At 39.2% G+C, this 68,755-nt stretch overlaps 3 protein-coding genes, 1 non-coding gene and 1 pseudogene across 17 annotated transcripts; 2 read left to right on the top strand and 3 right to left on the bottom strand.

Annotated features, from left to right (window-relative positions):
• Window positions 1-1,946: 1,946 nt before the first annotated feature.
• On the bottom strand, window positions 1,947-2,110 carry LOC113930091. Its single transcript, XR_003522458.1, has one exon. It is a non-coding gene; the product is annotated as a U1 spliceosomal RNA (small nuclear RNA).
• Window positions 2,111-9,723: 7,613 nt separating this feature from the next.
• On the top strand, window positions 9,724-38,253 carry CCDC125 (coiled-coil domain containing 125). 5 transcript variants are annotated; one of them, XM_027604738.2, is made up of 13 exons: window positions 9,727-10,119; window positions 10,475-10,656; window positions 17,566-17,918; window positions 20,458-20,516; window positions 21,719-21,805; window positions 22,607-22,684; window positions 23,394-23,479; window positions 27,947-28,029; window positions 29,440-29,555; window positions 30,540-30,647; window positions 31,794-31,968; window positions 36,102-36,232; window positions 37,278-38,253. In XM_027604738.2, the coding sequence occupies exons 3-13, from the start codon at window positions 17,609-17,611 to the stop codon at window positions 37,584-37,586; spliced, it is 1,542 nt and encodes a 513-aa protein (XP_027460539.2). In that variant the 5' UTR covers window positions 9,727-10,119; window positions 10,475-10,656; window positions 17,566-17,608; the 3' UTR covers window positions 37,587-38,253. The 5 variants fall into 5 exon arrangements, with proteins under 5 accessions (XP_027460544.2, XP_027460545.2, XP_027460542.2 ...); XM_027604743.2 differs by lacking the exon at window positions 22,607-22,684 and having other exon boundaries at window positions 9,724-10,119; XM_027604744.2 differs by lacking the exon at window positions 30,540-30,647 and having other exon boundaries at window positions 9,724-10,119.
• CDK7 (cyclin dependent kinase 7) lies at window positions 17,655-64,218 on the bottom strand. 10 transcript variants are annotated; one of them, XM_027604748.2, is made up of 13 exons: window positions 63,823-64,201; window positions 63,217-63,276; window positions 57,645-57,678; window positions 56,692-56,759; window positions 55,011-55,079; window positions 52,723-52,833; window positions 51,523-51,641; window positions 49,713-49,812; window positions 44,661-44,747; window positions 43,229-43,378; window positions 41,086-41,233; window positions 18,822-18,873; window positions 17,655-17,746 (listed from the first exon to the last, which is right to left on the bottom strand). In XM_027604748.2, the coding sequence occupies exons 1-12, from the start codon at window positions 63,886-63,888 to the stop codon at window positions 18,854-18,856; spliced, it is 1,032 nt and encodes a 343-aa protein (XP_027460549.1). In that variant the 5' UTR covers window positions 63,889-64,201; the 3' UTR covers window positions 17,655-17,746; window positions 18,822-18,853. The 10 variants fall into 10 exon arrangements, with proteins under 10 accessions (XP_027460549.1, XP_027460548.1, XP_027460552.1 ...); XM_027604747.2 differs by lacking the exon at window positions 17,655-17,746 and adding an exon at window positions 18,220-18,319; XM_027604752.2 differs by lacking the exons at window positions 17,655-17,746; window positions 18,822-18,873 and adding exons at window positions 38,405-40,685; window positions 58,395-58,429 and having other exon boundaries at window positions 63,823-63,876.
• LOC113930110 lies at window positions 38,808-38,899 on the bottom strand (annotated as a pseudogene).
• A 682-nt stretch (window positions 64,219-64,900) lies between the features above and the next one.
• Window positions 64,901-66,287, top strand: LOC113929266 (zinc finger CCHC-type and RNA-binding motif-containing protein 1-like). Its single transcript, XM_035727716.1, is given in 2 exon segments — window positions 64,901-65,482; window positions 65,484-66,287. Coding segments are annotated over 2 exon segments (651 nt in total). The 5' UTR covers window positions 64,901-65,071; the 3' UTR covers window positions 65,724-66,287.
• Window positions 66,288-68,755: the final 2,468 nt, after the last annotated feature.

The following is a 68,755-nucleotide window of genomic DNA, read 5'->3' as shown; positions in this document are numbered from 1 at the left end:
ACTGTTACTAATTCCATATATAACATTTTTATCACCCCACCCAAAAGAAGTCCCGTACTATTAGTCACTTCCCATTTTTCCCTTCTCTCAGCCCCTTGGAATCACTGATTTGTCTATATGGATTTGCATATTCTGGGCATTTCATATAAATGGAATCATACAATATGCGGTCTTTTGTGCCTGGCTTTTCCGACAGCATAATATTTTAAGAGTCATCCATGTTGTAGCCTGTACCAGCGCCTCATTTTTATAATCAAATAATATGCCACTGTGTGTACCACCTTTTGTTGATGCATTCCATCAGTTACATGATTAGGTTGTATCCATTCTGGGTCTTTAAAATTATGCTCTGAACATATGTGTACATGTTTTTTTTGTGGATGTAGGTTTTCAATTCTCTTGGGTATACAGGGAAATTGCTGGGTCATACTGCAACTAAGTTTAACTTTTTGAGGAAATACCAAACTGTTTTTTTGCAAAGTGGTTGCATTACTTTACATTCCCACCATCTTTGTAATAGGTATCCAACTTCTCCACATCCTTGCCAACACTTGCTACTGTTTATCTAATAGTCATCCTGTGGATGAAATTGTCATCTTTCGTTCTGGTCTTCAGTGGTCTTCATTTTGGTTCATTTTGGGGCAGGGTGGGGGGATGGAGGGGCAACAGGAGACAGAATCTCAAGCAGACTCCACACCCAGCAGAACCGGATGCTGAGCTGGATCTCACAACCCTGAGATCATGACCTGAGGCAAAATCAGGAGTCAGAGGCTTAACTGACTGAACCACCCATGCACCCTGGGCTGCTTTTCATATGCCTATTAGAAGATGATCCCTATGGGGCACCTGGGTGGCTCAGTCGTTAAGCATCTGCCTTCGGCTCAGGATCGAGCCCTGCATCAAGCCCTGCATTGAGCTCCCTGCTCAGTGGGAGGCCTGCTTCTTCCTCTCCCACTCCCCCTGCTTGTGTTCCCTCTCGCTCTCTGTCAAAATAAATAAAATCTTAAAAAATATTTATCATTCCTACATCTTCTTTGGATCCCTAATCTTTTTTTTTAAGTTTTATTTAAGTAATCTCTATACCCAGTGTAGATTAAGAGTCTGAGATTACTATTTTTAGTAATACTAATGGCTGTTTGAAAAGACAGTATTCTTTTCATTAACTGGGATTCACTAAATTATCAAATGATTGCTAATTATCTTAACACTAAAACTGATTCATCATAAAGGTTTTCCTTCAACAGAAGGGAGATTATGATCTATTAGGGAGTTTAATATGGAGCTATACACCTTTTGGGAATTTTGTAAATATACTTACTAATTTCAGTCCTATGTTTTCATGTGAAACTAGTAACAACTCTTTAACATCTTACACTTACTTGAAGAAAAAGGTCTTAGGGACGCCTGGGTGGCTCAGTCAGTTAAGCGTCTGCCTTCAGCTCGGGTCATGATCCCAGGGTCCAGGGATCGAGTCTTGCATCGGGCTCCTTGCTTAGCCGGGAGCCTGCTTCTCCCTCTGCCTCTAGCCCTCCCCCTGCTTGTGCTCTCTCTCCTCTTTCTCGCAAATAAAAAAATAAATAATAAGTAAATAAATAAAATCCTTAAAAAAAAATGAAGGTCTTAGAAATAGCCCCATTTACTGTTTGGTTTTTTTCAAACCTAATTGTTAAGTTTTTTATTAAATAGACTAAAACAAACTTAAGGAGAGGGGCACCTGGGTGGCTCAGTCACTTAAGTGTCTGCCTTCAGCTCAGGTCATGATCTCAGGGTTCTGTGATGGAACCCCACATCGATGGCTCCCTAATCAGCGGGGAGTCTGCTTCTCCCTTTCCCTCTCCCTCTGCCCCTCCCTTCCACTTGTGCACCCTCAATCTCTCTCAGATAAATAAAATCTTTAAAAAAGGAGATAAAAAGTGTACCAAATTTTTTTTTCCTCTTTTTTTAATAGGGGAGGGCGCGAATGCAGTTCCACACTACCACAAATTATGCAGTTGAGTTTGCCACATTTGGGGAAATCGCAGGGGTCAGCACATCCGGAGTGCAATGGATGAGCCTCGCCCTGGGAAAACCACCTTAGTGATCATGGTATCTCCCCCGCGAGGTTAAGTATAAAAGTGTATCAAATTTTTAATCATTTTCTATTTCTGTAAATGAGACTTCTTAATAAGATTTATTCAGTTCCTCATGAATGCCTTAATAAGCTTAGATGTATGCATAGCCACTGACTATTTTCCTTTTGCCCGCCCTCGTTGGTATATATATTCTTGTGCAGGCTTTGAAAAAGGGGTTTGGCCTCACTTCATCTATATTTCTTCTTACCACCAATCCCTGACCAACATTTAAATTTTTTTTTAAGATTTTATTTATTTATTTGACAGAGAGAGACAGCGAGAGAGGGAACACAAACGGGGAGTGAGAGAGGGAGAAGCAGGCTTCCCGTGGAGCAGGAAGCCTCACACAGGGCTCCATCCTAAGACCCTAGGATCATGACCTGAGCCGAAGGCAGACGCTTAACGACTGAGCCATCCAGGCACCCTAAATTTGTTGGCTTTTAACAAAAAGTGATGGCGCTCAAAACTGTCAAGAAACATTTATCATTTCCTATGGAGTGCGGAGAGTCCAAGGTTAAAAAAAAAAAAATCACAGTTCTTAGTAACTTTAATTGCTGTACATGTGAAAAACAATGTCATGAAAATTATTTATATATACCTAGACTTTTTTTTTTTAAGATTTTATTTATTTATTTGAGAGAGAATGAGAGAGAGGGAGAGCACGAGAGGGGGTAGGGTCAGAGGGAGAAGCAGACTCCCCGCTGAGCAGGGAGCCCCATGTGGGACTTGATCCTGGGACTCCAGGATCATGACCTGAGCCGAAGGCAGTCGCTTAACCAACTGAGCCACCCAGGTGCCCCTATACCTAGACTTTTATGTAAAATTTAGTTCCTTAACCCTTTTGATAACATAAATCCCTTTGACAGTCTGATATAAGCTATGAACACACTTCCTCCAAGGAAGACAGATACACATATATTACTATAAAATGTTTTTTAGGTTTTTCAAAGACTCACAGACCCCTGAAATCCATTCAGAGGTTTATTGTCTAAGGGGCTTATTTTTATGGAAGGGAGGATTCAAAAAATTACAAGGTTGGGGCACCTGGGTGGCTCAGCTGTTAAGTGTCTGCCTTCCGCTCAGGTCATGATCTCAGGGTCCTGGGATCAAGCCCCGCATCAGGCTCCCTGCTCTGTGGGAAGCCTGCTTCTCCCTCTCCCACTCCCCCTGCTTGGGTTCCCTCTCTCGCTGTGTCTCTGTCAATTAAATAAATAAAATCTTTACCAAAAAAAATATTACAAGGTTAGTGAATAAAAAGCCAAATGGTCATTTGGTCATCCTGGGGGTCCTCACCAGTGCATTAGGCAAGAAAATAAATAAAGACATACTGAGCTGAAAGGAAAAAATAAATTATTCTCAGTTAACAATATTATGTAGAAATTCCAAAGAGAATCCATACAAAAGCTGATTCTAGAACTTATATGGAGACATACAGGAACTAGAGTAGCCAAACAATGCTGAAACAGAAGAACAAAGTAAAAAAAAAAAAAAAAACAATAAACAAACAACCCTACTGTACCTGCTTTCAAGATTTGCTATTAAAGACAAGCAAGAGAATGTGACATACTGAAAGAATGGACACAGATCAGTGGAACAGAGTAAGAGAGTCGAGAAAGAAACCCATGCCAATATAGGCAATTTTTGATGGAGGTGCAAAAGGCAAATCAATGGGGAAAATAATTTTTAAAATGATGGACATGCATATCAAAAAGTGAACCTCAGAGCAATGGCTGGCTCAGTCAGTGGAGCATGAGACTCTTGATCTTGAGGTTGTGAGTTGCAGGCCCACACTGGATGTAGAGATCTTAAAAATAAACTTTAAGGGGTACTTGGGCAGCTCAGTTGGTTAAGCGTCTGCCTTTGGCTCAAGTTATGATCTTGGGACCCTGGGATAGATATCTGCATCGAGCCCAACACCAGGCTCCCAGCTCAGTGGGGAGTCTGCTGCTTCTCTCCCTCTGCCCCTTCCCCCACTCATGATCTCCCTCCCTCCCTCTCTCTCAAATAAAGTCTTAAAAAATTTTTTTTAAAAAGTGAACCTCAAACTTAACTACATACCATATTAATGCGAAATGTTTCAGAGACCCAAATGTAAAATCTAAAATATATAAAACTTCTAGCTGAAAACTAAGTAAAAAAGTTTAGTGTTCTTTGATTAGGCACAGATTTCTCTGATAGAACATGAAAAACACAAGCCAAAGAAAAAAGAATCGATAAATTTGACTTCATCAAAATTTAAAGCTCTTCCTCTCTTCAAAAGACACTTAAGGGACGCCAGGCTGGCTCAGTTGGTAGGGCATGCGACTCTTGATCTCAGGGTCATGAGTTCGAGCCCCACATTGGGTGAGGAGCCTACTTAAAAAAAAAAAAATAGATACTCTTAAGCAGAAGCCACTGTTTGGGAGAAATGTAAAACAAATATATGAAACAGATTTGTCTTGAAAATATACAAGGTACTCTCAAAACAGTAAGAAAATGAAAGACTTGATATAAAATTATCAACAAAATTAGCAAACCTTTATCTAGATTGACCAAGAAAAAAGAGAAGACTCAGATTACTGTAATCAAGAATGAAAGAGGCAGTATTACTACTGATTTAACAAATCAGATTATAAAGGAATACTATGAACAACTATATGCCAAAAAAATAATTCCGATGAAATGGGCAAATTCTTAGAACTTCACAAGTATTGAAACTTACTCAAGAAGAAATACAAAATATGAATAGACCTATAACAAGTAAAGAGAATGAATTAGTAGCTTTTTAACTATTTAAGAGAAATGACAGGTGCCTGGATGGCTCAGTCGGTTAAGCATCTGCCTTCAGCTCAGGTCATGATCCCAGGGTCCTGGGATCGAGTCCTGCATTGGCTCCCTGCTCAGTGGAGAGCCTGCTTCTCCCTCTCCCTCTGCCCCCACCCCCACTTGTGCTCTTTCTCTCACTCGCTCTATCTCAAATAAAATCTTAAAAACTTTTTTTTAATGTATTAATCTTGAATCTTGATTTGTTTAGTAGTATAATAACTTTTTAAAAAGTAGATTTCAGGGGTGCCTGGGTGGCTCAGTCGTTAAGCGTCTGCCTTCGGCTCAGGTCATGATCCCAGGGTCCTGGGATGGAGCCCCGCATTGGGCTCTCTGCTCGGCAGGGAGCCTCCTTCACCCTCTCCCTCTGCCTGTCACTCCCCCCGCTTGTGCTCTATCTCTGTCAAACAAATAAATAAAATCTTTCAAAATAAACAAATAAATAAAATCTTAAAAAACAAAAATAAAGACATTAAGAAGACCTAAGTAAATGGAAAGACATCTCATGTTCATGGATCATAACCAATCTATATCACAATCCTTGCTGGTTTCTTTGCAGAAATCGATAAGCTGATCCTAAAAATCATATAGAAATTCAAGGGATTCAGAATGTCAATACAAAGTTAGAGGAGTCACATTTGCTGATTTACAAACTTACTACAAAGTGACAGTAATCAAGACAGTGTAATCAAGATCTGCAATATATATATATGTATATATATATATATATATACATATATATATATGTATATATGCCACACAGTGTAGCCTAAGAATAGATCTGAAGGATCAAAAGAGTAGAACTGAAAGACCAGAAATAAATCTTCACGTTTATGGACAGTTGATTTTCTTCCACATGGTTACTAAGAAAACTGAAGGTGGAAAGAACAATCCTTTTCACAAATAGTGCTGGCACACCTGGAAAACTACACACAAAAGAATGAAGATGGATCCCTTTCTTACACATGTGAAAATTAACTCTTAAGAATCATAGACCTAGGGCGCCTGGGTGGCTCAGTTGGTTAGGCGACTGCCTTCGGCTCAGGTCATGATCCTGGAGTCCCGGGATCGAGTCCCGCGTCGGGCTCCCTGCTCAGCGGGGAGTCTGCTTCTCCCTCTGACCCTCTTCCCTCTCGTGCTCCCTATCTCTCATTCTCTCTCTCTCAAATAAATAAAATCTTTAAAAAAAAAAAAAAAAAAAGAATCATAGACCTAAATGTAAGAGCTAAAACAATATAAAAGAAAACAGGAGTAAACCTTTGACCTTGGGCTATGCAAAGCCTTCTTAGATAAAATAATAAAAGTAACAAAAGAAAAAATAAATTGGACTTCATCAAAATTTTTTAAATTGTGTACTTCAAAAGACACCCTCAAATCTCAGTGTAGCTTCATCAATCATAACAAATATGTAACTTTTGTGAGATGCTGATAATGGGGGAGGCTGTCCATGTGTGCGTGCAGGAAGCATATAGGAAATCTTTGTACCTTCCTCTATTGTACTGTGAACCAAAAACTGCTCTAAAAAATAAAGTCTTTAAAAAAAAAAGATACTATCAGAGGCACCTGTAGAGCCTGTGACTCCTGATCTGAGTCGTGAGTTCAAGCCGCATGTTGGGCATAGAGTTTATGTTAAAAAAAAAAAAAAAAAAAAAGACATCATCAAGAAAGTGAAAAGATAGGGCGCCTGGGTGGCTCATTCGTTAAGCATCTGCCTTCGGCTCAGGTCATGATCCCAGGGTCCCGGGATCGAGCCCTGCATTGGGCTCCCTGCTCTGCGGGTAGCCTGCTTCTCCCTCTCCCACTCCCCCTGCTTGTGTTCCTCCTCTCGCTGTATCTCTCTCTGTGAAATAAATAAAATCCTTAAAAAAAAAAAAAGAAAAAGATAATCCACACAATGGTAGAAAATATTTGCAAATCATAAATCTGATAAGGGTCAAGTATCCAAAACACATAAATAATTCTCACAATTCAATCTTTTAAGATTTTATTTATTAATTTGACAGAGACAGAGGAATACACACACACACACACACACACACACACACACACACACACACACACACACACTGGAATATCATGCAGCCATCAAAAGGAATGAGATCTTGCCATTTGTAACGATGTGGATGGAACTGGAGGGTGTTATGCTGAGTGAAGTAAGTCAATCAGAGAAAGACATGTATCATATGACCTCACTGATATGAGGAATTCTTAATCTCAGGAAACAAACTGAGGGTTGCTGGAGTGATGGGGGGTGGGAGGGATGGGGTAGCTGGGTGATAGACATTGGGGAGGGTATGCGCTATGGTGAGCACTGTGAATTGTGCAAGACTGTTGAATCACAGATCTGTACCTCTGAAACAAATAATGCAATATATGTTAAGAAAAAAAAAAGATAGCAGGAGGGGAAGAATGAAGGGGGGTAAATCGGAGGGGGAGACGAACCATGAGAGATGATGGACTCTGAAAAACAAACTGAGGGTTCTAGAGGGGAGGGGTGTGGGGGATGGGTTAGCCTGATGATAGGTATTAAAGAGGGCACGTTCTGCGTAGAGCACTGGGTGTTATGCACAAACAATGAATCATGGAACACTACATCAAAAACTAATGATGTAATCTATGGTGATTAACATAACAATAAAAAATTTAAAAGAAAAAAGACATATAACCCAACTGAAAAATGGACAGTAGATTTGAACAGATATTTCTTCAAAGAAAATATATAAATGGCCAGTAAACACATGAAAAGAAGCACAACATCATTAGCCATTAGAGAAATGCAAACTAAAACCACCATGAGATACCACTTCACACCCATTAAGATAGCTATTATTAAAAACAAACAAAACCCCAGAAAATAAAAAGTGTTGGTGAGGATGTGAAGTTGGAACTAGCTAGTGTTAATGTGAAATGGTGCAATTGCCTTCAAAAACCTTTTGGCAGTTCCTCAAAATGTTAATCACGAAGTATTATATGGCCCAGCAATTCCATTCCTAGGAATATACCCTTGAGGAATAAAAACACACATCCATCCACACAAAAACTTACTGATGAATATTCACAGTAGCATGATTCATAATAGCCCCAAACCGGGAAAAAACCCAATCCAGGGGCACCTGGGTGGCTCAGTCGTTAAGCGTCTGCCTTCGGCTCAGGTCATGGTCCCGGGGGCCTGGGATTGAGTCCTGCATGGGGCTCCCTTCTCTGTGGGAAGCCTGCTTCTCCCTCTCCCACTCCCCTTGCTTGTGTTCACTCTCTCGCTGCGTCTCTCTCTGTCAAATACATAAATAAAATCTTTAAAAAAAAAAACCCAATCCAATGTCAATCAACATTGGACAAATATGGGTAAATAAAAGTGATACACCCATAAAATTGAATATTATTTGGCCATAAAAACAATTAAGTACTGATACATGCTACAGTTTCATGGTAAATCTTGAAAACATAATGCTAAGTGAAAGAAGCCAGTCACAAAAGACTATATATTGTATGATTCCATTTATAAGAAATGTCCAGAACAGGCAAATATTTAAAGACAGTAGACTAGTGGTTTTTCCAGGGCTGGGGCAGGTGAAGGAAAATGACAAGTGATTACTAATGGATAAGGGGTTTCTTTTTGAAGTAATGAAAATATTCTAAAATTGGTTGTGCTGGGGCACTTGGGTGGCTGTCAGTTGAGCATCTGACTTCAGCTCGGGTCATGATCTCTGGGTTATGAGACTGAGCCCCCAGTTGGGCTTCCTGCTCAGTGGGGAGTCTGCTTGTCCCTCCCCACTCTCCCCCTCCCCTGTTGGAGCTCTCTCAAATAAATAAAATCTTAAATAAATAAATAAAATTGGGACATCTGGGTGGCTCAGTCAGTTAAGTGTCTGCCTTTGGCTCAGGTCATGGTCTCAGGGTCCTGGGATGGAGTCCCACCTCAGGCTCCCTGCTCAGTGGGAAGCCTGATTCTCCTTCTGCCTGCTGCTCCCCCTGCTTGTGCTTTCTCTGACAAAGAAATAAAATCTTTAAAAAAATAAAAATTAAAAAACTGGTTGTGATTACATAACTCTGTTAATTACTAAAAAATCACTGAGTTGTATACTTTAAATTGTATACTATGTGGATAAGAGCTAAATAAAGCTGTTAAATAATACACATCAGATTTGAAATGTACTCAAACTGGTTGATACGTTTTTAAAGACATTCAGCACACATTTGTTACGCAATAGTTTACCAGCATGGCACATAGTGATGAAAACCAACTTTAGACTCATGTCTTATTTATTTTAAAGATTTTACTTATTTATTTAACAGAAGAGAGAGTGAGCACAAGCAAGGGGAGCAGGAGAAGCAGGCTCCCCATTAAGCAGGGAGCCCAACGTGGGGCTCGATGCCAGGACCCTGGGACCACGACCTGAGCTGAAGGCAAACACTTAACTGAGTCACCCAGGTGCCGGGACTCGTCTTTTTTAAACAAAAATTTTATATGCATGCATTCAAAGTTCTGCTTTCTGGAGAAGTCTGACAAAGAAAATAGAGTTTAAGTTTTTCTAGGGGTAAAGTTATGAAATATTTTTAGGGCAAAGAAGGCTATTTTATTTTTTTATTTTTTTAGATTTTATTTATTTGAAAGAGAGAATGAGAGAGAGAGAGCACGAGAGGGAAGAGGGTCAGAGGGAGAAGCGGACTCCCTGCTGAGGGAGCCCGATGTGGGACTTGATCCCGGGACTCCAGGATCATGACCTGAGCCGAAGGCAGTTGCTTAACCAACTGAGCCACCCAGGCGCCCTAGAAGGCTATTTTAAATAGTCCAAAGTTTAAAAAAAAACAACTATTTTTAGTTTCCAAAGCTACTGAATATGCTAGATAGTAGGCAAACTGACTTTAAAGCTGTAAATAATCTCTTATGATAATCTTAAATCCCCCAAGCATCTAACATGCACACAGCATTGATCTTGTTCTATAATTGATCTTGTTCTAAGTCTGGTTTTCCATTTGTGTAGGTTATGCTTCCTTGGGGAAGTGGGCGGTTAAGGGAAATGTGGGCTGGATCTGGAGAAGAGGAAGAACAAAAGTCGTCTGTTACTGTGAAGAAAGGGTTCATTAGCTTGTTTCTAATCCAGGGTAATCTTTAAATCCTGCCAAGTTTCTGGACCACCACGAAGTCCCTTCAGTTACTTCAAGGACGTCGGATACTAGGAACTACTATCGAAATCATTTCACCCAGGTAAGGAAGCTATTGACTTGGCACTTTCTGGTGGGGTAGGAGGGAGCTAGGGCCCGTCTCCGGAAACCTACGGGGCTCGTTCCCAGCAGCAACGCTTTAGGGCCCCTCCTGTTCCTTCCCGGTGCCACGCCTTTGCGCCAGCAGTTCGTCTCGCCCGCAAAGCCCTCCTCATTTCTTGCACGGAAAGCCTGCTTTCCTGGTCCACCTACACCGCAGACCTTCAGCTCGGATCCAGCTTCCTCTTACGGGACCCCTGGACACTTCATGTTTCAGCTATCTCATTTTTACCTTTACTGACGCATACACGGGCTTGTTCTAAGTCTCGCGCTACCATTTCTAATTCGGTCACTCGTAGTGGGCAAATCTTGGAGCCTGCAGCTGGACGGAGCCTGCGGCAGGCGCGGACAGGCGGCGGAAGCGTCCCACACGGTACCGGAGGCCACGGCTGCATCGCCCCTCCTTCCGGTCCGGGCGGCGCGCGCGGTCACGTGGCTGGAGGGCGGCGGCGGCGCGCGCGGCGTAGACGGTCGGCGCCAGGTGAGCGCGCTTGGTGGGGTGCGGGGGCGGGGAGGCTCCTGCGCACGGGGTCGGAGTCTGGGATCCTGTCCCCGCGACCGACACTGCGGAGGTGCCCGGCCAGGCCCGGCAGGTGGGGACGGCCGGGGGGTGTGTTGCGGGGGGAGGACCATGGGCTCGGGCTGCGCGGATTCGTGGAAACTCAGCAGGTTGTGGACAAGCTGGCACACCGGCTGCTTTTTCCCTAAATGCTAGTTTAATGGCCTTTTCTCACGTTGAAAAAATAAGGAATAGATTTGAAAGATTCTGTTTCTGCTTTCCGCCCCCCTCCTCCTTTATTTTATTTTTCCTATTAGTGTTGAGCCTTAAAACTACAGCGCATTAAATGCAGTGTAGTGTCCTGCAACAGAAAAAGGACATCAGTAGAAAAACTGGGGAAATCCTAGTAAAGTTTGTGGTTTGGTTAATAGCATGTATCAATATTAGCTTATTAATTTTGATAAATGTACCCTAATATTAACAGGAGTCTCAGCAAAGGATATACAGGAAGTCTCTGCACTATCTTTGAGACGTAATGTAAATCTAAAATTATTTTCACAAAAAGTTGAAAAATAAAATGCCAGAGAGTGGTGTAACAAGTCATTGTTCACCAGGGAGGGCCCACATTAGTTCCTCTTTGTGGAACCTGCAGGAATTAGGTATCTGTTTGACCAACCTGTTTGCTAGGGCAAGAGTTGTCAGGCTAGTGGGTGTGGATGCTTCTACTCCAAGTTTTCTAAGCAGAAGTCTTTTTTTCTTTCAGTTCCGTCTATCACATGTCTTTGGATACTCCTTGCAGAAGGGGCATGTGCGATAAAAATGTTAGGAAGGACTAAAAAAAAAGGTACAGAGATGCCTGGCCGGCTCAGTCAGAAGAGCATGTGACTCTGCATCTTGGGGTCGTTGAGTTCAAGCCCCAGGTTGGGTGTAGAGATTACTCAAATAAAAACTTAAAAAAAATGGGGTGCCTGGGTGACTCACTCGTTAAGTGTCTGCCTTCAGCTCAGGTCATGATCCCGGGGTCCTGGGATCGAGCCCCACATCGGGCTCCCTGCTTGGCGGGAAGCCTGCTTCTCCCTCTCCCACTCCCCCTGCTTGTGTTCCCTCTCTCGCTCTGTCTCTCTGTCAAAATAAATAAATAAAATCTTTAAAAAAAAAAACTTAAAAAAAATTTTTTTAAATGCGGACGTGTGTGGCTCAGTCAGCTAAGCATCTTACTCTTGGTTTCTGTTCAGGTCACGATCTCATGGATCATGAGATTGAGCCCTGTGTTGGGCTCCACGCTCAGCGGGAGTCTGCTGGAAGATTCTCTCCCTCTGCCTCTCCTCCCACTTGCTCTGTCTCTCAATAAATCTTTTTTTTTTAATTTAAGATTTTATTTATTTATTTGACAGAGAGAGACACAGCAAGAGAGGAAACACAAGCCGGGGGAGTGGGAGAGGGAGAAGCAGGCTTCCCGCGGAGCAGGGAGCCCAATGTGGGGCTTGATCCCAGGACCCAGGGATCATGACCTGAGCCGAAGGCAGACGCTTAACGACTGAGCCACGCAGGCGCCCCATCTCTTAATATATCTTAAAAAAATAAAAAGGTACAATACAGAGCTAGGAAGCTCAGAGGTAGGAGAAATCACATCTGGTTCAGGAGTGCCGGGGGGCTACTGGAGGGAGTGGCTGTCATGAGCTGATGGGGACTTCGAGGAGAGAGCATTCCTGGGGTGGAGAAGAGCACCAGGAGAGGCTTGAAGGTGACTGCACAGAGAGGGCCTGGGTGCAGGTGCAGTCCTTCGTAATGGAAGCACAGAGCCTGTCCAGGGAGCAGTGACAGCTGAAATGGGAAGTAAAAACTGGAGTCTCATTGTAGATAACAGGGTGACACTTTAATTATATATGCCACGGGAGCCATGGAATGTCTTAGGGTAAGAGAGGGTCATCATTAGATCTGTGCTCGGAGCAGCAGTGTATAGGATGAACAGTTGTTGAAGTAGAACAACTAGGGAACTATTGGTTTAGCCCAGGAGAAGTAATAAATTCAGCCAGGGCTGCAAAGTTGATATCCAAAGAAGGATATGGTTTGGGGAGATTTTGTGGGCCTAGAGGACTTGGTAACTGAAGGGATCAAGGAAAAGAGAACTTACAAAGTTTTGGATCTGGGTGTTTTGGAGCATGAATGAATGATACATATGCAGAAATAGAGGACTCAGGATGAGATCTAGGGTGGGGCGGGAGGGCATTGATTTCTTTTTTGAACAGCTGTGTTTGAATTGCTGGCAGGCCATCCAGCTGGAAATGTGTATGTAATTGTGTTTAACAGTTGAAGCCAAATGTACATAGCAGGGACGGAAAGAGGAAAAGAAGCCTGAGCAGGCCGACAGGAGGCAGTCAGTCATCCCCGTGGGGCTGAAGAGCTAAGGTCAACTGGGGGCCTGCTTGTAGCAAATAGGTAATGTCATAGCTTCTGCACAGGTGGGAGAGGCTGCGGAGCTGGAATTCAGCAATTAGGAAGTCAGTGGCCACTTTTCAGAGAGTTTTTTTAGAGCACATGTAGGAAGATTGCTCATTGCCATCTGTTCATCCTATGGCCTTTCCCAAGTGACCAGAACCCTGGGCCAGGAGCCAGAGATATGGCTTCTAGATATGGCCACTACCTGTGTAATTTTGGGGAAGTCATGTATAGCTTGTACTAGCAAAGAAAAATAAAACTGGAAGAACCCTTTTTTTCCTAGCAACAACAGTCCATTGAACTAGCATTCCACGGGGCACACTGGGAAATGCTGATACAGAACCAGAATTTTAGAGCCTTAAAGAAACAAAAAACCATCTTATCCAATCCTCCCATTTAACAAAGAAACTGATACTCAAATTCTAAATCAATAAACATTGATTTCAAATACATCGATGGTACAAAACAACCCTATAAAGTAGTAATGCTTAAGCCCATTTTGGAGATTGGAAAACATGCTCCGAGAAGTTAAAGGACTTGCCCAAGATGATAGAGCAGCAAGTGGTGGGGTGAAATTTGAACTCAGACCTCCTGAGTCAGGGCCTTCTCTGTCACACATCCTGCTGCCTGCCTGGTTTTCAACGTTGAGTACATTTAAAACCGGCTACTGGAACATTAGTAACTTAGAACATTTTCCCTTTCTTAGAAGGCATGTGTTTTAAAAGTCATTTAGTTTGACTTCATTACATATGAGTATTAGTATATAAAACATGAGAGAGTACACAGCCGGCCGTTCCCAAAGTTACATTTTTAAAAAAAACGGTAGAGTACTGGATCATGGGAAAGTTCATTATGTTCAGCTGTGAACAGCAGAAAGAGAACGATGATAGCTGGTTTTATGTGGCACATTAAAAAATATTCTTAGCTAATCCTGCGGTTGCTTACTCTTTCCTCTTGCTACTTTTTTCCTTTGTGTTGACCAATTCCATTTTCTCCACTGCTGGCTGCCCAGTCCTGATCACACCCTCTAACAGAGGTGTGAGATTGCATTTATAAGCAGGAATTTGCGATAGAGGTAAAACACAGCTTCTTAGGGAGTAATTTCTTGTCTATCTTGACAAAAATAGACAAACTTATTATTTCGGAAAGGAGCCAAGATGATTTTGTAAAAATTTGGGGGGAAAATGACTTTTACTTTCAGTTCTGTTTGATGTTATAAATAATAGAAATGTGGTTTATTCTGATGTTAATTTCATTCACATTCGCAGAGAGCAGTGGCTAAGAGTGTCACAGTGTCTCTGACATGAGGGATCAGGATTCAGAATCTGGTTCTTTCTCTCTCTCTTTTTTTTTTTTTTTTTTTTAAGATTTTATTTATTTATTTGAGAGAAAGAGAATGAGAGACAGAGAGCACGAGAGGGAAGAGGGTCAGAGGGAGAAGCAGACTCCCTGCTGAGCAAGGAGCCCGATGCGGGACTCGATCCTGGGACTCCAGGATCATGACCTGAGCTGAAGGCAGTCACTTAACCAACTGAGCCACCCAGGCGCCCCTGGTTCTTTCTCTTGTTAGGTATGTTACTTAACCTCTCTGTGCTTAAGTTTAATTGTCTAGACTTAATAACAGGAGTGTCTTGCAAAGTAAAGATTAAATAGAATAAGTAAAACACTTAAATAGTGCCTAGCACATAGAAATAAGCAGCAAGTACTATTATTACATCACTGAAAAAGAACTGGAGCTGATTTAAAGCATCTACTTTAATAATTTGCTTATCTAGGAGGGTTACAACTGATGAACGCATTTCTCATCTTGTCCCCTAATCCAGTTAAAGATCCCTTATTCTTTTTGGTTTAAAAATTTTTTTTTTAAATTTTTTTAAAAAATAATTTTTTTCACATTCTAAAGGTATAATTTACATACAATAAAATGTAAGGATGATAAGTTTTGACAAACCATCACTCTGGTCAAGATAGAAGACTTTTCTATCACCCCCAAAAAGAGTGTTCATGCTCTCTGAAGGCAGCCTTTCACCCTAGGCAACCACTGATCTGTGTCTGTTATGTATATTAGTTTGGCCAGGATTTCACACAGTATGTCTTCCTCTGTTTGCACAATGTCTCTGAGATACATCCACGTTGTCACATACATTAGAAATTCATTATTTATTGCCGAATATATTCTGTTGTATGGACTTACCACAGTTTGTTTTTCTGTTGATGGACATATGGGTTGTTTCCAGTTTGGGGCCAATTTGAGTAATGCTGTGACCCTTCATGCACACACCTTTGTCTGAACATATGTTTTCTTTTCCCTTGGGTAAATATCAAAAATGCCCCAATTGCTGGATCACCTGTTTAAAAGAAACTGTCAAACTTTTCCTCAGGGGTTGTACCATTTTATACCCCTGCCAACTGTGTATGTCCACATCCGCAGCAACACAGAATTGACAGTGGTGTGTAACAGAATCTCATTATAGTTTAAATCTACAATTCCCTGACAGCTAACGATGAGCATCTTTCTGTCTGTGTACCTTCTTTTATGATGTTATCTTTTCAAACCTGTAAGGGCTTTTGCTTTCAAATATTGAAAATATATGGTACTGGGGCACCTGGGTGGCTCAGTCCTTTAAGCGTCTGCCTTCGGCTCAGGTCGTGATCACCAGTCCCGGTCCAGCTCCCTCTTCTGCAGAGAGTCTTCTCCCTCTGCCTGCCGCTCCCCCTGCTTGTGCACTCACTCTCTGTCTCTCAAATAGATAAAATCTTAAAAAAAAAAAAAGTATAAAACAACAAACCCCTTCAAACATGATCAGATTTATCTGGCATCTATGTGTGGTTTTCTTTCCTTTTTTTTTTTTTCAAGATTTTATTTATTCGAGAGAGAGAGAACAGAGGGAGAGCTAAGAGGAAGAAGCAGCCTCCTCGCTGAGCAGGGAGCCCAATGCGGGCTTGACCCCAGGACCCTGGGATCATGACCTGAGCCCAAGGCAGACACTTAACCAACTGAGCCACCCCGGCGCCCTATGTGTGGTTTTAATCGTGGAAGAATAAGAGAAACATCTCACTAGAAAATGCAAGACTTAGATTCAATTATTTTTTAAAGTCCTGGTAAGCAATTATTTAAAGAGCAGGATATTTAGAAAAGATGTCAGATGTATTTATTTTTTTTTAATGAGTCTTGAAAAGAGGATTGAGATGTTTCTAAACAACTACATCAAAATAGCGGTTTTGAAATGCCTGGTGGTGAAAGTCCTTCTCAACTGTCCTCTGTGCGGGAGGAACAAGGCTGAGCAGTTAAGGTGCTGTCCAGCCACCAGGTAGGTGCCTACAGTGGTCAGTGGTCTCCCCACAGGGAGGGCTCATTGGTGGGCACTGTAAGGCATTTTTCTGGAATGTTTTCTTCTGGGAAGAAGGGCAGGCACTTAGCTCCACAGTATGCAGGGTGGAGCCTTGCTGAGGTGACTCTTTTTCTGCCGGACAGGCAAGTATTTCAGTTTGTTTATTCCTTCCTTCATTCACTTATTTAAGAAGTATTTCTTGAGTACCAGTTATGTCCCAGATACTGTCTTAGGCATTGGGAACGCAGTGATGATCCAAACAGACAAAATTTTCTATTCCGCTTAGGGCCATCTGGCGCAGGTCTCAACTCTGGCAGAGGAAAAGTTTCAGGTTGCCCTACTTTTGAGAGGCATCATAGGCCGGTCAGAACCAACTCCTACTTTCCTAGGCTCCCACTTTTGTACTCCCTTCCCCCTTTTGGTGGCATGATTAGAAAAATGAGTAAAATAGGGAGGGGTACGTTAGAAGGTCCTAAGTGCTAAGGGGCAAAATAAAGCAGAGAAGTGGGAGAAGGAGGAGGTGGCAATTTTAGACCCAGTGTCAGTCACGGAGGTGCTACTGAAGGAAAGACCCAGAGGAGGTGAAGAACCAGTTGAGCAACTGTCTGGGGAAGAGCATCCCAGGAGAACTGTGTCTTCATAGAAACAGAAGATAAACCAAGTAGAGCTAGAGGAGGGGCTCTAAGAGCGCCAAGCCCCTGAAGTGCATGAAGGGCCATGAAGGGACAGAGGCGGGGTGGTCTCCGTAGCCACTGCAAGTCCCCGTTTTCAGAGACTTCTTGAATTCTATACAGCTCTTCGACTTGTGAAAGCCATACCCTTTCTTCTCTTTCCTTGGCAAAAGCTGATCTGCTTTATCCTGATCAGGAAATAATTAGATTCAGTAAAAAGGTTTTCCTGCTTCCTTATAATTCACTGCAATCTTTGAAATAAGAGGTTGGATCTTCTCCTACCTAAAAGGCCCTTAAATGTTAAATAACTTGAATTGGATTGTAAGGGCTGTTTGTGTGCTGATGCCTCGCTGGGATAGTCATGCCTGAGAGAAAGAAACTTTTCTCCCCACTAAAACCCAACTTTATTATACTGATGGTTTTTAAACTACTATTTCTCTTAATCACAGATAACAACCTGGTTTTCCTTATGTTACATACGGCATCTGGCTGATGAGCAGGGTGGTGAGGCCGCCAAGCGAGGCAGAGCTGTGGGCCTGGGAAACGGAGGACGATGACATGGCAGAAGGCGACTTGGGGTATGGCCTCGGAAGAAGGCCCGGCGGTATTTACGAAGTGCAAGTTTCACGCCTATCGACATCAAGAAAAAGATCTGATGGCAAGAACTTCAGCCCACCCTCACTTCCAGGACAGGGGGAAGAAGGAAGTGGCGCCATTTTTCAGTATTCCAGGCATAAGGGCTTGCAAGATACATACCCTGCAGAGCCCAGAACTTCCCACTCCAGACAACAGAGTAGCAGTGGTAAGAATGCTTAGTGCCCTCTCCTGTCTCCTCCTCTCCTGTGAATTTCATCAGTGTTTTCACCCTTCCAACACCAGACAATAGGTCACTGTGGTGTGTGGGGATTCATCTTTATTCACCTTGTGGGATTGGTGCTAGTATAAAAGTAACCCATGTTTCTATTTCTAAGTATTGTACAAATGGAGGAGTGTAGTAGTTATTTTGCATTAATACAGATATGTTAGTGATATCGGTGATTATCTACCTTGCTTTTGTGTGTGTGTGATTTAGTGGTATACATCATCCATTTTTTTTTTTTTTTAATTCAAGTATTTATTGGGTACCTATTAGGTGCCAGGGGTTGTTCGAGGCTCTGGGAACATTAGTGAACAAAATAGTCTCCATGTCATGCAGTTCACATTCTAGTAGAGGAAAGAAAAAATTAATCTACCAGTCAACAGCTATGTAACATCAGGCAGTAGTAGGTGCAGGGACAGTGAGTATTTGGAGGGGTTGGTGCATGCTCTTTCAGGCAAGGGTCGGGGTACCTATCTAAGGAGGGGGCTTTTGAGCACCAGAATGAAATGATGTCCAGGCCTGGTACTTATCTGGGGAAGGTATGTTCCAGGCAAAAGATGTATGCGTCCAGTTATTTTATGAGTGTCATGAAATCCTCCCCCTAAAAATTAATCTTTTTTAAAAGTAATCTCTACACTCAGTGTGGGTAGTGCAACCCAGAGATCAAGAGTCGCATGTTCCACCGACTGAGGCAGCCAGGTGCCTCTCATAAAATTCATCTTAATTTATCAGAACAAAAAATAAATTATGCCATATATTAAAGAAAGAATAAAATTCAGAATCACATTGTGATAGAATGTTACAACTCCAAAATTGTTGGGAACCCAGGGGTGACTCCATGCCTACCTGGTGGCATAGCTCTTGTCTGGCTGAATCTTCTATAATCCATGTGGTAAACCTTCCCCCACGCAAGTGGAACAAACACAAATTAGAACAACATGAGAATAATTTAAGAAACATGGTTTTTAGATTTACAAAAAACATGCTGCAGATGAGGATCTTATCCCCCATCTTTCAAAATCCTTCTTGAAATTAGGACAGGATTATTTATATATTTTTCTTTCAGTTCCTTATGCATAGAGGTTGGGTTCTGTTTTGCAAGCAAGATGCTGAAAACCGCACATATTGCTAAAATGCCTTTATAAGAACATGAGGAAACCACTGGGATATAAACAAAATGAAACAGTAAAAGTATGAGCTCCTGTCTTGTTGGGTTATGGACTTTTATCTCAAGTTAGCCTGATCCTACCTAAGGATATTGTACTGGTTTCTTGTCCGCTAATAGGTAATTTCCAAATTACCACAAATTTAATGCCTATCTTTAAGATAACACAAATTTATTATCTTACAGTTCTGCAGGTTAGAAATCCAAAACAGGTTTTACTGGGCTAAAATCCAGATGTCGGCAGGGCTGCGTTCCTTCTGGAGACTCTATTCCTGAGAAGAGTATCCGTTCCTGAGCCTTTTTCAACTTCTAGAGCCCACCTACATTCCTTGGCTTGTGGCCACCTTCCTCCATCTTCAAAGCCAGCAATGGCTGGTCAAGTCTTTCTCATGCTGTTTCACCCTGACACTGACTTTCCTGCCTCCCTCTTTCATTCATAAGGACCCTTTGTGAGTACAATGGGGTCACCTGGATAATCCAGGATAATCTCCTAGTCCTTAACTTAAACCAACAAAGTCCCTTTTGCCGTGTATTCACAGGTTCCGGGGATTAAGATGTGGTCATCTTTAGGGCCGTTATTCTGCCTAGCACAAGTATTACTACAACAGAACTTGTCATTGCCAACCCAATGTCACTTGTCTCTCCTTGGAGCCTTGTGCCATTGGAATAAAAACAAGACTTAGTTTTTGCCTTGGATACTGTCATACTGAAAGTTCAGAACAGCAAAGAAGAAATTGTTTTGAGAAGTTTTTAATGTCCCTCAAAATACTCTTTCTAAAAAATCTTTTCTTCCTTTTACTTCTTCTTAGTCTTCTTGCTTGTAATTTACCACTTTCATGTTTTTCTATTGCCAGTGAGACCACACTGAAAATGAAGCTCCTGGGAAGCTCAGTTTAATGTCTCAATTGATCACAGTAAGGAGAGAGTAATTGAAGTTACAGGAGACTTCTAGTCATTCTCCTTGGAAAGAAATTAAATTCAGGTTATTTCTTAGATATTTCATATCACTATATTGATCAAACTTAAGCCAAACACCAGAGTTTATTTCACTCACCAACATTCATGTTTTTAAATACTGTTTTGTATGTAGTAATTAAACAATTCATTAACAAGTTTTATTAGAGAGTACCTTTTTAAGGAGTATTTTTATTCAAATGTATGTATCTTTTCATTTGTGCCATGTTTTAAGCTACCTATTTTTATCATGTGGTTTATTACAACTCTTTCCTCTTGACAAAAAATTGTATTTGATATTTTGTAAACAGATGTCCTGTATTCAACTAGTTAAAAAAAAGTATTTTGTTTTTTTCCTAATAGATTCTAATTCAGAATTGTCAAGTGTAGAATTAAAGCGACGTCTTCAGGATACTTTAGAGGTAAGTACTCCGGCTAATACAAAAATTCTCCTGTGAACAAAGCCCACTGATATTTTAAATACTGTCTTTCCAGATATGTTCAGTGAGCCACAGTGTAAAAGCTCATAACTTTCAACTGGTCTCCTCTGTCTCTTACCTTCCTCATCTCTCAAGAAAGCTATTTACGTAAACAGACCCTCCAGCTTGCCTTTCACCCAAACCTTTCACAAGAGAGTTACAGACTTCCCTCCGCCTTCCCTGTGTGTGTGGCTTGAAATAAACTGACTTAATTTAACCTCTTTGAAGTCAGAAGACAGCAGGCTTTCCAGGTGCTCTGTGTCCAGCCTGCTGCTGGGAGTAGGAGTATGTGTGCAGGGGAACAGGAAGACCCACTGTGAACTTGTAACTCTTCTGGTGAAAGCTACTGAGCTACCATTTTGTTTTCTAGGGCTGCTGTAGCAAAGCACCACCAACAGGTGGCTTAAAACTACAGAGGTTTATTCTCTCAGTTCTGGAGGCTAGAAATCTGAAATCAAGATGTCAGTTGGCCATGTTCCCTCTGGAAGGTCGAGGAGAATCCTTCTTTGCCTCGTCCTAGCTTCTGGTGGTTGCCCCTGACATTCTTGGCATTCCTTGGCTTACAGCCACATCACTGCAGTCTCTGCCTCTCTTGTCACATGGCCTTCTCCTCTTTGTGTCTGGGCGCAAACTTGCCTTGTCTCAGGACAGGAGTCATTGAGGCCTACCCTGATCCAGGATGACCTCATCTTAATCTGATTATATCTGCAAAGACCCTGTCTCCAAATAAGGTCACATTCTTAGTACCAGGAGTTAGGATTTGGACAAAACTTTCCTTGGTGGGAAAGACATAATTCAACTGATGATAGCCACTGTAGCTCTGTGGGTGAGCACGTGCTTATTATTGGTGCTGTAGAGATTATTTTCAGATTATTAGCTGTGTGGTCTGGAAGGGTAAAAGCAGAAGGTCTGGGCTTTTAGTTAAAATGGGTACCTGATGCTGAGAGTTTCAGTCTAAAGCCTGCCTGGGCCACTTAGGAAGCCTGGAGGAATTTCCAGCCTCTTTTGTAAGGTCAGAGTGCTTAGATTCAGAGTGCTTGCTGAGTGTCATAGAGTGTTGAGCTTACATGTAAACTATCCAAATTGATCATTTTGAGGGTTGCATATCTTACAGATATGTAGACTAATTTTACTTCTCCCCTCAGGAGGTAGAAATTTTAAAAACTGAACTTGAGGCATCTCAAAGACAACTAGAAGGTAAAGAGGAAGCACTGAAAATTCTTCAAAGCATGGTAAGAAGTTATTTTTAAATTTTGGTCACTTAACATTCCAATCATAGGTAGTATGGTTTTATCTTTTAAAATAAAAGCATCAGTGCTTAATATAGGGTTTTTTTTTTGAGGTGCAGATTTTTAAAACAGTTTTACTGAGGTAAAATTCATATGCCATGGATTTCACTTGTTTTCAGTGTACAGTTTATTTTTGCTAACCTTAGAGTTGCATAACCATCACCATGATCTAATTTTAGAATATTTTCAATATTCCCCAAAAGGAATCTCTAACCCATTAGCGGTCATTACCCATTCACATCCCCAACCCCAGACAACCACTAATCTCCTTATTGTCTTTTGGATTTGTCTTTTCTATTTCATGTAAATGGAATGATATAATATGTGTCTGGATTCCTTTAATTAACATGTTTTTGAGGCTCATGCATGGTGTGGCATATGTCAGTACTTTCTTCCTTTTTATTGCCTAATATTCTATTATATGGTTATGCCGTATTTTGGTTATCCATTCACCATTTGATGGGCACTTACGCTGTTTCCTCTTTTGGACTCTTATGAATAACACTGCTTTATTTGTTCATGTGCCAGTCTTTGTGTGGAAAGTTCATTCATTCATTCTCATATTCATCAGGAGAGTCAAACCAAGATCTTTTGACGTGTGAACTATCAAATTCTCTATAAAAGGTGGTCTCTATGGAAATTCTCTGGTTTTCTATCGTCTTAAAATAAAAATGTGAACCTTAGTATGCATATAGGAGTAATGAGAAACTTAATTTATACTGATAGGCTTCTTATTCTTCTTAGGCAGTTTTTGGCAAAGCCACAAGTCACACCCAAATGATGCTGCAAAAAACTATGGAACAAAAGAGATCCTTGGAGAAGGTATTTGCCACTTTCAGTGTAGAGTTGTGCAGTCCACTAAGCTGTCAAATAGAATTTCCTTTAAAAACCACCGTGCCGATGGCTATGTCCTTTGTGCATACCCTCTTAGTTGTGCTTCTATTTTATATAGTCCCTTCCCTTTTGGAGCTTACAATCCAAAACATACTATTACACAGGCAAAGAATTAAGATTTCTTTTATTGCCTCGTTTTAAGCTAGTAGGAGGCTTGCCAAGTTGACACTTTCTATTTTTCTTCTTTTTCCTCTTTCCTTTCTCTTCTTGCCTGGCAGAGCCTGCCTCTTTCTGACCATCTCATCGTCACTAAACGGTAGCTAGGAATCACCTTGGAAGCTCCTGTTCCTGTGCCAGTTGTAGCCTCCCTTGATGGCAGTGTCCTGGGCTCAAACTCCCGGGCACGTGTTTTGCTTGTGGTCTGTATGGGTTGGGGGTGGGGCAATGAGAAATCTAGGCTCTGAGCAGCAAAATTTGAAGCTGTTTCTTACAATAAGTAAGCTTTGGCAAAGCTTTTCTTGAGTGTTAAAAAGGCATGTTATGTGTGTTTACAAATGTCACAAGACTCTTTTTGAACAATAATTAGTTTCTCTTTAACCTATCCTTTTAAGTGATTAACGATTTATTTCAGCTACTCACACTGTCCTGAAGTGATCTGTAGTAATTTTCCATGAAAAGTGCTGTTTTCTTTCTACAGGAAATAAATGCCTTGCAGTGGGAAATAGAGTTTGATCAGAATAGATTTAAAAATATAGAGGAATCATGGACCCAAAAATATGACAGGTTTGTATATTCTTATTCTATAGTTTTTCTTTGGAAATCTTTAAAGTGTGTATTAGTTATCTATATTTTTATTATTATTTTTATATATTATTTTTAATATTTATTTATTTGAGTAATCTCTACTCCCAACATGGGGCTTGACCTCATGACCCCGAGATCAAGAGTCACAGGCTCTTCCAACTGAGCCAGCCAGGGACTCCATAAAGTGTATATAATTCAAATATAGCTTAGGTGTTCTTCTGTGGGCTGTGAATATTATGAAATTCTTACTGCTTATCCGCTTTCACCAGTTTCATATTTTATTTATTTATTTTTTAAGTAGACTTTATGTCCACAATGGGGTTTGAACTCACAACCCCAAGATCAGGAGTCACATGTACTACTGAGCCAGCCAGGCACCCCTATAAACTATATTTTAAAAAGCAGTGTGGGCGCCTGTGTGGCTCAGTCAGTTAAACATCTGCCTTCGGACCAGGACATGATCCCGGGGTCCTGGGATAGAGCCCCACATCGGGCTCCCTGCTCGGCAGGGAGTCTGCTTCTCCCTCTCCCTCTGCCGCACCCCCTGCTTGTGCACTCTCCCCCCCCGTCAAATAAATAAATAAAATCTTTAAAAAAAAAGTAAGTTGCTTATATATAAGGCCTCATTACTCTAAATATTTCACTCTGTGTTTATAAAAAGGGACTTTTATAACCACAGTAATATTATCAAAATTAAGACAATCTAATACTCTTTTATTTAGTTTTGCTAATTATTCTAGTACTAACACCCCTTTAGCAAAAGAGAAGAAAAAAATTCCTGTTTCTGGGAGCCAGTCCAGAATCATGCATTGTGTTTGCTTTTCCCATCTAAACCTTAGAACCCTTTAATCGGAAACACTTAGGAGGGAGGGAGGCTGAAGTGAGGGGCAGGGGGAGAAAACATCTGAAACAGTTATTCAGTGTTTGTTCTTGACATATTTTGAGGACAGGCCAGTTATGTAATGTCCCACATTGGAGACGTCTGGTGCGTCTGAACTTAATTTGGGCTATGCATTTGGACATATTACCACTGAAGCAGTGTTGTGTTCTTAGCGGATCACATCCGGAGGCCTGTGAAGTTGATCTGTCCCATTCCTAGCCTGTGAATCTTGACTACTTGGGTTAAGGTGGGTTGTGTGCCCTCACTCTCCACTATAAAGGCACTATTTTTTCCCCTTGTGATTAATAAGCATCTTGTGGGGGAGATGCTTTGAGATTATGTGATTTATCAGATTTTTACCCACTAGTTTTTACATCCACAGATTATTCTGCCTGAAGCAGTCATTACTGTGATGGCTGCCAAATGGTAATTTGCTAATTCTGTTACTTCCTCTGCATTTATTTGCTGGCATTTTACTGTAGTAAAGAGCTTTTTTTCTCTCCCATTTGTTTATCCCAAAATGGATTCATGAATTCTTGCAGCATTCAACTGGTTAAAAGCCATTACTCTCGTAATTTCTTTTGTTGCTTAAAATTTTCCAATTTTGGGAGTGCCTCGTGGTGCAGTGGGTTAAACATCTGACTCTTTTTAGTTTCAGCTCAGGTCATAATCTCAGGGTTGTGAGACTGAGTCCTGCATCAGGCTCTGCACTCAGTGGGGAGTCTGCTTCAGATTCTCTCCCTCTGCTTCTGCCCTTCCCTCCTCCCCTGGGTGTGCGTGTGCTTTTGCTCACTCTCTCTCTAAAAAAAATATATAAATCTTAAAAAAAAAAATTTCCAACTTTGGTCAGTGGGAGCCCCTTCACGCTGGCTCCTGTGGCTTTCTGACACCTCCCTATTATTGTTTGAGCACTTTGCTTTCTGGTATAAGATATTCTAGGCCGTTATATATAAAATTTTAAGCATTTCTTCAGGGATCCCTGGTTCCTTTTAGTGGGGAATGGTGTTTAGAAATCAGGTTCTTGGGATGGCTGGGTGGCTCAGTTGTTAAGCGTCTGCCTTCGGCTCAGATCATGATCCCGGGGTCCTGGGATCGAGCCCCGCATCGGGCTCCCTGCTCAGTGGGGAGTCTGCTTCTCTCTCTCCCACTCCCCCTGCTTGTGTTCCCTCTCTCGCTGTGTTTCTCTCTGTCAAGTAAATAAATAAAAATAAAATCTTAAAAAAAAAAGAAATCAAGGTCTTAGTGCTAAGTGTGCTCATTGCTACTGGAAGTCATTGCTAAAAGGTCTCAGAGGACAGAGCTGGAAATATACACCCACACTGACACATACCTAAACCTCTCTCTCTCTCTGTTCATACCCCTATCTCCAATTGCAGACCACCACCACAAGGTTAATTTTAGCCTTGCTCCTTTCCACATTTGTAACTTCCACAGTGAGAAACAACTTTCACCCAACGTTTACTTATTCATTCTGTCATACAATATGCAGAAAGTAGCTTTAGAATTGCTAATATACACCATTGCAGAATCAAACCTAGAGTTCAGTATTTGTTTATAGTTTTTTTTTTCCTAGCCTGAGGGGATCCAGTCAATACACTGTGTTCCAAACTTGTTTAGTTTCTTGGGGCACCTGGATGGCTAAGTTGGTTGAGTGTCTGACTCCTGATTTCAGCTCAGGTCATGATCTCAGGGTCGTGAGATTAAGCCCTGTGTCGGGCTCCATGCTCAATGAGGAGTCTGCTTGAGTTTCTGTCTCCCTCTCCCTCTGCCCCACCCCAACCCCTGTGCTTCCTTGCGCTCTTTCAAATAAATCTTTAAAAAAAAATACAACTTATTTTTTTCTCTTCAGTATGGTTATACTGTTCATTTAAGTTCATTTGTTTCTATCTGTATTCTTTCTTACGTTTTTTTTTCACCATCCTTGTTGATTTACTTACTCGTCTTTATTTTTGACTCTGTAAAACATTCCCATGCTTCCAAAAGTCAGAACTATTCTGAGGTATACTCAGAAATGTCATTTTCCCCCCATGCCTACCCCATTCCCAGCCTCCTGTCATCCTTCCTTTTCCTCACCATCTGTAGATAACCAGTCTATTTTTTTATTTATCCCTCCTGTGTTTCCTTTTGCACAAATGGGCATATATGTCTTTTCTCTTATTTCTCCTTCTTTCTTACACCAAAGAACAGTTGACTGTAGATAGTCTTTTAAACTGTTTTTTCTATTTAACAATATATCCTGGAAACCAATCCGTTGTGTGGATGTGCCATAGTGTACTCAGCCATTCTCCTTGATAGGCACTTAGATTGTTTTCAGTATTTTGCAGTATAAACTAGGTATCTTTTTATGCAAGTTCTTGGAGGTGGCCTAAGCTTATAGGTGGTGGTGAAGATGATTAAAACTTTAGTAAAGAAAATGAATATTCAAAAGGATGCCTCAGAGATACTTCTGATTCTCTTTTTATTATTTTTATTTTTTAAAATCTTATTTGAGAGAGAGCATGATGAGCTGGGGCAAGAGGAGAAGAAGCAGGCTCCCCACTGAGCAGGGAGCCTGATGCAGGGCTTGATCCCAGGACTGAGAGATCATGACCTGAGCCGAAGGCAGATGCTCAACCAACTGAGCCACCCAGGTGCCCCATTTTTTTTTTTTTTTAAGATTTTACTTGTTTGAGAAAGAGTGTGCACAAGCAGGGAGAGGGGGCTAGGGGGAAAAGCAGACTTCCCATATAAGTGCAGAGCCCAAGTCGGGTCTCGGTCCCAGGACCCTGAGATCATGACCTGAAGCCAGATGCTTAACTGACTGAGCCACCCAGGCGCCCCTGATTCTCTCTTTTTTTTAATTTTAATTAATTAAAGGGAGAGGGAGAAAGAGAATCTTAAGCAGGCTCCATGTCCAGCGTGGAGCCTGACATGGGGTTTGATCTCACAACACTGAGGATCATGACCTGAGCTGAAATCAAGGGTTGGACAGATGCTTAACCCACTGAGCCACCCAGGCACCCCTATTAATTTTTATTAAGTAGGCTCCACACCTAATATGGGGCTTGAACTCATGACCCTGAGATCAAGAGTCACATGCTCTACCCACTGAACCAGGCAGGCCCCCCGCCCACTTTTTATTATTTTATTATTTTTTAATTTGAGATACTTCTGATTCTTTCTCAGCTAAATATACAGACAAATTAAGAGTATGTTCAAAATCTTACACTTTTTTTTTTTAAGATTTTTATTTATTTATTTGACAGAGGGAGAGACAGCAAGAAAGGGAACACAAGTAGGGGGAGAGGGAGAAGCAGGCTTCCCGCTGAGCAGGGAGCCCGATGTGGGGCTCGATCCCAGGACCTTGGGACCATGACCCGAGCCGAAGGCAGACGCTTAACCGTCTGAGCCACCCAGGCGCCCCATTACCACGCTCTTAAATTATTTTTGTTTTGTGACACATATATGTTCTAGACTGTTTTGAAGTAGGAAAAATTTTATTTGGGTTTTTGTGTTCTAATTATGGGATAAAAATATTCTCATTCAACCATGAAGTGTTAAGTTATTTGGAGGGTACTTTTTTCCAGGCTAAACTGTGAAAATGAAGTCCTCCAAGAAACTTTGAATGTAAAAACAGAAGAAATTAAAATGCTCAAGTCGGAAAATGCACGTAAGTGAAGAGTGGTATTTTGATTCTTTAAAAATATTATGTTACAAGATAATTTTTAAATAGAGTATCCTATGTTAAGAACATACATATTGATAGACAAAGTGCTATTATTTCAAAGTAATATGCTTTAAGGATAATAGAAGATATGCATCTTTTAGGGTTTTGGCAATTTAAAAAAATTTTTAGGTGAAATTCAATTAACAAAATTAACCAACCATTCAAAAGTAATTCATAACACCCACAATGTTTGCAACCATCTCATTCCAAAAGATTTTCATCACTCCAAAATAAAACCCTATATCCATTAAGTATTTCTCCCCATTCTCCCTTTATCCTTTAGTTTTTATACTCATTGTAAAACAAGATTGTAGAGCACCTGATTTTGAGGAACCTTAGTGGGTATATGTTTTATTGGAATACTAGTAGGAAAAGTATGTAGCTGTGTAATTATTCAACATTACTTTCTCTTAAAAATATCTTGTGACTTTATTGCTAAGATTAATATTCTTAATTTTTCAAGATGACTTATTAAAAACTTGAAATTTTTTACATATATGTGTATACATATGTACCCTTTATGTAATGAGCCACCTTATGACAAAAGTTAATAAAAGAATAGTAAGGTGTTTTAAGAATATTAAGATGGCGTCAACTTTTTATAAAATTTTAAGAGATGTTGGTTCTTCCTTCTTAGCAGAAACTGTTTTAAAGTAGTGGCTTGAAGGGGACGAAGTTCTAAATCAGGTCATGGACCTGAGCGGGGCACTTTCTGTAGTTTAGTAAACGTACTGTGGCAGAGTCCTGGGGTGAGAACTGCACACAGAAAGTGGTGCTTCTCAACACCAGTGATTCGAGCAGATGGGGGATTTGTTAGTTCAGGATAGAAGTTGCCCACAGCCACAACCCCTCCCCCTCTACCACCTCACCCTGCAACAAGAGAGGGAAAGTTACTATTTTCTGCTCAGTAGATAGCAGGACCCTTCTTGTTCTAAATGTTTGGTTGAGAGCCTCTTGTGAAAACTCTTAACAGAAGTCCGATAAAGTTTGTATAGCTGGTACATTTGACGTTAACGTAGGAGATCTCATCATCTGGTTGTCTTAACGATCCAACAAGTGCAAATAATTTGCATTTGTGTGTTCTCTTTGAAAATCCTGCAAATTTTCTTTGACCAAATGAAGACCAGACTTTGTTTGCAAAATTAAAATACTTCAACGTTAAAAATAGTCCTATTTAATCTAGTGTTATATATGTATTATCTCACTTGATACCTTTTTTCGGGATGGGGCCAGATGTAGTAGGTAATGTCTGTGTATATGCATTGCTTGTAAGAAATGAGTATATAATGTTGGTGTAACTCAGGTGAGGCCAGAGTTAAATTTCATAACACTCTCTTCTTTGGCCCTTCCTAGTTTTAAATCAACAGTATTTAGAGGCCCTCGCCATGCTTGATGTGAAATGGCAGATGGTGGCTCCGGAAAACGTGCACCATGATAAAAGTGGTTTTACAGAGGTTTCAAGTCTTGAGGTAGGTAAGCAGGTATGAAAATTGAACAAGGGGTGCCTGGGTGGCTCAGTCGTTAAGCGTCTGCCATCGACTCAGGTCATGATCCCAGGGTTCTGGGATCGAGCTCCGCGTCGGGCTCCCTGCTCCGCGTCGGGCTCCCTGCTCCGCGGGAAGCCTGCTTCTCCCTCTCCCACTCCCCCTGCTTGTGTTCCCTCTCTCGCTGTGTCTCTGTCAAATAAATAAAATCTTTAAAAAAGAAAATTGAACAAGAGGGAAATTTTCTACTTTCCTTTTCCCCATCACCTGCTCCATGTTCTAGAATAGCATTATACTTAGCAGTTTGAGAGTGAGGGTAAGGAGAGGCCCATCGGTTTCCCCAGGGCAGTTCTTTAGCCTTACTGGCACCATGACCATCCATGCACTATATTCTTGGACACTAGAAGATGTGCTGGCCACCTCCTGCCCCTTTTATTTCTTTTTATAGTTTTAGCAGAAGCTGTGTTAGCTGTGTCTCACATTACATGATGACAGGTATTTTTTAGAAGTGGAAGGATGGTTATTCTCCTCAAATACTAGAAGTCATTCATCATTTCTGACCATTTACCTCTCCCTGGTGGGAACTGGTAGGAGTAAATGCTGGGCAGCAGGACCAAGCTCAGTAACAAGAAATAACACACAGTGGGTGTTAATATTTACTTCATTAGGTCAAGTCGCTGCCAGGGATACAGAACTATAGAAAACTGGTGCCCACTTAAAGGTTTTAGAGAAGGAAAAGCAAGGTAGAATTCCTTTAAGGTTTTGTTCCAAGTAGTAACATTGTTTCTTCCTATGTAATTTCCACTTGGATCTTGAAATCCTACTCTCAGCTTTTAGTTTTTTTCTTTCTTTCCAGGTTCTTTGAATGATGCTTGAATAGAAATGTGTATGTGTGTGCGTGCTCTTATGTTTGTGTGCAGCTAGGCAGTGTGGCACTTAGTAATGGGAGTAATGCTTTTGGATTTAAAGCTTGCTGTCCTCGGAGGCTGCCTTTGCCATGGCCCTAGAGGGAGTCCCTGCGATTGTGCCAAAATGGCGGCATCTGCTCGCAAAATGCTTCTTAAGCTCAAACAGGAGGTATTGTATTATCAAAACACACTAAAGCTTTTGTTTTGTTTCTCTAGTAATAAAGGAAAATACCTGCAATAATTAGCTTCATTTTAGTAGTCATTGGCTATGGAACTTATTTGTAGTTTTATGTGATAGAATTAACTCATAAATTTTATTTTATTTTTATTTACACGGTTCCAAAATACAAATAGTACCTGGCACAATATGGTGGCAACATGACGTTGTTTGCCTAAGCTTGTAGTTAACATTGCCTAAATTTTTCTTTTCTCTATAAATGGCCCTAAAAATTACTATATCAGCACACTCATGCTTAAAATCACTAGGATCCACAACTCTGATAAATGGGGAGATAAACATGAAGCTTATTAGAAAAGCAGCAAGGTACAGTGGAAAGAACCTTTGTACCAGCCAGACGTAAGTTTAAGTCTCAGCTCTAGTATTTTCTAGCCGCATGGGTTTGGATACACATTAGAGAGTAATAACCAGTTATTGAGCTGTTGCGATGATACAGAGGAAGCAGACATTTAATGTTTAGCACAGTGCCATGCAGATGCCTGGCATTTAATCAAACAACGTTTGCCATTATCATTAGTTTTTAAAAAACAAATACAGAACATGGACTATAATTTTAAAAAAATATTTTACCTTTATTGAAGAATGGAACTTTAAATCTTCAGATATAGGAAAAATAACATAAATGTTGGCAATTCATTAAGAAAAGCAAAGATTACACAGATCAGAGTCAGGGTCAGCTATGCGGATATGTAAAAAGTGATACTCATAATTATTTTCAGTGATACTGTCTGGAATGGCCCAAGGCAGAATTGAAATGCAGCCTTTGGCATCCTCCTTTCTTACTGTTTGGGCAGGACACACACAGGGCCTGTCTAGGGTAATGTGGTGAGGTCCAAGAAACAGATTAACAAGGAGTGGTCAGGCACCACGCGGGAAACTTCTGGTAATTTAGTTCAGAGTGGGCAGCTACTATAGAGGGTAATTAGCAAGTACTAATTAGTTTAAGCAGATGGACTAGATCAGACACTAGAACCATGCTTAAGGCAGGGAGACTACATTTGCTAATCTGATTCAGTATTCAGGCAAGAATTGTTATGTTTTGCCTCTGACACCTCTCAAACTTTCTTTCAAAACTAGTTGGGACTTTTGCAGAAGAGTAAAGAAGAAGCTTACATAATGGCAGATGCATTCAGAATTGCATTTGAGCAACAATTAATGAGGAAAAATGACCAGGCACTAAGATTGACACAAATGGATAAAATGTATAAAAAAGCAACAAAATGGAAAAATTGGAAGCACCTTAAGGAGGATGGTAAATATGAATTATAATGGCAATAATCAGGTGTACTTTTAGTTGTTTTTGGTAATAAAGTTGATTAAGCAACAGTTAATGTAATGGAGAATATAACTGAAATATCAAAGACAGTTGTGATTTATTACAGAATTTAGTAACTATGGTTAAGAATGGGGTCACTGGATGTTACATATGCAGATAAGGTAATAGGATCATCAAAACCTTAAAATAACAATCTCTTTTTTACTATTCATCTCATTTAAACAAGACTACGTTTCGTGGGAAAACTTTGCAAAAGTGCCAGATGATTAAAGGGAAACTGCCTAGGAAGTAATAATGAAAATAGTGAAACCCAACATTAAATGTATCTAATTAAACTTTGTTGAAATATGTTGAGATATTGAGGGGTAGAGGAAAAATTTTAAGTTGGAAATATTAATACTCATGGGGCGCCTGGGTGGCTTAGTTGGTTAAGTGACCGCTTTCAGCTCAGGTCATGATCCCAGGATCGAGTCCTGCATCGGGCTCCCTGCTCAGCAGGGAGTCTGCTTTTCCCTCTGACCCCTCTCGTGCACTTTTTCTCTCAAATAAATAAAATCTTAAAAAAAAAAGGAAATATTAATACTCATATAAAAATGAAACAGAAGTTAAGGTTTAGGTTTTGATTCACAAACCTATCAAAGTTCATGGCTGTGGCCATTTTTTTAGTACTGTTGTACTATTGGAAAACAAATATATAAAAATGTCATCAAAGAATAAAATTACAGTTGAAGTAGATCATCCAATATAATCAAAGTACCTGTTATTTTTTAGAAATGTTAGTTTCTCTAAAAGGTCAGTATCAATTTTTATTTATTAGTATTATTCAGTGCAACTCCTAGTGCTTCAATTTAAAATTCCAATTAGAAACCTTTTCTTAGTCAAGAAAGATTACAGTGAAGTTTGGGGCGCCTGGGTGGCTCAGTTGGTTAAGCGACTGCCTTCGGCTCAGGTCATGATCCTGGAGTCCCGGGATCGAGTCCCGCATCGGGCTCCCTGCTCAGCAGGGAGTCTGCTTCTCCCTCTGACCCTCTTCCTTCTCGTGCTTTCTATCTCTCATTCTCTCTCTCAAATAAATAAATAAAATCTTAAAAAAAAAAAAATTACAGTGAAGTTTATAAGTTTAAATGTTTTAATATTAAAATTCTGAGATGACTATATTTCTAAATATTTTTTAGTATACCAAAATCCATAATCCTAATTCCAGTATCTCTCATTCTCAGATGAATTTGGGTTAATGAGAATCTTATATTAAAAATTAAACTTTTAATAATAGATACCTATTTTGTTTTAAATATATTTTTTCAATAGTACATATTCCTAATAGCATACAGGTTACGTGTTGTGAAATTTTAGCTTCATTAACTAAACTTTACCTGTCCCTTTGCTGAAATGGTAAAAAGTGCTAAGCTTACAGGGATAATAAAAATAGAAGCAGTAAACAAGAAGTATGAAAGTAGACAGAACCAGATTATAAGAGTTACATATTTAGACTTTTCATCTGGGAGAAGTCAGGGCAACACAGGAAAACGTATTTCTCAACATTCATTCTTAAAGAGGCATTCCACACTGTCCTGAAATTAATTTTTAAAAAGTTTTCGGACATGAGATTTATAAAAGAAATCACTGAGCTGGCTAATATAATGTCAAAGTCCTTAACTATCATTTATGATAAATACAAATCAGTATTTATATGGCTATTACTTATAATAATCCCTTGGTAAAAGCTGAAGGTATAACCTTAATGTCCAGCTCAAGGTAGGTGATTCTGCCAAGGAAATAAGCACAGTCCATATACTTAGGCTTTTAGGAATTGATGGAAAATCTTTATAGAGTATCTATCAAGGACAACAAATGTGTAGGTGATCTTCAGGCACCTCTTCTAAATTAGTCCCCTGATAGGAGCTGGACTGCTCAGTTTTCAAAGATACTGTCTTTGAGGATAGCCTTGGTGTTCTGTGACATAAACTAAAGGCAAATCCCTTTGGAAATCTGATCTTAACTGCTTGTTTTGACGGAAGGTAAGGAAAAAAGTTAGGGGAGAAAGAAAAGGGAAAGTCCTGGTTAATCTTAGGAAAGCAGCCAGATTCTTTCACCTGGCATAGTAGACCCAAGTGTGCATGGAAGTAGGCCACAAGGGTAGTGGTAGGTAGAAAAGGCTGGGTTTTTCCTAAGAGGTAGATTCATATACATTCAGCACTTGAGTATGTATTCATTTTTTTTTTAAAGATTTTATTTATTTATTTATGAGAGAGAGAGAGAAGCAGAGGGAGAAGTAGGCTCCCAAGGAGCAGGGAGCCCGATGCGGGACTCGATCCCAGGACTCCAGGATCATGACCTGAGCCGAAGGCAGACGCCCAACCATCTGAGCCACCCAGGTGCATATTCCAGAACTTCTGCCTTTCTTAGCTAATAAGGAACCTCAAGAACTTTTCCATAAAAAATATGATTTGGTAGGAATAGCTCCTGATCTGTTTTCCATTAAGACCTGAAGAGACTGGTGGAAGCAGTAAAATAACTGATTCCTCTCGGAAAGGCCTTTACAAGTCCATACAAGTGTCAGCTAAGTAGCTCTTCGTCAGTTTTTCAGTGACGAGACTGATTTTATTCATGTATTTCAATAATCTAAAGAGGTACAGGATGACTGTCACAGGTCATTTTCTTTTATGTGGTTAACACGTTAAGAAGACATCAACTTTTGTCATTGATATGCAACTTAGACGAGTTCTGAGAGAGAGGTTATAAGCATATTTCTTTTTTTTTTAGACTGCAAATAGACATCCATCCACTCATCACAGCTGATGAGCACATCAACTTGTCTGGCCTTTCTCCTTTTGCCACAGTTGCTGGAGGAAGAGGTCATGAGTGAGCTTGTCACTGCAGTTTATGAGGATTGAGTATAAAGGGAAATGTCTCTTATCTGTTCTCAGTTTTCCATTAGACCGTTTACAGAGCATTCCGAAGGCATTCTTGATGTTCTCTTTGTATAAATCCACAATTTTTATACCTTCTGCATAAAACTGCATTCTTTCTCTGAAGAACATCCTCAGTGTACACATTTCAGGATGTGGACTCTTAAACATTATGTCCATACCTGGGCTAGTTTTCACAACTGTGCTATGTTATTTTTTAATTGTGACAAAATATATACATAAAATTTACCATTTTAACCATTTTTAAATATTATATTCACATTGTTTTGTAACCATCACATCCATTCATCTCTACAACTTTTTCTTTTCATCTTCCCAAACGGAAACTTTACCCATTAAACACTAACTGCCCAATCCCTTCTCCCAGCATCCCCCCTGCTCTATTATTTAATGGCACAGCAATCCTGAGGCATAGGTACTATTATTATTGTAGAGGTGAGGAAACAAAGCTCAGAGACCTTGTCCAAGGTCATTTAGTAAGTGGTTAAATGAGGATTCAAGTCCAGGTCTTTCTGCTCTAAAACAGAATTTACATGGTTCAGAGGCCAGGTTTTGTTGGGTGTGCACAGTGTTCTCAAATAACAGGGGTGGGTAAGTGGCTGACATTCAACATTGGGAGATTTCACATACAAAACTGGATTGCTGCCTCCTTTGGAAAGCTGCTGATAATATGGGCTGCATGCTGTCCCTAGGAGCAGCTGTACGATGAGATACAGCGGCAGGCAGGGCATTGCTCTGGGTCTTACACTGTGGCCCTCTCAACCTCCGTTTGCCATCCTGGCTCTAAAGTTTGTGTTCTGGGGTGCCTGGGTGGCTCAGTTGGTTGAGCAACTGCCTTTGGCTCAGGTCATGATCCTGGAGTCCTGGGATGGAGCCCCCACATCGGGCTCCCGGCTCAGCAGGGAGCCTGCTTCTCCCTCTGACCCTCTCCCCTCTCACGCTGTTTCTCTCTCGCTCGCTCTCAAATAAATAAATAAATAAAATCTTAAAAAAAATAAAGTCTGTGTTCTCCTCCCAGTACACACTATGATGCCTGACTCACTAGAGGTATCCTGAAGAGAACCACCTCCTGGCTGATTTACAAATGAATTATCCCTGGTTCATACTTACCTCTATTCCTGGAACTACATTAGTGAGTGTGTTTTTATGTCTCAGTTGGATTTGCATGTTGAATTTTAGGATTACCATCACAAGGAAGTAAGAAGACCTTAAGGCAGAAACTGCTGGGGATGCTCCCATCAGAAAACAGTTCTAAGAAGCCCGAAGACCAGAATAACCCTCAGGAGGTCTTTAAGATGCTAACAGAGTTGGTTAGTATCTTTGCTTTCCTTTTGTTAGAGGTTGTGGTTAAGTTAATCTTTCTGCTTCCTATTAATTCAACTTTTTTTTTTAATTTAATTCTTTAGCAGTCTATACTTGCCTTTTATGCCCTTTTCCCAGCTGAGGTACCATCCTCCAGTTTTGATCTTCATCTCCTTAAATTCCCTGCATGCTCTTCCCACTTCTCCCATCCATGTTCTTCCTGTACAAGTTTAAAGCTTCACTTCTGAAAAGAGGGGGCTCCCCTGTAATTAACTGCAGATACCTCTGTCATCTGCACGTATGCATACAATCCATGCCATTCAGGAATTTTTAAGTTGTACAAGGCAACTTTCTCACACAGTATATCCTTTAATCATCACTACAACCCTGAAAATCAGTCCTATTATCCCCATTTCATATATGACTAAACTAAAAGACCCATGCTATATGAACATACCTATCTATAGAAGTGTTCAAGTTATTCTCATATAAATATATAAAAACAATTTCACAAATAACTTCAACATTCTCCTGCAGAGTTAAGTACATGTTAATATTATATACACATATACACACACACACCCCATGTATATGTTTTTCCCCTCTTCCTTCAGATGATCTATAAAAATTTCAGCAGAAGGAATGCTGCTTTCTGTTCTTCCTTTAAAAAAAAAAAAGCCTCAGTAATGTGTACCTTATTATTTGGAATCAGTAAACAATTATTTACATTGACTGACTTGACAGACTGAAGACAGAACATTTTGAGAAAACTTCTGACTATAGCTCTATATTCTGCGATTTATTGACTGGCATAATCTTTTTTTAAAAAAGATTTATGTATTTTAGAGAGCACGTACAGGTTGGGGGAGGGGCAGAGGGAGAGAGAATCTCTAGCAGACTCCCCAATGAGCGGGATGAGCACTGAACGTGGAGCTCGGCCTGATCTCATGACCCTGAGATCATGACCCAAGCTGAAACCAAAACTCAGATGCTTAAATGACTGAGCCACCCAGATACCCATAACTGGTATAATTTTAATTTTTGTATATGCAGTTGAATGATAAAGAAGAAGCTCTGGCTCATCAAAGAAAAGTTAGTTACATGCTTGCTCGGGCACTGGAAGAGAAAGACACCACCTCAAATGAAAATAAAGAAAAAAGTCCCGTGAAAGACAATTTTCCATTAAAAAACCTCTGGGGGAAATCTTCAGAATTCCCTGAACTGCATGATCCTGTATATTCAAGTGTTCAAATTTTAAATTCTCCAGGCTGCATTTGTTCAATCCAACACCTTCACAGAGATCAAAACTGCACAAGAACTCTCAAAAGATCCTGTTCTTTGCCATCAAATATCATGTTTTGAAAATAAACCAGTTGAAATCAGAACCAAGACCTGTTTCTATCAAGAGACTTTAAAAAAGGACTTAAATGTTGCTACATCATCAGAAGTTGTATATTTTCTGGGTCTTTCTAAGTTTTAGAAAGCAGCTTAAGTACTCAAACATTTTTTCTACAAGAAATTTATTAGTATTATGTTGACATACTTTATAAATTACATTACTATACCTTATGAAATTTTCAGTATTTGCCAACATCTTAAAAACAACAAAAAATTGATTTTTGAGAAAAACAGTTATTTAACTACTTAGATTGACTAAAGGGATCTTTGGCTTAAGTAACAATATAAATTAATGCTCTAAGAAGTAACAATGCCTAGGAGTGACTGAATGTTACTTTTTAGATTACATATAGTTTTATTGTACTTTTCAGGATTTTTCATTTGCCACAGAAAGTTTAATAATTTCCTTAACTTCAATTAAAAAGTTATTTTGGCAGAAGTGTATTCAAAATATTGTTACCTTTATAGCTTCTTTGTTGGTGTGGTGACACTTTGTAGCCAGACCTACACATAATTCTAGCACTCACACCATTCTGATTTAACTTCTTGGTTTTGATGCTGAATTTTAAGCCATTTAATTTTTTCTTTCTTTCTATAAATGTTACATAATAAAGATATTTAATACCTTCTGGGAATGTTGCTATATTAACATCACAGTTATATCAAAGGAACTGTATTACATTATCAGAAATTTTAATAAAACTTTTTATCTAGTTATGATGTCTAGTAAAAAAGATACATACATGGCTTAGCTACGTTAAATACTACTTAAATAGATGTAACAACAGGGTAAAATGAGGTAACAAAGTATAAACTATTGTTGTGTTAAAGCAACACCATTTAGTTGGAATTAATAAAAATAGATGAAAACTTGGCAAATAAATTTTGCAAAAAGGAGTAATGATGAGGAACTACTGTTACTAGATATTAAAAATGCATTGTCCTGACAGTAGTATAAAGCTACATTATTTAAAACAATGTGGTACCAGTAAGTCAATGGAACAGGATAAAGACCACACACAGATTTAATACATGTAATGATTTAATACGTGTAATGATTTAATATGAAATGTAAGAAAAGGAAAGATTTGGTAATGTTCAACAATAACAAACCTGGAAGGGTAAAAAAAAAAAAAATCAAAGGTTCTTTTTTAATGTGTGTGTGTATAATACATGTGTATATATATAAAATGCAAATTCATAAAAATTGATAAAATTTGGAACACTAACTGAAAAAGAATCTACACTTGATCTTAGCCAAAAGGCCGAGAAGCGATAACTGAAAAAGAATCTAAATCAACAGTTCACAAGAGGGATTATATATGGTTAGCAAATGTGAGGAACTATTCAACCACAGTAGAAATTTTAAAAATGTAAATTAGAATGAGATACCAAATTAGCAAAGACCACAAAGATTATGTGAGTACTAGAAATGATGAGGTGAAACAGATCCTTTCATACAGTGTTGATGGGACTGTGTATATCTGAGATCCTGCATTCAATCTTGGAGGATATACTAAGAAGTGAAACTGCTAGATCATATGAAAATGCTCTTTAAAAATTTTTAAGGAAAGGCCACAGTTTTCCACAGCAGCGACACCATTTTACATTCCAACCAGTAATGCACAAGGGTCCCAATTTCTCCACATCCTCATCAACACTTATTTTCTGGGATTTTTTTTTTTTGGATAGTGAAGATCCTAACTGGTATGAAGTTATATCTCATTGTGGTTTTGACTTGCATTTCCCTAATGATTAGTGATGTTGAGCATCTTTTCATGGGCTTATTGGCCATTTCTACATCATCTTTGGTGAAATGTCTATTCAAGTCCTTTGCCCATTTTTTAATATAATTTTTTTATTGTTGAGCTATATTGTCAGATACATGATTTGCATCTTTTCACTCTGCTTATCACTCCTTTGATACAAGTTTTAAATCTTGATGCAGTCTATTTTGTCTTTTTAAAGAAAGCAGAGTTTTCTCTCTTGGTAGCAAAGAAACCAAATAGATCCTAAGCATACTTGTTGGCTTATAGATGGAGAATACCATGTGACAAGGCATGTGGACTGCCTTAAGAAGCTAGGAAAGGCCTCTGGCTGACAGCTACCAGGACAGGAAGCACGTGCATTAAAATACATGAAATGAATAAGTTTGGAAGCCCATTCTTCCCAAGAAACTCAGATCAACTGACATCTTGATTTTGACCTATGCAAAAAACACAGTTGGGCAAGGTCAGACATGTGGTTTACAGAACTGTGAGCTAGAAAATTTGTGTTACTTTAAGTTGCTATATTTATGGTAATTTTTATAGAGCACAAGAAAAATAACAGTCTAACCATGAATATGTAGTGTTATATACATAATATATATTTTATATATTAAATGGATATTAAACTAGATTTATATGTATTAACATGGAAGGAATTAAAGTTTTGAGTAAAAAAAATTGAGATGTACAGCCTATCACTCATAAAATTTTGAGACCCAAAACAATAGTGTATTATTACATGTATTTTTATAAAATAGCAGTATAAAATCATGGAAGGACACACTCATTTCCTGAGAGTCACTCCTTTCAGGAAGGTGAAAAGGAAAAGAATGGGATGACATATTAAAGGGACCTCAATTTCATTTGTAATTTTTTCTTCTTTTTTTCCTATTTAGTATATTAACATATGTTAACTCCAGGTAGGAGGTATATGCTACATTTCTACTACTGCTTCAATTTTTGAATACTACCCGTGCTACGTGGGCCAGATCACCAAAGTAACTGATGATTATTTTTATTAAGGTTTCCTTAATGCATTTTCAATTCTACATTTCAGAGAATTGAACTTAATCTTACTTTTGTACTCTCATCAAAAAAATCAGAATTAAGTTTGTTTTAAAATACATTTAATAAAAATAATCCAGTTTTACATATTTTACATGTGTGGAATATTTACAAATTCCTTCTACATCATTTACTACTTCTCCATTATTTGCCTTGACTATTTCCTTCAGTAGTAAAATACTGTCCAGTGATCTCTGTAACTAAAAAATTAGCTTCTTGGGTAATCCTCCTAGGTGAAAAAAAAATGAGGTTGTTCACATTTAATCTTACAGCAATTCTAACCAGTCACTACATTCCAACTACATTCATTTTACTTGCTTTGATTTGCTAGTAAGACTTATTTAACATTAAGCATAAGGTATACCAATAAAAATTTATGAAGAAAATAAGGTACATATTGGTAAGTTCTTGCAACTCTGAGGTATACTCAAAAGTGCCCATAGCCTTTTAAAAAGCTTGATTTAATTATTTTCAATGAAAACAAATATGCTAAAATACAACATTCTCTACCACACTTATGAAACAGCTCACAATCTACATTTCTTAGCTGCCCCTCGGTCACGAGCTATATACTACCTACTTGGAGTTTTCTGAATTCATTTCATATCTTATGAAAATGAAAGTTTTACCTTGTTCCAAGGCCTGTGTTCTCTTCCGTTTTGTTGCTACAGCTGGATTTGACTGCTCCTTTAGAGTTTCCAATGGACAGTTTGGTCTTGGCAGCTGACATCCAGGTGTTGGCCCTGGCCGATTACTGAAATATTTAGTTTTCAATGCCTTGAAAAAGGAGAGATACCAAGGAAAGTAGGGTTTTAAGTGAATATCTCAACTGTGTTTAAGAAAATCTAACCTCCAGGGGTGCCTGGGTGGTTCAGTCGTTAAGCATCTCCCTTCGGCTCGGGTCATGATCCCAGGGTCCTGGGATGGAGCCCCACATCGGGCTCCCTGCTTGGCTGGAAACCTGCTTCTCCCTCTCCCACTCCCCCTGCTTGTGTTCCCGCTCTTACTAGGTCTCTCTCTGTCCAAAAAAAAAAAAAAAAAAAAAAAATCTTAAAAAAAAAAAATCTAACCTCCAGAATTGTTGGGAATATTAAAAACACTATGTGAATATCCCACTTCCAAAACGAAATTAATTTCAAGAATTTAGATGAGCAAATAACTACAAATAGATATATAAAAGCTTAAGATCAGCTGATAATTCCATTACCATAAGAAAAAGACACTACGTTAAAGATTTCATTTATTTGACAAAGCCAGAACTCATTTTAAAAAATGTATTCTATCAAAATACAACCCACATAAGTTGTTACAACTAGTATTTTTCTGTAAATTTTGAGTTTTACTATTAATGAAAACAAGTTTCTAGATAATCTGACCTAGTCTCAAGTTTCTTATGATGGAGGTAATAAATATATGTGTATGGGTGGAAAGGTAACAATGAGGTACTCTAATGGTAAAATATCTAGCACGTATGTATGAATGTAGCATCATGTACTGCCAAAAAGAGACGGCCTATAGAAATAAATGCATTAAACAATGATTTGGTAGTCTGTAATAAACTTAAGTGAAAAAAAATCCACTTTGTATCCTTGGTATATTGTACATTATTTGTTAGATATGAAGACTTGTGACATTTCATTTTAATCAGAGTCTTACTTTATGAAGCCAAATCATTGTACTGTGATGCATTCCTGCATTTCCCTGCCCCAATTTTAAGTGTTTGTGACACTATCCTTTTTTGTTTTGTGCTTGTTTTTAAAACAAAGAAATTGGATTTTGCCCCCCAATCCACAGGGCTTTTATTTTTTTGTTTGCTAACATTTCTCCCTTCTTTTATAAGACCACATATTCTTGGTCTTCCTAATTTTTTTTGAGTTTGATTCTTACTTCCCTTAAACAAGGGTATCAGTGTTTGTTCTATTCAGAGTATCTTTCAATCTCTTGTAAGCATAAGTTGTATTAAGAACTATACGGGGCGCCTGGGTTGCTCAGTTGGTTGAGCGTCTGCCTTCAGCTCAGGTCAAGATCCCGGGGTCCTGGGATCAGGCTGCATGTTGGGCTCTCTGCTCGGCAGGGAGCCTGCTTCTCCCTCTCCCTCTGTCCACCGCTCTGCCTGCTTGTGCTCTCTCTGTCAAATAAATAAAACCTTAAAACGAAAAACAAAACAAAAAAAACTATATGATTTTTGGGGTGCCTGGCTCATTCAGTCAGAAGAGCACGCAGCTCTTGATCTCGAGATTTTGAGTTCAAGCCCCACGTAGGGTGTAGAGATTACTTAAAAATAAAATCTTTAAAAAAGAATGGAAGAACTATATTATTTTCTTCCCCATTATCACTTTCTGACTATGACAATGATCAGCATGCATACTGGGACTGTATTTCATGGGGAAAAAAAACAAAACACTTTTGGCATTAGGCTAGCACAAACCTAATTGAAATAATCATTATCTTAACAAGTACAGAACCCTTCTTATTTTTTCTTCTCTAGGTAAACTACTTGAAAACCAATTAACTATGAAATAAATATGTATTTATATGTTACTTAACAAAAGTAAATTCTCCTGTTATGTGTGCTTGATGTAATTTAATATCAGACTGAATAGCTTGTAACCTGGGGACAAGATAAAATTTGTTATTCCTTAAAACAAAAACACATCTTTACAGTACTTAAAGAATGTTAGAAAATCTTAAGAAATTCTACTTTTATTTTATCTATGCCAGAATTAAGATTATCCTCATATTTCCTAATATAAGAAAGATATGCTAAAATACCTGTGTCGCTGTAATTCGAGTACATGGGTTAAATAAGAATAAGCCTTGTATGAGATCTAGCAAGTCATCTCCTGCTGCAATGAAGATGTGTTGTAACGGGATTCCAGGAAAACTCTTAAATGTCACGAAATCTGGAAGACTACACATGTCCTGTAAAAATATTTATAATTCAAACTTAAGGACTGAAAGGCATATAGTTCTGAAATGAAGAACTAAAACTGTCAAATGGAGAATGTAATGATTTCCATCGAATTGCTTTGCACCATTGTCAGAAATCATTTGGTCAAATTCAGTGGCCATCCGGGGCACTGGACTTTCCATCCTGGAACTATGGCCCAGTTTGTTCATAATCTTGTGGAGAAGACCTGGTGCTATGAACGCTGCTATGACTTACTTCAAAACCTTGACTGGCCACATTTTGGCACTATGGCAAGGTTGAGCTGGTTCCTCTAACCCCTGCTGAGAGTCCTATAGCTATTCAGAGCTTGAAAAAAATTTTACACAGTTTCAATCAGAAGGTAGAGTCTGATTAAAATTTCTCTTTTCTAGTATTTATTCTCAGGAGATGGGCTGTAATAGAGTTAGGAAAATCTAAAGGTTTACAATTTTAATTTAAGAATAAACAAGTGAGGGGTGCCTGAGTGGCTCAGTCAGTTAAGTGTCTGCCATTGGCTCAGGTCATGATCTCAGGGTCCTGGGATGGAGTCCTGCATCAGGCTCCCTGCTCAGTGGGGAGTCTGCTTCTCCCTCTCTCTCTGTCCCGACCCCCTACCCCCTTCCTCGTGCTTTTTCTCAAATAAATAAAATTTTTAAGAATAAACAAGTGAGATTATCTTACTGAACTATAATATATAAAATTTAGCAACTTAAATTGGTGTAAATTTTACCCAAGATTTAAGTTTTCTTTTTTGTAGGCAATGTAATGGGTTAAAAATATTCATGGTACTGAGACATCTTAACTGTTGGTGAAAATTCTATAAATACACCCTAAATCCACCAAGATGTTGATAAACATGAAATACCCATCAAATGAATTATGCAGCTGTTAAAAAGAAAAAGGTCAGTAATAAATAGGTAAAAAGAGCAAGTTGGTTGCATAACAATTATATGGTATGATCCCATTTTTATTAAGAAAAGACAGAAAATGCAACTCTATGTTTATGTGCTTGTATATGTATCCTCTTAGCAAGACTTTCCACCAAACTGACAGTGATTAACCCTGGGATGGGAATTACTGGGATGGAGAAAGGGCAACATGTACAAAGGAGGCTGGACAGTATACCACAATTTTAACTTTCTATCTGATATAAATTTTTCAGAGTATACATTACTAGTAAATTAAGACAACGAATACAGTTCTTTAAGTAATATCTACATGACATCAACATGAAGAATCCTAACTAAATTTCAAAGAACATGTATGAAGGCTTACAGGCCACTGTTCCTCAGTTGGTGTGCCCAAAGTTTCAAATATTCTTGTTAGTTGATCAAGGTCTGAATCTCCTGGCAAAAAAGGAACCTGAAAGAGTGAGATGCAGGTATTTCAAGGTGGTTTATAATAGTTATACAAATAATACTATAAATTTAATAAAAAAACTAAACTGTGGGCACCTGGGTGGCTCAGTCGGTTAAGCATCTGCCTTCGGCTTAGGTCATGATCCCAGGGTCCTGGGATCGAGCCCTACATCGGGCTCCCTGCTCAGCAGGAAGCCTGCTTCTCCCTCTCCTACTCCCCCTACTTGTGTTCCCTCTCTCGCTATGTCTCACTCTGTCAAATAAATAAAATCTTAAAAAAAAAAAAAACTAAACTGTAACAAAAATCAAAAGGTAGTCTGAGGTATACTAGATGTGGCACTAGGTCCTACCACTGCTAACCAAATAAAGAGCATCATGTTTCCCATTTTATTCACTCCACAAACGTTTAATAAACACCATGTAATAGGTACTGTGCTAATTAATTAAACCCTAGGCATTTAAAGAAGGGAACAAGACAAGGACACTTGGGTGGCTCAGTCAGGTGAGTGTCCAACTTTTGATCTCAGCTCAGGTCTTGATCTCAGGGTTGCAAGTTCAAGCCCCACATTGGGCTCCACACTGGGCATGAAGCATACTTAAAAAAAAGAAGTAAACAAGACAGTCCTTGCTCTCCCGTAGGGTGCATGTAGGGAATGCTGATAATGCAACTAAAGGGGCATCTGCCAGATTATGTTTTCAGTGAGAGCAAGATACTAGCATACACAGAACAGCACCTAGCCCACTCGAATAGGTCAAGGAAGGCTTCCTAGAGGAAGTAGCAGAGAAAGCTGAAATATGAGAGTTAGCCAGAGGAAAAGTGTTAAGATGGAGGAAAACTATTCTAGCTAAAGTACAGGAGCAATGGTTGCCAGGCAGAAGAACATCTATATTACAATCTTATTTAAATAATATCTTGACATACTATTTCTTTGAAGTATAATGCAAACTTTAAAAGGATAAGTGATTACAAGTTAAAAATTAGAAACTAATAAGAAACAATTAAAATCCTTGCTATACACAGACATTATTTTCCAATCCATTCTCAAACATCTACGTAAATACATAGGAGAGTAAGAAAGAGTTTGCTTTGTGAATAACAGAGGCTTTCCATACTGTTAGAGGCCTTGAGAAAGTTTATCAACTCAATGAGATGATGAGATCAAGTACCAGCTTTCCAATATTTCTATTACTGTGGACCACTAACACCACCTCCACTAATCCCTGTCAAAAAAGTATTTAACTCTGCCAGTTATCAATTTATTCCAAGCTCACCCTTTTTGCCTTTTCTGAGAAAATAGATTTGGACCTTTAAATGTTTTTCTTTTGGCAGCTGAAGCTCTGTCAGTAGAGGCTGCTGGAGAAACATTATAGGAAGACTTCTGCTTCCTGGTTCTAGCTTATATGCCCAGCCGACTCCTGGGGCACTCCCAGCTTCTCTTCCCATAACTGTGGGAACCTTCTTCAGTGCCCAATGCACAGAGTAGCTTCCTCTACAGAGGGCTGTGTAGCAGAGTGCCTCCAGAAAACCATCTTTCCCAGACCCCAGAATAGCTTTCCTCTGTATGTAAGAGAACAGATTTTCAACAAGTTCTGTCAACACAGCTCTACAGCAACTTCTCTATCACCCAGCGTGCCACACCGTGCCCTTTTCAAGGTCTCAGTCCCAGGGTCCTCTTCCTTGGGTGCTCTGTCTCAGTCCTAGGGTGGCTGCTCCTTTTGACTATTCGTATATTCTTTAAAATATTCTCTTTGCTTGCTTTCTTTTTTTTTAAGATTTATTTATTTTAGAGAGAGACAGAACTCACACTCGTGGGGGGGGGGTAGGCAGAGGGAAAGAGAGTCTTAAGCAGACTCAGTGCTGAGCAGAGCCCAGTACCTGAGACTGCAACATGGCAGAAACCAAGAGTCAGACACTTAACCAAACGCACCACCCAAGAACCCCTCTCTTTACTTATTAGTCAAACCTTCATTATTCCAATAGCTAATCATAGTTAATTCTTAATATTAAACTTCCCTCTTTAATATGTGGTTTCTATTTTCTGACTGGATCCAGATTTAATACAATCCCTATGTATAACGCTGGACTATTATGTATATGAAATGTGTACCCAAAAAAAGAAACCTGAAGTTATATCAACACTGCATGACTATTTTTAGGCATGCTAATATTTTCTTCTCATACTTCAAAAGGTAATCTCCTACTTTGCAGACTACTAAAGTAAATTGTACTATAAGATCTGAAGAGGGGGTCCTGGGTGGCTCAATCGGTTAAGCATCTGCCTTCAGCTCAGGTCATGATCTCAGGGTCCTGGGATCGAGCCCCGTGTTGAGCTCCCTTTCCTTTTGCTCCCTCTCTCCACCTGTGCTCTCTCAAATAAATAAAATCTTAAAAAAAAAAAAAAAAAAAGATCTGAAGAAAGGGACACTCATCATCATAGCCTTAGTTTTTTTTTTAAAGAGTTTATTTATTTGACAGAGTGAGACACAGCGAGAGAGAGAACACAGGCAGGGGGAGTGGGAGAGGGAGAAGCAGGCCTCCCATGGAGCAGGGAGCCCAATGCAGGGCTCAATCCCAGGACCCTGAGACCACGACCCAAGCCGAAGGCAGACGCTCAACGACTGAGCCACCCAGGCACCCCATCATAGCCTTAGTTTTGTGGGCAGGCTGGCAATTTAATCAGATTTTAAGGATGGGTGTTTTGGTATGATGTAAAAAAAAAATTTTTTTTTAAATATTTATTTACGTAATCTCTATACCCAGTGTGGGGCTCAAACTCATGATCTTGAGATCAAGAATCACACACTCCAAGGCGCCTGTGTGGCAGTCAGTTAAGTGTCCGACTCTTGGTTTCAGCTTGGTTGTGATCTCAGGTTTGTGAGATCAAGCCCTGCATTGGGCTCTGGATTCAGCATGGAGTCTGCATGAGATTCTTTCTTTCCCTCTGCCCCTCCTGCTCACGCTGTCTCTCTAGTTAAATCTTAAAAAAAAAAAAAGTCACACACACTCCTCCAACTGAGCCAGTGAGGAGTCCCATGATGGAAAAATTTTAAGTTATAATGTGTGCACTTTGGATTTCAACTTGAATAAACCAAGTATAAAAGACATTTATGAGAAAAAGTGGGAAATCTGAACACAGACTGGTATTGACTTATCCTTCCTTTTCTTGAGATGATAATGGTATTGTAGTTATAATAAAAAAAATTCTTATTTTTTAAAGACATAGTAGTATGAAGAAAATAGCATGATATCTGGGATTTGTGGCAAAAAAAATGTGGTGTGAGAGAATTATAAAATAAAGCTGGTCATGTGTTAAAAACTGTTGAAGCTGGTTGGTGGGCACACTGAGGCTCATTTTTCTCCCCAGACATTCCCCTGCTGAAACTCTCATCCCTTCTGCTTCAATCTGGACTAGTTGCTTTCTGGGCCTGATGCACACCTGCTTCCTCAGAACTTCCTTTCACTATTAAATGAGGAATTCTATTCACCCCTTTTCTGTGCTCAATCTCATGTTCTTGGGATCCTACACCTTTTTTTTTTTTAAAGATTTTATTTATTGGAGAGAGGGACGTGACAGAGAGCACACAGGTGGGGAGGAGAGGAAGAAGCAGGTTCCGCACTGAGCAGGGAGCCCGATGTGGGGCTCAATCCCAGGACTCTGGGATCATGACCTGAGCTGAAACCAAGAGTTGGACGCTTGCTAAGGGAATGATAATTCATAACATTAGAGGCTATGTTTTGTTTTGTTTTTTTTTAAAGATTTTATTTATTTGACAGAGAGAGACACAGCGAGAGAGGGAACACAAGCAGGGGGAGTGGGAGAGGGAGAAACAGGCTTCCCGCGGAGCAGGGAGCCTGATGTGGGGCTTGATCCGAGGATCCTGGGATCAGGGCCTGAGCCAAAGGCAGACGCCCAACGACTGAGCCACCCAGGCACCCCAGGGACTATGGTTTTATCTTGGTAATGAATGAACTGTGTTTGGGGGAGATGACAGATTCTCAAATGTAAACTCTGTGTTTTTGTAAGTAGCAGAGCTGTCACACAGCTCATCCACAGGACCCATCACTAGCAGAGGGATTACTATTCATCTTCAAATCTAAATGTGTGTTTCTTCTGCACCCAGAGGAGCGAGCTTCTCCAAATGATGCACAGAACTCACACCAAACTAAAAAAGATGTTTGGGAAGGTAACTTTTCTTTGTGGCATATAGAAGCTACTTTCTGTGTTCAAGGAACTAAGAACCTGTATTTTTATGTCTCGGGTTCACATTTCTTTAAATACATATCACTTGAGGAGAAGAGTAGGGGTTGGAAACTGGAAGGCAGGGAGGAAAACACTCTCAGCTTCAGAAGGATTCCCCAATATTCCTTTGCCTTCATCATTCAGAAAGGCTAAACTAAACTTTATAGCTCAAGAAAAGTTTCTAAGGCACCATCTTTCTCTCCAGTGAGGGTAGCGAGACGATGTTTTATTTTAAGATGGTTCGAGTCCAGAGAAATGCTTACAGGACCACCACATCTGCTTAGTTTGAACAGAACTAAAATAATCTTACACACACTCTGCTGAGAGTGCAGCTGTGGTGGCTGGTTTTACATATCTCCTAAAGTGTAATTTTAACAGCCCCAAACAAAAAAAAGTCCCAGGACTACAAAAGTGCATCCTAACACTTTTAGTTACAGCAGAGATGTTACAATATTACAGCCCAATGAGTTTTATTATAATTTTATTTCAGATTATAGAAACGAGCTATAATAAAATCTTTATTGTCCTCAATGAGAGGTCTTCTCATCTCATATTAACATTAACAAAAAGGTTTGCTTTGGAGGAGGTGGCTTTTTTTTAAAATGGTCTGTTTTTTGGCAATTTTTGGAAGAATGGTGCTGAGAATTATCTATGGGAAGATAATTCTTACACAAGTTGTACAAACAGCTATTACAATATTGTAGTGTATACATCAATCCTAGACTTACCCTTAGAAGCAGCTCTGCTAATATACAGCCAACAGCCCACATGTCCACACCTACACCATACATTCTAGCTCCAAAGAGTAACTCAGGGGCCCGATACCACCTGAAGACAAAAAGAAATAATGTAATCTTTTTTTTTTTTTAAAGATTTTTTATTTATTTATTTGAGAGAGAATGAGAGATAGAGAGCACGAGAGGGAAGATGGTCAGAGGGAGAAGCAGACTCCCTGCTGAGCAGGGAGCCCGATGTGGGACTTGATCCCGGGACTCCAGGATCATGACCTGAGCCGAAGGCAGTCGCTTAACCAACTGAGCCACCCAGGCGCCCAAGAAATAATGTAATCTTAAAATGGAATTATTAAAGTATTTCTTGGACAAAACTCCTCAGCAAAACATCATCCCACTGATGAAATTCACTTTTATGGATATATTAACTCAAGAAAAACTGGCTATAAAACCAAGCAGTTCCAGGGTGCCTGGGTGGTTCAGTTGGTTAAGCGTCTGCCTTTGGCTCAGGTCATGATCCCAGGTCCTGGGATCGAGTCTTGCATCGGGTGCCCTGCTCAGTGGGGAGCCTGCTTCTCCCTCTGCCTCTGCCTCTCTTCTCTGATGAATAAATAAATAAAAAATCTTAAAAAAAAAAAAAAACAATCAGTTCCATACTGGAAATTATACACATCCTTGGTCCATTTACTCTCCCATTCTTAGATGACTAACACCTTCTCTCTCCTGAACCTCTCAACACCATTCTTCCTCTAAGTCAATGACCTTACTTCCGACTTCACTGAAAAAAAAATCCAAGTAATGGGGAAAAAAAAAAAAAGGAAAAAGAAAAAAAATTTCCATGGACTCACCTATAGTCATTTATAATTCACACAATCTGCCTTTCCCATCTGTAACTACAGATGAACTGTCCTGAACTGTTCTTTGTTTTTTTTTTTTTAGACTTTATTTATTTGACAGAGAGAGACAAAGAGAGAGAGGGAACACAAGCAGGGGGAGTGGGAGAGGGAGAAGCAGGCTTCCCGCGGAGCAGAGAGCCCAAAGTGGGGCTTGATCCCAGGACCCTGGGGATCATGACCTGTGCCGAAGGCAGACGCTTAACGACTGAGCCACCCAGGCGCCCCTGTCCTGAACTGTTTTAATGCTAATATGTCAACTTGGGGAACCAGGTAGCATGGTACCATTTTCAAAGATACTGAAATTCTCTTTCTCTTACATCAGTGTTTTCTTCTTCACTAGACTTTTCCCACTAACATTCGAACATACCATAATTTCTTCAGCCTTAAAAAATAAACTAAGAAACAAAGTAACAAACAAGAAAAACTTCTTTAGGCCCAACTTCCTCTAACAGCTACCTCCACATTCTCTGGTTATTCTGAAAAGCTGTCTGTTCTTACTGTCTCCAATTCCTATTTTCTTATCCTTTTAAACCCTTTCAGGGGGTGCCTGACTGGCTCAGTTGGTACAGCATGTGACTCTTGATCTCAGGGTCCTGAGTTCAAACCCCATGTTAGGCCTACATAGAGCTTACTTAAAACAAAACAAAACAAAAACAAACAGGGACGGCTGGGTGGCTCAGTCGGGTTAAACATCTGTCTTCAGCTCAGGTCATGATCTCAGGGTCCTGGGATCAAGCCCCACATTGGGCTCCCTGCTTAGCAGGGAGTCTGCATCTCCCTCTCCCTCTACCCCCCTGCTCACGCTCTGTCTCTCTCTCTCTCTCTCAAATAAATAAATAAAATCTTTAAAAAATTAAAAAACAAACTAATCCTGCACAATATAAACTTTCAGTTTTTTAAGTGATTCTTACCTGGTTACAACCTGATGTGTATAAGCTCTATTGGGGCTCCCAAATGATTTGGCCAGGCCAAAATCTGCCAGTTTTAGAACTCCATTTTCATCTAGCAACAAGTTGTTTGGTTTTAGATCCTGTATCGTGGAAGTTTTAAATAAACAAGTAAGCAGGTGGGAGAGAATACCATAATGATATATTTAGTTGGCTTCACTTTAAACTTTGCAAAAAGCAGGGTATAACCCTAAACTTAAACAATAATCAGTACTTTTTTCATTGACGTTAAAATCTTACCAAAGCAAAATAAGATTGGTTATATTACCTAGTGAGACCTTCGATCAAGACCTTGGGTCACTGAGCTTCAATTTACCTACTTCATAGGGTTGCTGTGAGAATTAAATTTAACATTTTTCTATAAAGAGCCTACTGTAGTGACTAAGAACTCAATAAACAGTTGCTGCTATTTATTAAGAGTAATACATATTAACTTCAGTAAATAAAAATATTATGCATTTAGAGAGGATAAGGAATATATTCCTTAAAATCTATACTAAAAAGATACTAACAATAACCTAAAAGGGATTCCAAGTTTAAGATCTGAGAATTACTGACTATAAATTATATATTCTTAGCTATTTATCTAAATAGAGTGCCTAAGAACATCTACCTATTGAGATTATCAGCCTTGTTTCAATAGCTGAATGTTTCTAACATTGACTAAACCATTTCAGAAACTTTATTTCATTACTTCATAGAATTTTAGTTACTAGAAATAGTTTCCTAAAAATATTTTAGCATTGTATAATTTAATCCAGACTCTCACTGTATTTTTTTTCTGTCACAATAGTATAAGTATACCACAAGAACACCGGACTTAAAGCCAAAAATGTAGATTCTAATACTCTGTCAGTTACCAGCTACTGACCTTGAAAAAATACATGTAACCTTGGTCAGGTGATGTAGCAACTTAGCTCTTCACCTATGAAAAAAATGAAGAACTGGGTCTCTTCCATTTCTAAATTTTACATGGTATTTTAGAGTCTTCATGTCACCACCTGGTGGAACAACTGAAGGGAACACCCAGAGGAAGGAGGAAAAAATGGCGCGGCTCTATTTTTATTTTAACAATATACATATTTAGACCATTTATGTAATAATTGACTATATAAAACTTGACTAAAACATAAAGAATCAATCATACTTGGTTAAAAACCTTACCCTATGTAGAATCCAATGTTGATGTAAATATTCCAACCCTTGAAGAGTCATCAACATGTAGGCTTTGATGTGTGATGGTGTCAGCACAAGACTATTATCCTTTATTATAACCTGTAAATCCAGTACATAATATACAATTATTCCAAATAAATCACACCATATAAAATCACATACAGACATAAAATGAATTTATCCACAATACAAGAGAATCTCAAGAAACACTGCCTAACTCTCCCCTTAGGAAGCACTGTCAGACTTTCCAGTTATGTGGGTAAGGAAAGTATCTCTGCTGGTGCTTTCTCTCTTACTTCTTTGTAAAAGGCATTAACATAGTGAACAACAAGAACAAAAAAACATAGTGAACATCTGTTGTTTTGCTTGCCCAATGATGTACAGTCCCTTCTGATAATAGCATTCAGCATTCCTCTGGGAAACCACCTGGTTAAAACAGACTGTCCACAACCTGTGGCCTCTAGAGGTAGATACATGACCCCGGCATAGCCAACCACCACACTGAAGCCTGCTGTCCAGAAGACTGGTTTAGGGATGGACATGTGATCCAAGCCAAGCTAATCAAACAGGCCAAATACTTCTGCTAGAATCAAAGGGAACAAATCACCTTCTTTCCTCACAGATTATTAAACTCTAAGGATATAAGCCTGAGGTGCCTGAGCCACTATACTGAGAAATTATGCCCATGAGGAAAGGGGAAACAAAGAAGAAAACAGAGCTGAGTTAAAGTGCAAGACTGAGTTCTCATGGCATTATCTGAGAACTGTGCTTAAAGCCAGTTTATTCCTAAACTTACAAGTTATATTAGCTAAAAGTTCCCATTTTTTTTTAGAAATCAGATTTAGATAAAAGGTATCCAAATTGTAAAGAAGTAAAGCTTTCACTATTTGCAGATGACAATGATACTATATAGAGAAAACCCTAAAAACTCCACCAAAAAACCACTAGAACTGATCAATGAATTCAGTAAGGTTGCAAGATACAAAATCAATATACAGAAATCTGTTGCATTTCTAAATACTAATAATGAAGTAACAGTAAGAGAAATTAAGAGCGGGGCACCTGGGTGGCTCAGTCGTTAAGCATCTGCCTTCGGCTCAGGTCATGATCCCTGGGTCCTGGGATCAAGCCCCACATTGGGCTCCCTGCTCAGCGGGGAGCCTGCTTCTCCCTCTCCTACTCCCCCTGCTTGTGTTCCCTCTCTCGCTATGTCTCTATCTGTCAAATAAATAAAATCTTTAAAAAAAGAGAGAGAAATTAAGAGAACAATCCCATTTACAAAAAAAAAAAAAAGAAAGAAATCAGATTTAGGCAAAATATGCCCTTTTCAGTGCAGAGTTCCATTAGTTTTAACAAAGACATCCAGTTGTGTAACCACTACCATAATCAAGATAGAGTTCTTTAACTCCCACCCCCACCCCAATCGCCTCAGGCCCCTCTATACCCAATACTTTCTTCTACTCCCAACCCTGACCACCACTGATCTGATCTGTTTCTTTAGCTTCGCCTTTTCCAGAACATCATATAAATGGAATCATACAATATATAGCCTTTTGAGCCTGAGTTCTTTCATTTAGCACAATACATTTGAGATTCCTCTATACTGTCTTATGTATGGGCAGTTCATTTCTTTTTATCCCCAAACAGTATTCCATTTTATAGCTATACCACAGTTTGTTTATATATTCACTAGATGAAAGGTATTTGGATTGTTTCCAGTTTGGGCAATAATGAATAAAGCTGAACATTTGTGTACCAATTGATTTCTGTGTAGACATATTTTGGTTTCTCTTAGATAAACACCTGGCAGTAGTATTGCCAGATTGTTCTTTAGCTGTGTATTTAACTGTTTAAGAAACTGCCAAACTATTTTCCAAACTGGCTGCACCATTTTGCATTCTCACCAGCAGTGTATGAGAATTTCAGTTGTTCAACATCCTTGAATCGTCATTTTTTGAGATTCAATTAGTACTAAGGAAAAGCATAAGATCTTATTTTCTCAAAAATAAAACAAAAAACTTGGCTTTCAAAAGGAGGATATTCTGTGATAATATGGAAAAGGAACTCTAAATTCTCAAAGGCCTAATATTCATTTCTTTAAAAATAATGTAAATAAAGTATAGGGAACTTGGTAGACAGAAATGCTTTGAAATCCAAATCTCTATATCTAACACTGGGAATATGGCTAAACGATTCAGAAGAAAAAAGGAAATAAACATTTAGGTTCTCTTTTGATAAAAAGAGAAAAGAAAGTCCTCTGGGAATCTTAATCTTACCTCCAGATCAGTTTCCATAAAATCAAAGACAAGGCTAATATTAGATTTATGTCCAAAAGCATCAAGGAGCTGCAAAGCAAAATAAAATAAAATAAATAAAATGTGATTTTTCCATAAAATACTCGAAAACATTATACCAACTAAAGTAATCTTTAAAAATTTAAACAAGCATGTGGCCTGCTGATAATTCCCTGCTAAATTTGAATTATTAAATTTGACATTTATCCTTTTTCTTGCTAGGAATTAGTAATTTGAGGCACAAAAATACTACACTTTATTCTTTTTAAAGATTTTATTTATTTATTTGAGAGAGTGAGACAGAGCACAAGCAGGGGGAGGGGCAGAGGGAGAGGGAGAAGCTGACTCCCCAGTGAGCCGGAAGCCTGATGCTGGGCTCCGTTCCAGGACTCAAAGATCATGAACTGAGCCAAAGTCAGACACCTAATAATCAACTGAGCCACCTAGGTGCACCTAAACGTTACTATTTTTAAAAAGTCGGGGCACGGGGGCGCCTGGGTGGCTCAGTTGGTTGGGCAACTGCCTTCAGCTCAGGTCATGATCTCAGGGTCCTGGGATCGAGCCCCGCATCCGGCTCCCTGCTCCGCGGGAAGCCTGCTTCTCCCTCTGACCCTCCCCCTGCTTGTGTTCCTTCTCTCGCTGTCTCTCTCTGTCAATTAAATAAATAAATAAAATCTTTAAAAAAAAAAAAAAAAGTCGGGGCACGTGGGTGGCTCAGTCGTTAAGCGTTTGCCTTCAGCTCAGGTCATGACCCCAGGGTCCTGGGATCGAGCCCCACATTGGGCTCCCTGCTCAGCGGGGAGCCTGCTTCTCCCTCTCCCTCTGCTTGTGTTCCCTCTCTCGCTGTGTTTCTCTCTGTCAAATAAATAAATAAAATCTTAATAAATAAATAAATAAAAATAAAACGTTACTAAATACTTAAGTTCTCCTCCAAAATTTTGAGTTATAATTAAGAAGTAAATTAATGAAAACCTCATCTCAGTCTCCAATTCGGTGCTCAGTATTTAAGAAAAATCCTATAAACAGCAGTGGCAGCTATCATTCATTGTATGCACCCTCTATGCCAGGCTCTATTTCCAGGTACTTTACATGCATTCAGTCGATTAAGTAGTCTCACCACAACCCTTTGAAGTGGAATTATGTCACCAAGTTGTAGGGGAGCTTACTCAAGATCTTATGCATGCTAAGGCTCTCTATGCTTCAAAATGATTTTTGAGAAAATTAGGCCACATGCCAATATTAAATTTATTTCATCAGCTGTATAGCTTTAAAGACACTGCCTAGGGACGCCTGGGTGACTCAGTTGGTTAAGTGTCTGCCTTTGGTTCAGGTCATGACCCCAGGATCCTGGGATGGAGTCCCACATCAGGTTCCCTGCTCAGCGGGGGTCTGCTTCTCCCTTGCCCCTCCCCCCCTGCTTGTGCAGGCTCTCTCCCTCTCTCTCTAAAATAAATAAAATCTTAAAAAATAATAAAAATAAATAAATAAAGACACTGCCTACAGAATCAATTAGAATAGAAAATACATATTAGCGTGATAAACTTTTAAGCTTTTTTGAAAGGTTCACCTAAAACAATTCATCTTGCTGAACTTTCAATCAACATCTACCACATTCAGAAATGACAGGGTCCCAAATCCCAGAAACAACTTAGATCATACTCACACCAATTATATTTGGATGACTTAGCTCCTGTAATAATTTTATCTCTCTTAAGGCTGTTCTATTTATACCTACATGAAAAGGCAAAGCACAATGTGAAAAATAATTCTGACATCTCTAATCTTACAAACATATTTTTGGGGATAGGTTAGTCTTTCAGGAAATAGCAGTGACTATAAGAAAAATAAGGACTATTTTAACAATTTTTTTGATACCTGGTTTTCTTTTACTTTATTTTTAAAATAGCTTAACAATGACTATGATAAATGGTGATAAAAAGTATTCACTTTGTACCATATCACTTGAGAAGACTGCTGGAATAACAATGTGATAGTGTGTAACATTAAAGCAATTAAGTCAACAGCTTCCTCTTTCTTGCATTATGTTAGAAACAGATTCTTTTTTTTTAGAAACAGATTCTTGATGCTAACAACAAAATAGTGGTAAGACAGTATCTTTCCCAATAGAAAGGATAGAGCTCAAAATTAAAAATAAGATGTGGTACTATCTGTTAAATAGAAGAAAGGTCCTTTTTATAAAAACCAGTTCTTGAGGACTAAACAAGACTTAGCATACAAGTACAAAATGCTATGGAGGAAGGGTAAAACCATGTTTTCTTCCATTCATCTATTTCAGCATGAGCTTTCTGTACTTCCATGAAGTTGTATCCAGAATTTTCAAAGTAATTAGAAGCTCAGAAAAAGAATAACCTTTTGCAACACCTTAAAGAGTAATGAAGACAGCAAAACAAGCCACTAATAACCCTGTTGCCTTACATTTACTCAGATGACTTGGACGACTTAACATGACTCCAAATGGTAGATATCACAAATATCCTGTCTATCCTGAGTTTACTCTTCTATCACCCTGCAATAACTCTATCTAGAACCACTTTGCTAACTTCCTTAGTGAGAATAAAAACTTTTCCTGTTCTGTCAGTTACATGGAGTACTCACCATCTTTAGCTTCTGATCTATGTCCAAGTTTAATCTGGTGGGGGGGGAACCCAAATACATTAAAAATGTTAAATTCTTTATACTTAATTCATAACATATAAACATTTCAGAAACTTAGCCACAGTAAAAACACGTAGCAACGTATATGCAAGAAGGGAGTGGAAATCATGAATTTGAAAGGCAAAATTAACAATATAAGAAAGGATCAAGTACCTATAATTCCTTGCCCCTTAGTTTTTGAGTTACATTCAAGTAATGGAATTATGAAAATGTCTCCTTTATCTTTGCAAGATTAAATGTACAAAAGTAACTGAGGGCATACTGACTAATAAACAACAACAAAAAATCACTTCAAGTTAGCCTACTTGGGAGGAAATATGACATATAAACATAAAATAACATGTTTAATATGCCCAATAACATGTTCTTAGGGAACACATTTTCCAAAGAGCAAAATTACAAATTATGATGGACACAAAAAATGGTTAAACTGTTGTTACTGTTAATACACATAACAAAACAAAACAAAAAAAGCACAACAAATTGCATTAATAGGTTCAGGCTTACACCAGTCTCTTAGTCACTGCTTTATATAATGACTACATGTAATAAAAAATACAAGAAAAAAAAATTACTTCTGGAAAAACACAGCTATTCTACCTTTAAAAATATCTCCCAGCTAAATGCAAACTGGTACAGCCACTGTGGAAAACAGTATGGAGATTCTAAAAAAATTAAAAATATAATTACCATATGATCCAGTAATTCCCCTACTGGGTATATAACTAAAGAAAATAAAAACACAAATTCAAAAAGATATATGTACCCTATGTTTATTGTAGCATTATTTACAATAGCCAAACTATGAAAGCAACCCAAATGTCCATCGAGAGATGAATGGATAAAGATGTGTGTATATGTATACACACACACACACACACACACACACACACACACACACACACACACAATGGAATGTTACTCAGCATACACACAATGGAATATTACTCAGCCACAAAAAAGAACGAAATCTTGCCATTTGTGACATGAATGGATCTAGAGGGTATAACACTAAGTGAAATAAGAGAAAGACAAATACCATATGATTTCATTCATATGTGGAATTTAAGAAACAAAACAAAGAAAAGAGACAAACTAAGAAACAGCAAACTACAGAGAACAGATGGCTATCAGAGGGGAGGTGGGTGGGAGAATGGGGGGAAATAGGTGAAGGAGATTAAGACTATACATCATGACGGACACTGACTAATGTAGAGAATTGCTGAATCACTGTACTGTATACCTGAAACTAATGTAACACTTTATGTTAACTATGCTGGAATTAAAATTAAAAAAATAAGATTCTTGGTAATGATAAAAATAGATTAAAAGATATAAATAAATATATACATATCTCCCAGCGATATACTACAAACACAACTTTTTAAAGGAACTACTATAGCACCAAAAAAATAAGGCACTCAGCAATAAATCTGACAAAAGATTTGTAAAGCTTTCCAAAACTAAATAAAACAATATGAAAACATGCTTAAAAATGAAACTAAAATAAACAACACATTCATGGATAGCAAGACTCAGTAATCATAAATATGTCAATTTTTTTTAAGTTCAACCAAATCTAAAGCTCAACAGCATTTTTTAAAGAACACTGACAAATCAATTCTAAACTTTATATGGAAAAGTAAGGATCTAAGAACAATTTTAAAAATTTTTACATTTTATAAACACAATAAAAATACATTGTTTTCATGAAGCCATCTACTTCTTCACCCAGATTAAACAACTATCAATATTTTGCCACACTTACTTCATTATTCATCCTCCCTTTCTGCTGGCTAAAATGTTTTATAACAAACCTGAGATTTCATGTCATTTCATCCCTATGTATTTAAGTAAGCATCTCTAAAACATGGGACATTTTCTTACATATTCAAAATACCATTTTCATACTTAATAATAATGCCATAGCAGTATGTAATACCTAGTTCATGTCAAATTCTCCTGATTGTTTAAAATTTCCCAACTAGCAGATAAAGTAGCCAAGATAATTTTGAAGAAAAACAGGTATGTTTATCTTATCAGATTTCAAGGCTTTTGAAAGACAGTAATAATTAAATACACTATAGTATCTGAGCAGGGATGGGAAAAAAAAAAATCAATCAATGGAAAAAATAGTGTGCCCAGAAATGGATCCAAGTATATACTGGAACTCGGCATTACAACTAATGCAGAACTTTGTGTTACAATTCACCAGGAAAAGGACAGACTATCAATAATGCTGGGACAGCGAGGAAAAAATATTGGATCGCCATATGACACAAAGTAGAAAAATTAATTCCAGATGGAATAAAGACCTAAATGTGAACAGCAATACTTTAAAATTTTTAGAATATAGAATCCTTAATAAACTGGAGGTGGCAAGCAGACAAAAAAGAAAACCATAGAAGAAAAAAATGGATAAACTCAACCAGAACAGAATTATAAATTTCCGTGACCCAGAAGATACCATATATAAACTAAAGTCTAGGCAAAGACTGGGAGAAGATACCTGGAGTACAGATTTCTGACAAAGGATCAATGTCCAGAATATAATAAAGAATTCCACTAATCAACAGGAAGAAAAAAATTTAAGCACCCTAACAGAAAAACTGGTAGGAGAAAGTCTAAAAAGCCAATAAATCTAAGAAAAGATGATCAATCTAACTGGTATTCAGAGAAATAGTAATTGAAACAATCATATACCAATTTTGATCCAGGTAACTGACAAATGTAAAATTTGTATTTGACAATACAAACATGGTAAGAATGTGGAGGGAGGTTAAACTAGTCCAAGCACTTTGAAGAGCAATCTGACAATATATGGTGAGGCTGACGCTGTATATTCCCTAAAACAGGCATGTCTGTAGGGCTGTATAAAGGGAAAACATAAAAAATAACAAAATAGCTTAAGTGTGTGCATCAAGAATTTGGACAGGCAAATTTTAGTGTAGTTATATGATGGAATCTAATCACCAATGATCATATATAAACTACATCTACATGTATCCATGTAGAAGATTTCAGAAATAATGCTGATTCAGAAAAACAAACTGCAAAAGAATATTTACATACGGGGGGGTGGGGGTGGGGGTGGGGGTGGGCGGGCGGGAAGGCAGGCAGGCAGCCAGCCAGCCATTGAAAGAAATAACCTAGAAGGCCACCAATAGAGGATTGGTTAAATAAATGGGGAAACATTAATTGAGTATGATCTTTTTAAAAAGATGAGATAGAGATCAATGATTTTTTTAATAAATTTCAAAAGAAATGAAATTTTACACTTACCTCTAAACATACTTTAAAAGTCTAAGATACAATAGGTGAAAGAATATTGAATATTCATTTTTTGTAAAATTAAACATAAATGTTAGTAAATGAACAAGTGTAATACTTTATAGCAGAAAGACTAGATAATGTCTAAAATGAGGTAAGGGCAAGCACTCAAGAAATAACAATATAAGCACATTATTTAATGAAATACAAGTAAATGCCAGAGGAAAACTACAGGAGTTGTGATTGATCTAAGGAGTGAAAAACAGGGCTAGAGGAACCAAGCAGCTTAAAAAGCCTGGGCCTTTTAACTGATTTTTTAAAGCCACAAAGCAGCATTACTTGAAATAAAAATTAAATGTAAAAGAAAATTCCATCGTGAGTAACCTTCAAGGGGTAAAAGTCTATCAGAGAGAAACAGGAGGGGCACCTGCGTGGCTCAGTGGGTTAAGCGTCTGCCTTGGGCTCAGGTCATGATCTTTGGGTGCTGGGATGGGCCAGAGTAGGGCTTCCTGCTCAGCAGGGAGGCTTCTCCCTCTGCCCCTCCCCCCACTCTCAAATAAACAAATAAAAATCCTAAAAAAAAAAGAGAGAGAAACAGGATGGATTCTAAATCCTAACTTATGTTAAAAAAAGCAAACCCCCCCCTCCCAAATAAAACAAATCCCACTAGGACTTTCAAACAACTACATAACTCAGTATGCCAACAATGAAAATTGTATCAGTCAGGTTAATACTTTTTTTTAGGTTAATACATTTTTAATGAATGTCTACAAATGTACTGGACAGGATCCTAAATATAATTTGAGTGGAAGTAAATAGACAATAAGCTCACAGATAAGAGGATTTCAGATTTTGATAAATGTTATGAAGATAATGGAGAAATATGGCAAGGAACACTAGGGAAGTAGGGAGGCACACCTATTTTAACTAGAGTGACCGGTGAAGGCCTCTATGTAGGGGAGACATTTGAATGAAATCTAAAACTTGCCAAGTTTTAGAGAAAAATATACTAGCCAGAAGGCAGGCAAATCCAACGATCCTGGGAATGCACTGAATTTAATGTGTTCAAGGGACAGAAAGGTCAGTGTGACTAGAACATAATGAACCACAGGTAGAATAAAAAAGGTAACTTTAGAAAGGGTCAGAATAGATAAGGACTTTTACACAGGAGTAGCTACAATGTTGGATTATAGAATTTAAGTTGGAAAACAGAGATGAGAGAAATCAGAAAAAGTAAAAAGATAACAGCAGGAATAATTGTGGAGAGGGTGACAGGGAGTGGGTGTAAGTGAATCAGGGGACTAGGCTTCAGAGGAATTTTGAAGGAGAAATAAATTCAAATAGCAACAGGAACAATAAGGAGGTGAGGACACCTGGGTGGCCCAGAGTCCTGGGATCCAGCCCCATGTGGGGCTCCCTGCTTAGCGGTGAGCCTGCTTCTCCCCCTACTTGTGCAGTGCGCTCTCTCTCTGACAAATAAATAAAATAAGGAGGTGGAGGTCACCTACCCCACCATGAGATGTGACAAAAACCTCTCTTTGAGAGCATTACTGATTTCAGTAGCATGGGAAAGAACAAGCAACCTGGCAGCAAAACACCTGGATTTAAATCCTAGATTTAGTATTAGTATCTGTGTCATTTTGACAAGTTACTCAATCTCTCTTGGTCTCAGGTACCTCAAGTGTAAAATAAGGATACTTCCTACTTCACATGGCTATACTTGTAGGGTAAATGAAAAGAATGTACGTGAATGTGCCTGACATGTAGAAAATTAGCTACATATGACCCAAGTTTCTTGAATGAATGCAAGTAAAAAAGCTACTAAAAAGGCACATCAGTGTTAATGCTCACGAAAGCCTTTCAAGGAAAATCTGTACACAGAAAATACAGATGATACACATGACGGATGCAGGTGCGGCAGAAACCGTGACCTGGGAATATCACGGCACTAAATAGTTCTGAGGACCCAACAGATGGGGACTTGGTCCCCTTGCCTACGTCTGAGTTTATAAAGCAAACATAATATATAGCTTCCTCTTCATTTCAATTCCAATCAATGGGACAACAAAACTAGTTCAACCCGAGTTCCATCCTGAACACAAGCACTAATAAATTCTGTTTTCTCTGAAAACGACATAAATATCTCATTAGCAGAGCACGGTTGAGAGTCGTAAAAAGCCCAGGCATCAGCTCATACATACAAACACCTTCAGAGACTCAAGGAAAAATAACAGTAACTCACTTTCTTAATGGCGACAATTTGGTTGGTGTTCTTGTCTCTGGCCTTGTAAACCGTGGCAAACTAGAGAGAAAAACAGAAATAATCTGTTTGTGGGAGCTTTTTGTTTGTGATTGCCTTTTTACTTACTTAGTTTGGAAAAGCAAAGAGCCCGGGATTCCTGGATCGGATTCGTGGCGGCGTGGAACGTGGTGAGGCAGGCCACTTCCCGTCCCAGTCTATCCTTCAGAAAGGACAGGGCCTCGAGGCGCCTGAGTGGCTCAGTCGTTAAGCCTCTGCCTTCGGCCCAGGTCATGATCCCAGTCGAGCCCCGCATCGGGCTCCCTGCTCAGCGGGAAGCCTGCTTCTCCCTCTCACACTCCCACTGCTTGTGTTCCCTCTCTCACTGTCTCTCTCTGACAAATAAATAAAATCTTAAAAAAAAAAAAAAAAAGAAAGGACAGGGCCGCTTAAGGGCTCCCCTCGAGGGTAAACACAAGGGGCAGCAGGTGCGTCTGGACAGCCTCGCCCAAAAAGGAGTAGCCAGGTCAGTCCTCTCAATGGCACCAGAAAATCTGTGAGGGTGTGAGGCGGCTTCAGAGACCGCCGAATCCCTCCCGAGAGCCTCACCTGTCCCTCCCCGAGGAAGTCCAGTTTTTCATAACGCTTTGCTCGCGACTTCACGTCCACCGCCATCCGTCGCAAGAAACTCGACTCCAACTGAAAGGATAGAGTTTCCGAGACACCAATAATTTAAAGCTACCTTAAAGCCTCCAACAGCCACTTCCGTTGAGTGGGCGCCGAAGCTTTATTAGCTCCGCCCCGACTTCCGGCTTGGACTTGGGCGCTGCTAAGTAAGTCCGGCTAGAGCCCGCCCTACGGAAGCTGAGCGAGGCAGGGTTCATTGGCTTTTCTGCGCGGTCCCCGCCCTGTCACACCGTGGCTTGTTGGTGCCGGAAGCGGAGTGTTTTCGCAGGTGACTCTGTCACCCTGTTACCGTTTTAACTTCGATATTCCCTTCAGTACCGGGGACAGGTCAGCGTTCTGATATGATGTTCTGAATTCGGGATTTAATGGGTGTGTATGAGTGTGGAAGGCTTGACCTTATCCCTGATCTCGCTTTCTGGTTCTTGCTCAAGGGTGTCCGTCGCCACGGTTGCTATGGACGCTTAGCGTCGCAATCTCTGGTTCCTTAGAAGAGAGCCCAGTTCTTAAGGGCTGGTCTAGAGGCTCTCTTAATTCAGTCCTTTGTGAAGTACTCCTGGGGAAACGAAATCAAAGTCAACTGAAGAATTTCGTGCTGTGGAACAGACTTCTGGTCATCAATTTTCTATTCTGTAAAATGGTAATAATAGGCGACATCATAACTGGTTGTGAAGACTAAATGAAACACCCAGAAAGTTTAGACATAGTGAGAGCTCAATTAAGTGTTAATTGTGAGTACTCAACCTTGGTTCTCATAAGTTTTCATGCAAATCAACACGTTAAACACATTAATTCACTTATTCATCGAATGTATATAGAGCGCTTACTATGTGCCAGGCTCTGTTGCAGACTGAGAAATCAGCAGGGAAAAAGACAAAGATCCATGCTTTCCAATGGAAGGAGATAAAATATGTTATGATACATACTGTTAAGTTCTACAGAGATAAAGCAGGGAAAGGGGAGGGCTTGCAGTTTAAAACAGGGTGTTGGAGCCTGGGTCTAGCTACAGCCAGGAAGAGGCGTTGCTGTCGCTGCCTTCTAGTCTCCGGCGTCTGACCACTCCCAGGACCCGTGATGCCAAGGCCCCAGCGGGTGACGAGGAAGAGTCCGTGTTGAGGCCCAGCTGAGTCGAGGGCTAGCGCTCTAGGCTCCCAGGTCCGCCCCACCTAAAGAGATGAGTGGTGGATTGGCCCCAAGTAAAAGCACAGTGTATGTATCCAACTTGCCCTTTTCCCTGACCAACAATGACTTATACCGGATATTTTCCAAGTATGGCAAAGTTGTAAAGGTTACTATAATGAAAGATAAAGATACCAGGAAGAGTAAAGGGGTTGCATTTATTTTATTTTTGGATAAAGACTCTGCACAAAACTGTACCAGGGCAATAAACAACAAACAGTTATTTGGTAGAGTGATAAAAGCAAGCATTGCTATTGACAATGGAAGAGCAGCCGAGTTCATCCGAAGACGAAACTACTTTGATAAATCTAAGTGTTATGAATGTGGGGAAAGTGGACACTTAAGTTATGCCTGTCCTAAAAATATGCTTGGAGAACGGGAACCTCCAAAGAAGAAAGAGAAAAAGAAAAAAAAAGAAAATTCCTGAACCAGAAGAAGAAATTGAAGAAGTGGAAGAAAGTGAAGATGAAGGGGAAGATCCCACTCTTGACAGTCTTAGTCAGGCCATAGCTTTCCAGCAAGCCAAAATTGAAGAACAGAAAAAGTGGAAACCCAGTTCAGGGGGTCCCTCAACATCAGATGACTCAAGATGCCCAAGGATAAAGAAAAGCACGTATTTCAGTGATGAGGAAGAACTGAGTGATTAAAATTGTATTTATATGTAAATATCATTAAAAATTTTTTTAAATCTTGGGGTACCAAGTTCAGTTGGGATTAAAGATTACTTTTAGAATTTGAGCATAAAGAACACTTAGTACCAAATAATTTTTTACTATAAACTAGGTTCATAGGAAATTGAAAATAATTTTACAGTATCATGTTTCTATCTTGCCTTAGCAGAGTAATAAAAATCAAGATTTGCTAGTAACCATTAATCTTGAAAACAGTTCATTTGAATTAAAAAGAAATCTTAGTACTATCATAGTATTGCTGTTGTCATCCCAAGAAAAAAGACTGGTATTAAAACAGTATGTTTGAGAAGCGCACTATAAAAGTTTATTCATGACTGATTGGTTTACATGAACACATTTGAAGTAAATCTCATCTTTAAGACAAAAACTTTGTGAAGACTATGGAAAATGCTGACTGATTTATTGTTATTAAATGTTAAAATTTTCAGGAGAATTTTGTTTTAAAAAAAATAAAATAAAAAATAAAACAGGGTGTTAAAAGACATCACTGAGGGGCGCTTGGGTGGCTCAGTCATTAAGCGTCTGCCTTCGGCTCAGGTCATGATCCCAGAATCCTGGGATCGAGACCCGCTTCGAGCTTCCTGCTCAGCGGGAAGCCTGCTTCTCCCTCTCCCACTCCCCCTGCTTGTGTTCCTGCTCTCGCTCTGTCAAATAAATAAATAAAATCTTTAAAAAAAAAAAAAAGGCGTCACTGAAAAGCCACTGCAAAAAAAAAAAAAGCCACTGCAGTTTTCTGCAAAGTGGTATGATCTGGCTTAATGTTTTAGAAAGTTCACTAATGGCTGTCTTGAGAGACCACAATATAGACTTAGAGAGAAAAAAAAGCAAGGCCAGTGAAAGAATTATTGCAGTTATCCGGATGGCTATGTAAGATTTTATCAATTTGACTTCTAGCCAATAGGATTTGCTGACAGACTGGATATGGGTTGTGGCGGGAAAAAAAAAACTGATTAATTCCAAGGTTTTGAACTGAAGCATTTGATGTGTCTAAGAGTTGAGAATATTCATTTTCAGAGGTATTTAAGAAGGCAGAATAATAAGGTTCATTATTTAGTCACGTTAACAAGAGAGTAAGGGTTCAGTTCTTGCTCTGGATCTAGACTACTTGCGTTTGAATACTGACCTCAAAAGTGTTCAGTCACTAGATTTATTACTTGGGCAAAATATTTAACCTTTTCATTCCTAGTTGCCTCATTTATAATAGGACTACTCATTGGGTTGCTGCAAGGTTTAAATGTTTTACATTTCCAAAACCCTTAGAAAAGTGTCTGACAGTGCTGTTTGTTAGCTATCACATGACTATTACTGGTCACCTTCCAGCTCTGTCACTTGGGTTTTTATTGAGTTCTGATATGTTCATAGACAAAATTCTCATACATTACACAGAACACCATCTTTACTATTTTTCTCTTATGTCAAGATATACCTAATGATACATGGTATCATAGAACTTAGGTCGAAGCTCCTTCTGAAAATTATCACTTTAACAGTAATCTAACCTCACTTGTAGTAGAAGTAAGCTTAGTGAGCTAAATGTGATGGTACACTTGTGAGGCTAGAGGTTCCAAAGTGTATCACGGCATATGAATTGATAATAACTGCATTATACTATGCTGCTAAATAAATTCTGATTTGGGGACATTTTAAGTATGGTAAAAAAAGGCAGTTATTGGGTGCCTGGGTGGCTCAGTTGGTTAGGCGACTGCCTTCGGCTCAGGTCATGATCCTGGAGTCCCGGGATCGAGTCCCGCATCGGGCTCCCTGCTCAGCGGGGGTCTGCCTCTCCGTCTGACCTTCTTCCCTCTCATGCTCTCTCTCTACCATTCTCTCTCTCAATAAATAAATAAAAATCTTTATTAAAAAAAGGCAGTTATTTAGGTAATATTCTGGGTTTGCTGGGTCACTCTATGTATAAAATGCCATTCAGCATCTGTATAGCATTTTCCAGTTTTCAAAGCACTTGCACATATTAGCAATAGCCAGCTTTCAAGGTGGTCCCAATGAATCTTTCCTTCTGGTATCAATGCACATGTGTAGTCTATTCCCACAGTGAAACAAACTGTTCTGTGTGATCTGTAGAATATGGCAGAATTGAGTACGTGTAACTTTTAAGTAGATCATAAAAGGCATTGCTTCTTCCGCTTTGCATGCTTAGATCATTTGCTCTGAGGGAAGTCAGCCATCATGTCAAGAATTCAATCACGTAGCCATGTGAAGAGGCCTGTGAGGAGCACCAGGGGCCTCCTGCCAACAGCCAGCATCAACTTGCCAGTCACATGAGCAAGCCACCCTGGAGGTAGATCATATAGCTCCAGTCAAGCCTTCAATAACTGCAGCCTCAGCTGGCACCTGATTACAACCTCCTGAAAGACCGGGAGCAGAACTGCACAGCTGAACTGCTCCAGAATTCCAGACCCAGAGAAACAATGAGCTATTAAGTGATTATTGTTTTTAGCCACATTTTGGGCTTTCAGTCATTAAGTTTTGATTTGTTACAAAGTAATACACAATAGGGACACCTGGGTGGCTCAGTTGGTTAAGCATCTACCTTCGGCTCAGGTCATGATCCCAGGGTCCTGGGATCGAGTCCCGCCATTGGGCTCCCGCTCCGCAGAGAGCCTGCTGCTTCTCCCTCTGACAAATAAATAAAAAATTTAAAAAAAGGGCACCTGGGTGGCTCAGATGGTTAAGCGTCTGACTTTGGCTCAGGTCATGATCCCAGGGTCCTGGGATCCAGTCCCACGTCGGGCTCCCTGCTCTGTGGGAGCCTGCTTCTCCCTCTGCTCCTCTCTCACTCTCTGTCTCTCATGAATAAATAAATAAAATCTTTAAAAAAAATATTTAAAAAAAAGTAATACACAATTCACTAATGGATCCTAACATATTGTACAGTATTAGGGAGGAAAACGGAAGCTTGAACAAATTCAGCACTTGGTGGATGATTATATATATATTTAAGTGCTTATCTCCTAAATGAAAATACAGCC

This window comes from Zalophus californianus, chromosome 5, assembly GCF_009762305.2.
Source record: "Zalophus californianus isolate mZalCal1 chromosome 5, mZalCal1.pri.v2, whole genome shotgun sequence".
NCBI classification, from domain to species: Eukaryota; Metazoa; Chordata; class Mammalia; order Carnivora; family Otariidae; genus Zalophus; species Zalophus californianus.
This window is presented reverse-complemented; position numbering and strand designations above follow the sequence as displayed.

What these genes read in the sequence shown, in the direction of transcription:
- CCDC125 (XM_027604741.2), top strand. Translation starts at nt 17,609, where the DNA reads ATGAGCAGGGTGGTGAGGCCGCCAAGCGAGGCAGAGCTGTGGGCCTGG. An exon ending in TGGACCCAAAAATATGACAG is followed by an intron (nt 23,480 to 27,946) that starts GTTTGTATATTC and finishes ACTTTTTTCCAG; the next exon opens with GCTAAACTGTGAAAATGAAG. An exon ending in GAAGCACCTTAAGGAGGATG is followed by an intron (nt 31,969 to 36,101) that starts GTAAATATGAAT and finishes GTTGAATTTTAG; the next exon opens with GATTACCATCACAAGGAAGT.
- CDK7 (XM_027604745.2), bottom strand. Translation starts at nt 63,888, where the DNA reads ATGGCGGTGGACGTGAAGTCGCGAGCAAAGCGTTATGAAAAACTGGAC. An exon ending in TTATGGAAACTGATCTGGAG is followed by an intron (nt 52,834 to 55,010) that starts GTAAGATTAAGA and finishes CTGGATTTACAG; the next exon opens with GTTATAATAAAGGATAATAG. An exon ending in CAACTGAGGAACAGTGGCCT is followed by an intron (nt 43,379 to 44,660) that starts GTAAGCCTTCAT and finishes ATATTTTTACAG; the next exon opens with GACATGTGTAGTCTTCCAGA.